Genomic DNA, 72,089 nt, shown 5'->3' with positions numbered 1-72,089 from the left:
AGGAGGTCTTGAGATGTGCTTTGAAGGAGGCAAGGGAGGGAGTGAGGCGAAGGGAATGTGGGATGGAGTTCCAGAGGGTGGGGGCAGAGAGGCTGAAGGCCTGACCATTGATGGTGGGGTGGGCTGTGTGGGTGTGTGGAGTAAGCCGGAGTCTGCTGAGCGGAGGGAGTGGACAGGTTGATAAGGGGTCAGCAGGTCTGAGAAGTAGGAGGGGGCAAGGCCATGGAGGGCCTTGAAGATGAGGATGAGGATTTTGAACTGGATCCTTTGAGGGATGGGAAGCCAGTGGAGCCGGGGGAGGGTGGGGGTGATGGGGTCACAGAGTCTGGTGTGGGAGAGGACAGGAGCTACAAGATTCTGGATGATCTGCAGCTTGTGGAAGGAAGAGTTGGGGAGGTCGACAAGGAGGGCATTGGCATAGTCGAGCCTGGATGCAATTAAGGCATATATGCAGGTTTTGGCGGCCTGAGGGCTGAGGCAACGGTGGAAGACGGGTAATGTTGCGGAGGTGGGGGAAGGCAGAGCGGATCATGGCACGGACGTGGGGGAGAAAGGACAGTTGAGGGTCAAACAAGACGCCCAGGTTCCTGACAGGCTCGGTGAGGTGGTGTGTGCATCCCTGGGTGCTGATGCTGCCAGTGCCTGAGGTGTGGAGGCCCTGGCGTGAGCCAATCAGGAGAGACTCAGTCTTGCTGACGTTCAACTGTAAAAGATTGGCTCCCATTCAGGACTTGATATCTGACAGGAGTCTGTCAGGACATCAGTCGAGGGTGGAGGCATAGAGATAGAGTTGGGATTGATATAGGACTTGAACCCACAACCTGGTGAATCAGAGATGAGGGTGCTACCAAGTGAGCTAGCCTGACCCAAATTGCTTTGAGCCTTGAATTTTGAAGGTTTGCAATAGTTATTGGAATACTGATAGGAATATAGTTGACTGAAATTCTTGCAATAGACTGCATTAAAAGTAGGAATGTCTCCAAAGAATCCTTTAACTTCTATTAAAATTCACATAACCTTTTTTCTTCTAGGTCTCGAGCATTTTATTATCAAACTGGATTTCAACAATCAATATGTGCACAGTTTATCCCAATAAACAATGTAAAGGAGCTATTCAGAAACGCCACAAGAGCCTGAAAGCTGATAAAAAGGGACACTCAGTACTTGTAATTTGTTAGAAGGCATTATTCACTAAAAACAGTCAATTTGCTGCTGTGTTTTACCCGACAGAATGCTGTTAGCGATGAACTCAATTATGCTTGAAATGAAACAATACATTCACTATGTTGCTTGTGCCAATATCTATGTGGAATATATGATTTTTGAAGTTCAAGAAAAAAAATCATCAGCTTGAGAAGACATCAGAAGATGGATTCATACATTAGAATCCATTAGAATATACAGCACAAAAACAGCCCATTCGGCCCAACTGGTTTTATAGAAGTTTACCATAACTTCGCTGCTTTTCATTTCTATCCTTCCAGAAATGAACCCCAATGCCTGGTTTGCTTTTTTTATGCCTTATTAACCTGTGTTGGTACTTTTAGTGAATTGTGTACGTGTACCCTAGATCCTCTACCCCATTTAGGTATTTATTTTCCAGGATGTATGTGACCTCCTTATTCCTTCTACCAGAATGTACCATCTCACACTTTTCTACATTGAAATGCATTTGGCATTTGAATGCCCACTCAGCAAGTTTATTAATGTTTTGCTGTAATTTGTTGCAGTCCTTCTCTATATTAACTACTCCCCCCAATTTGGTGTCTTCCGCAAATTTTGAAATTGTACAGCTGATTCCCAAATCCAAATCATTAATGTATATTGTGAACAAAGTGGTCCCAATACCAATCCTTGTGGAATATCACTGCCCACCCTTGCCAATCTGAGTAGCTATCCTTCACCCCTACTCTCTGTTTTCTGTTTTGTGCACAGCTTGCTATCCATTCTGTTACTTTTCTGACTCCACATGTTCTGACCTTATTCATTAGTCTATTATGTGGTACCTTATCGAACGCCTTTCGGAAATCTAAATATATTACATTTACTGCATTACCCTTGTCTACTCTTTCTGTTACCCAATGAGATATTAATAAACATTTGACAATAATAAACTTGCTGAAAGGGCATTTAAATGGCAAATGCATTTCAATGTAAAAAAATGTGAGGTGGTATATTTTGGTAGAAGGAATAAGGAAGTCACATACATCCTGGAAAATAAATACCTAAATGGGGTAGAGGAGCAAAGGGATCTAGGGGTACACATACACAATTCACTAAAAGTAGCAACACAGGTTAATATGGCCATAAAAAAGCAAACCAGGCATTGAGGTTCATTTCTAGAGGGATAAAAATGAGAATCCAATAAGGTTGGTCAAGCATGACCTTCCTTTTTGAAATCCATGCTGACTATTCTTTATTATGTTTTCCGTTTCTAGATGTTTTTCTATTAGTTCATGTACTCTCACGCATCAGGCTCCGTGACCCCATCACTCCCGCCCTCGCCCAACTCCACTGACTCCCCATCCCCCAGAGGATTGAGTTCAAGATCCTCATCCTCACCTTTAAGGCCATCCATGGCCTTGCCCCCTCCTACCTCTCTGACCTGCTGACTCCCAACCAACCTGTCCACTCCTTCCGCTCAGCGGGCTCCGGCCTGCTCCATGTCTCCCGCCCGACCCGCCCTACCATCAGTGGCCGGGCTTTCAGCCTCTCTGCCCCCGCACTCTGGAACTCCATCCCACGGTCCCTTTGCCTCGCTTCTTCCCTTGTCTCCTTCAAGGCCGGTCTCTTGACCCTTCTCTTCGACCGTGCATTTGGTCTCCCTCCCACCTCTTTGCCTTCGCTCACCCCTACACCACCCCTCCCCCATGCTCGGGCCCCGACACCTGACTGTTTAGTCCTCCTGATGTGAAAGGCGCTTTATAAATGTACTTTTGTTGTTGTTGTTGTATTACCTGGAGTCCTGTAGCTCAGTGGTTAGAGCACTCGCTTTGCAAGCGAGAGACCTGAGTTCAATTCCAGGCAGGGCGAAACCTTGGGCAAGTTTCCTTACTCCATACGCCTAATAATAATCCCTCCAAAACCCCCAAAACAATAATAAATTGGTCATTTTCAATCTACGACTGTTTGTGGGACATTGCTGTGCGCAATTGGCTGCCGCGTTCGCCCACAAATATACAGTCAATTCACTTTACAGTGTGTTCTGTGAAGCGCTTTGGGACGTCCTCCCGACGTGAAAAGCGCTATATCAAATGCAAGGATTATTATTATTATTATTATTATTATTATTATTATTATTACCTCCTTCAGTAAGGATTCCATTACCTTTCATATCACTGCTGTTAAGCTGACAGGTCTATAGTTCCCTGGGTTTGTTTTAACTCCCTTTTTAAATATAGATGCAACTATATATAATCATACCACTGTACATTGCACTGCATTTATTTCAGAGCACACATCTAAAAAAAATTTTGTACTGGAAGTACAATTTATACTGCAGTAAAATTTCCCATTGTTTAGAGGTTTTTGCGGTCGTTCAGCGTGGAAATGATGAAATGCTTGAAAGGAAAGTTTAGAGCATATAATAATAATATAATATAATAATCCTTACATTTGGCATAGCGCCATATATGTTGTTTGCTATCAAGTTTGTCTACAAATACACAGTCACTATACTTCACAGCAAGTCCTGTGAAGCGCTTTAAGACATCTCAATAAAGTGATAATGCGCTATATAGAAACATAGAACAGAAATAGGAGTAGGCCAATCATCCCCTTGAGCCTCTTCCGCTATTCTATAAGATCATGACTGATCTGTACCTCAAGTCCAATTACCTGCCCTTGCCTGTATCCCTTAATACCCTTACCTAACAAATATCTATCAAATGCATTATTATTGTTATCGTATACAATTAAATAGAAAAAAAGACCCTGAAGAAATTTAGTGTAGACATTTAGAACTATCATATGAGTGGGTCAATTGAAATATTTAAACAGTAAAATTGTAACACGATTGGAAAGTGATGATGGATTGAAGGGTGGGGTTAAGCACCAGATCAGAAACATGTTGTTAAGGGGGTATAAATATTGGTCACTAACTAGCTGAAAGTTGAAACAGCCTCTGGAGGATAGTATACAATAATTACACGGTTTCCTTGATCGGTAAATAAGCCTTTCTGTTCATGCACATCACTATATAAAGGTTTCTGAATAAAACATATTATTGAAGGGGCAGCTATCTCTGCGAGTTTAATCATCTTGGTGTCTGAAAAGCTAAAAGATTATATTTTAATAATTTTATTTAAATTAAATACATAGAATTGATCCATTGCAGTCAACACTATCCTATGAAGCGTTTTGTGATGCCTGAACGATGTGAAAAGGCACTATATCAAATGCAAGGATCATTATTATTCTAAATCCATGTCAGCTTGTTCTACTGAGGGTTTACTCAGGAATGAGGAAGCTGCAACCATCTCTTGAGGTCATTTCTTCTCTCTCGTGGCCTGGTTTACAATTACTGTCACGAATAGGAACATTTGAACAGCATTAGGCTATTTGGTCCATTGAAACACTCTTCAACTCTATTTCTTTGCCTTTTCTCCATATCCCTTAATATCGTTACTTACTATAAATCTCCAGCAATGGGTTTGAACAACAACGTCTGGTTGAATTCACTTATGAATGCACATTAACTGCACTTTACAGCAAATCTTAAGAAGGGCTTTGAGACATTTTGATGACATGATAAAGCACTGTATCAAATGCAAGGATTATTATTAGGTAATCCTTTATAATACAGTGACTGAAGCACAGTGGAACAGAAACAGTCAATCCTAGAATTGTTACGTACCTTACCTTTTTATTATGAAAGCTTATTTACTGAGATAAGGACGTTGAATAAATTAATGAATAAAATAGCCATTCTTTCTGGGACATTTTGCATCATTAAAGATGACAGCACTGTAGTATATTTCTTTAAATTATTTAAAAACTGCTTTATAAAACAGGGCAAGCAGAGTGCTGTGCATTAGCGGAATGAACCAGACTCCTCTGGTGATTTTCCTGGCATTGACTGGTAACATTGTAACAGTTTTGTAAGCATCAATACACGTTTGGAACAAAATGGGTATTTATTGGAGCAATTATCTTCTAAAACTTAAGTAGATCGAAACACTTAAATAAAACAAAAATCCCTTTGTGTAGTTTAATCCTACAGTTATTTCCATACTGTGTTGCAGTATTCATTCTTCTTATTTTATGGGGTCTGATCGCTCTGCAAACCAAACAAGGTGGTGTTTGAACATATGGTCACGAATTTGGACTCCAGATAACCCCTTCCAGCAGCTGTTCCCCAAGCCTCAGAATTTCCTCATCAGTTATCTTACAAACATCTGCCTACAGTGTGGTGGGAAGACCTTTACAGGCAGCTTGCGGTCTGCCAGCCATCTTAATGTTCTCAAGGTCTCAAGCACCAGCTGCTTATTCCAGATCCTTATGTGAGGGGCCTTGGCAAATAGACGTGCCCGCTGTTAAGCCAATTCTGCCTCCAAGGTGCTTAGCGATAGGTCAGTGTAGACTGAAGCTCTCCCCCCACTGCAGCTGCTTCCAACGTTTGCCACAAATCCACCTGACTGCTTGATCCTGGACTTTGCAAATTGGCCAGAGGAAGTCCCTCTGGTGCATCCCTGTTGCTTGGATCCATAAAGATCCCATGGCACTATTCAAAAAGACTCGGAGTTTCTACTGATGTCCTGGTTAATAATCATTCCCCTACCCCCCAAAAAAATTACAGTTTACAGCCTATCCTGTGAAGTGCTTTGAGACATTCTCCCAATGTGAAAGGCATGATATCAAATGTAAAGATTATTATTAATTAAAATTCTCTGTTCATGAAATAGGCCTTGAGGAATATTTGTATATCTTTCTGTATAACTGAGAACAGCAATAACTTGCATTTACATAGTGTCCTTTCACAGGATACCATCTCTGAGCGACAGTTCTTAAGGCTTTAACAATAACATTCAGATTTTTTTAATATACTGGGAATGAATGAATGAATGAGTGCATGAATTAATAGCTGGAAGGGCTGGTCACTATACACCCTATCAGAGAATTAAGGGTAGACAGATCAATAGAAGGGTAGACAGGATCAAGTCTTCTTCCCCAATTGATTGGTCTAGCCTTACTGTCTGGGATGTTTAATACAAATAATGTTTACTCCCTTTGGGTCTAGAAATGCTGTCAACCTTCTACATTCATATCTATTCTCATATCAAAAATCTATTAGGAAAATAAAAGGGAGACAGAGTTTAGCCCATTCTCACATCAAATACCATCCAATTTTTGAAACAATAGGTTTAGCTTTAATTTAATGGGAAAAAAATGCTTTAATAATAATACTTATCATTGCATTTGATATAGTGCCTCATCACTTCATTGAGACCTCTCAAAGTGCTTCACTGGACCTATTGTAACGTGTAAGTTTGAGGGAGAAATATGGCAGCCAGTTTGTGCACAGCAGTGTCCCACAAACAGCCATGGAGGGTGTGCTGATTTTTAAAAAATTTGGCTTTAGCTTCCTGATGACAAATATGTCTATCAAATCCTCTATGATTCTTGGTTCTATAAGAAATAGAATTTCAAAAGTAAAGCATGAATATGTGTTGTGCCCCTGACATTTGCAGGCATTCTTTTGGTTTAATTAGCCTCTGAAATGCTTTAAGGAATCCTGCAAATCTGTTACTCTTTCTTAATTAGTGCCATTCTTGTTGAATAAGAACTTACCTGCTCCCAGCTTCCGATTCCCCCACAGGGCTTCTCCCTGTCAGCTGGCTGCTCGCCAGTAAAATAAACCCAAGCTTCACGCATGTTTGTGGAACAGTGCTGTACGTTCCTCTCCAAGTACATACTCTTTACCGTCAAATCTGTTTCAATTAAATGATAAGATGCTATAACAATCGATCTTTCCATCCCTCTCCTTGCTGAAAAGGATGACAAGACCAAACTTCTCAATAATAATAAACCTTGCATTTGATATAGTGCCTGATGACGTCTTTGAGATGTCTCAATGTATTTCATAGAATATATTGCAAAGTAGGATGACTGTATTTTGTGGGCGAAACTCGGCAGCCAGTATTAATAATACAAGTATTGTGATTGTACTATGGAGTCTTATGTGTTTAAACTCTGTGTTTCCCTAGGTTATAGCACCTCATATGGATTTACATGAGGCGGCATCGCAGCCAAGCACAATCTTTCTTCACCCAGCATACACATACATGTTCCCTCTAGCAGGGCTGTCATAGTCAGGAACAGGAATCCTGGCTGATTTTCAGGACTGATACCAGTTTTCAGGTGGATGTGCTGGAGGGATGAGATTGGATGGGCTGAAGGGTCTTCTTCATCCAGACCAATTTTATGATCTTGTGGAATGGGTTAACAGGAAGGGGCGTTGAGGCCAGGATGCTGGACTTATTTAAGAAACAACTTGATGCTATGATAGGAGGGAAGGACAGGACAATGGGTGTTCCCGAAGGATGAGATCAAATGGGCCAATGGACCGTCTTCGTCTTAACCTCTCTTTGTGATCTCTCGTGAACTCAGATGTTACAGTGGTCTGTTTTACAGAAGCTGATGTGGATGTGGAAGAAAATGTTTTACAGGGAATAGTAAGCTAATGTCAGAGTTACAGAGATTTGGGGCATAGTAGCTGAAAGCACGGCCACCATTGATGGAGCAAAGGGGACTAGGGATGTAGAACACCTGAGCCAGCTGAGCGAAGGAGGTGGGTAGTGGACTTGGGTGTGAGCAGATCGGAGAGGTAGGGAGGTGCCAGTGTGTGAATTGATTTCAAAGTGAGTGAACATTTTGAAATCGATCCATTCTGTAAAAGAGAGCCAGTGGAGCCTGGCAAGAACTGGGTGAAGGGCATGTGGACCCTGGTATGGGTGAGGACATGGCAGCAGAGTTTTATATTATTTGAACTTGTTTGTAGTGCAGCTGGGGAGATCGGCGAAGAGTGCATTAGAAAAATCGTGGTGGAAAGCGACAAAATCATGAATGAGGGTTTCAGCAGTGTTTGGTCAGTGATTGGTTATGGGGTAGGAAGGATAACTGGGAAATTGAGTCAGTAACTAGAGCTGCATCCAGTAAAGATAGCTAGTAAACAAACAAATAGGGAGATTAAGAGAAATTGTTTTCATGTATCGAATAGTTAGGATATGGAATGCCCTGCTGGGAGCAGTGGTTGGAGCAGAATCCATATTATCCTTCAACAAACAAACAACAAACAAAATTACATTTGTATAGTGCCTTTCACATCCGGAGGACGTCGCAAGGCACAACAAGGGACTAGAAGGATATCTTAAAAAGAGTCAGCTTTGGGGTATGGGGAAAGGGCAGGTAAATGGGACTGAAAGGATTGCTTTTGAGAGAACTGGCACAGACATGATGGCTGAAAGGCCTTCTTCTGTGGCATAAAGGGCTAGAAGAGTTCAACGTCATTCCAGTCCAGTTCCAAAATGATCCTATTAGAATAATGTCTTTCAATTTATAGTCAAATGCCTCAAAATGTAATCTAGTAGGTCATTAGTTTTTATTGACAGCAGTTTAACATTGGCTGGAAACCTTTGGTGAATGATCAATAATCATGCACAATTCCTTTATTTCTCCACCTCTGCTAATGGACACCCATTCATTTGGCACATGTTATATGTATCTGCATTAAATTCCATCTGGCACCCCTTCATCCATCTCATTAATTGGTTCAGATCTTCTTAATCGCCTCTATATTATTTCTCTGGATCCTTTTGTCACTTTATAGATATTTATCTCTGATGTAACAGATTACTTGGTGTTCTGATCTAAGCAGAAGTTCACATAATAAGTGAGTGAAATGGGAAATCATTAATCAAATTCTTTCAAAAATAGAATTAATTTGCATTTCTCTGTGAAAGTTAAGTGGTGCTTTCATCTTAAATCTATGACGGTGGATTGGTCTCGAGTTGGAGAAGTTACAAATAATATAAATAAGGAACTATGACAGCATAAATTAAGAAGGGAAATACTGTTTTCCTTTCACTGCATTTTACCAAATTATTACTTCCTGTAAAATATATTTTCATTTTGATTTACAGAAACTTGAAAGTTGTATAAAACTCAGTACAGCAGCTCATCAGAGACCTGCAAGAGGCTGGAGACCTATAAATGTTTAACTCTTTACCCATTCATGTCAAAGTCAGGAATAGCATTGGCTATGTGTAAAGCCTTCCGTTCAGTCTCTCAGTGTAATTTGCATATTGTTTGTGATACTCCACCAGTTTTGTATCTAAGTTGGATATAATTTAATGGTAGTCTATATCTTTTCATATGTCGTGGATTTTCTGTAGGCCTTAAAAGAAACTTACACAAAGCAGCTTCAAGATTTGCCACCTCTCCCTTGCTCACCATCCCACTCCTTTGTACAGCGCTTCGAGATATTACCCTATGTGAAGGGTTTTAGCTGTTGTTGTTGAGTTTTCCAAATTCTAGATGCTCTGAAATGTTACATAAATCAAGTAAATCTAGACAGCTGTAATTTCTTCTGTTTGTCGTATAAATCTAGGTACATCAACACTGAAGAACAAGCAGCTGACTTATTGCAGCCGGGATGTTTTACAACCTGAGTCATGAGTTGATTTATTTCCTCAGTTACTGAGTCAGCACTGTTTGACAGTTGTTGTTCACTTTGTGTCATTTATGGTTCAATCGATCATTCCATTCCTTTCTTTGCTGAAAAGCAAGAAAAGTTCAAACTTCTCAATAGTCATAATAATCCTTGCATTTGATCCAGCTCCTTGGGACGCTGCTCCGTGTGAGGGCTGCTATGTAAATGCAAGTTGTTGTTGTTATCATGCCATTGAGACATCTCAAAGTGCTTCACAGAATATGCTGGAAAGTGAATTCATGGTATATTTTGTGGGCAAAATTAACCAACTCTGTTGTGTATGAAGAATTGCAGAGAGCTTGCTTCCAAATTAAGTCACAATGGTTTTAAGGCATCTTGATTCTTGGGACATCAATCCCTGGAGAAGACCCAGTCGATCAGTGCTGTGTGTGAACATTCAGCTTGACATTGCTCAAATGGTTGAACCAATGCAGTCGTGGAGCTGGCTACTGATGCTACAGTTATGTTGCTCCTGTTTCTCACAATCTTTAGGTACAGCAGATTGTAAAACGATGGGATGTGGTTAGTGGTGCCATCTTATCAGGCTGCCAGCTGTGCCCAACAATACAAATGTATTATTCTAATCTTTAAAGATGGCACTGCCTGATGCAGCACAAGGCCATACAGCCGAGAAGGTCACAGGTTCAAATCCAAGATAATCCAGAGCTGACATCAACTGACGGTGTAGTCGAGGTGCTGCAATTGCTCCTGGTGCAATTTACAATAGTAATATAATAATAATCCTTGCATTTGATATTGCGCTTTTCACGTCTTTGAGACATCTCAAAGCGCTTCACAGAATATACTGTAAAGTGAATTGACTGTATACTTGCGGACTAATCGCGGCAGTCAATTGTGCACAGCAGTGTCCCACAAACAGTCATGACTAAATTGAGCGACCAAATTATTATTATATCCATGAATCCCTGAAACGTTGCCCTCTGGTTCTGTGGCTGGTGTATCTGGTGTAAACCTTCACCTGTCCAGGGCCTTGGGTCGTCCTCCCGTTGTAAATTTGTATATCAAAGTGTTGTTCTGGCTTTACTTTCTCAATCCCATTTAAAATATTATATACCTCGTATAAAGTTCCCCTTTAAGATGTTTGCCAGTCATACTTCCATGATGTTTGACACTTGGACTATGTCACTGGGGCCATTGTGGCAGTGGGGAGGGCAAGGAAGGGAGGTGGGTCACAAGATTAATCTCATAATAAGTGCCCCACAGATGATGTCAACACAAGACAGCATTTATGCATTCCTCTAATATGAAGGAGACTGTTTGCAGATTCTTTGCATTACTCCAAGGCTTTCAGATGTACCGCAAGCTGAGTTGGAACAGAGCACAAACATCACATGCAAGAAATTTGTACAGAAAACATTGCATCTATAAGGATAACATTCCGCACAGAATCGGGGTCCCGAAAAACCTTGAGTCCTTAAGTTTAAGACTTCATTTAATGGTAACAGCGACAAATATAACAACCTGTATTTATATAGCGCCTTTCACACGGTAGTGTCTCGATTGGTTTCAAGGACACATCTTAACTTGCGACCAGCTGGGAACCTCTTAGGTTCCATGTGCAGGTTGTCCTCCAGTCCCCCACCCAAGTAGTCAATTTGTTCATTATAATAGTAATCCTTGCATTTGATATACCGTCTTATCACATCATTGAGATGTCTCAAAGCGCTTCACAGAATATATTGTAAAATGAGTTGATTATATATTTTTGGGCAAAATGCTGCAGCCAAATTGCGTACAGCAATTCATGTGTTAGTCTTGATGGTGAGCATTGACAGTTGGCTAAGATCAAGCGTAGGATATGTTCTTATCGGTTACTCCTTTGGTTGGTACCTGCCAAAAAAGTTCTCCTATTGAGATTCGGTTGTGATTTACCGGCTTGACCGAATCTCACCCATAAATGGGCCGTAATGCGAAAAATTGAGTTCCTGGCAACTGTTATGCTATCAGCCATCTGTTGGTTAGGATCAGTATTGCAGTACCTCTGATCTGAGGAGTTTGATCTGCCCTCATATGGAGAAAGCGGAAATACTGGAAAGCAGAGCTGACTTGAGCACCTGGTCAACTAGGCTCAGGCTGGGCTTACTCTGCCGGAGAGGTAATCCTGTTGCCTGACTTGCTTGGATGGTCACGTAGACAGGTACCAGGTCCGAATTGTTCTTTGACAATTTGGGGCCTAAAGATTTTTTTGGGTTGGGGGGAAGGGGGCAGAGGGGATGCCTGTGGGGACAACTCTCGTTTCTTGTGGAACACAATTCAGTTTAAGCAGGGCCTAACCTCACTCCAAATAAAAAAAATGCAGCCCCAGCTAAAACCAACAAAGTCAGCACAGAGCATCTGATCCACAAGCTGCGATTGTATCCATCAAACCATCAGAGGTGCCCTGCTGAGGATACCTAAGGAACACTTCATCTATTGATCAGAAAATGCAGTTGTGTTCTTGAAAGCAATCTTTAGTGAAGGATTGGGACCCGATACCCTTTCTTCCCGGACAATACTTGTCCCACCAGATTTTAACATTCCAAACTACGGCCGTGTTTCCGACAAGGTTCTTAAACCCTTACACCTAAAGACACAAGGCTTTTTGCCCCACCCCTCCCCAAAGAAATTGAATACACTGAATTTTATTGACAAAAATATTCATGGCAAGGATGAAAGATCTGGGATACCAGACCCATTCCTCCCAGTTGTTACTGCCAAAGGAAATCTTGATGCCCAATCACCACAACTACTTCAGAGAAGACTATTAAATGTCCTACTGGACATTGGACCAGCCAATGTGCATATTCCTGATACTTGATAATAATTCATATCAAATAATCATTCTCATTCACTGTCAATCAGCTTCTGTGTAGTGTAGCTTTGTAAGGCAAGGAATCTTGCTGCTATTTCCACACTGCTGCTTGCCTTTATCAGAGTTGTATCATGTTGCTTAACCAAATCAGAGGTGATTTCAAAGACAATGAGCCTGGAAACATCAGGAAATAAATTGTACTTTATTGATTGTGAAGTGAAAGTTCCGATTGCTGCACCAGCAAATGTCAATAAATCTGCACATCTACTAACCACCTATAATGACTGGTTTCACTTTAAGTCTATTTGCTTCAAAGAAACCTCACACAAAAGCAAGTGAAAAATTGATTCAGAGCAATTTTGGTAACCTGAGATATTCTATTTTTAACAGATCACATTGTCCTTTTAATATGCGTCTTTCACTATTACTAAAATAATAATAATCCTTGTAATTGATATAGCTTCTTATCATGTAGTTGAGATGTCTCAACACGATTCACAGGATTTTATTGTAAAGTGGAGTGACTGTGTATTTTGTGGGTGAAACGTGTCAATTTGTGCACAGCAATGTCCCATAAACAGCCATAATAATAATCCGTGCATTTGATATAGCACTTTTCACGTAAAGCGTTGTACTGTGAAGTGAATTGACAGTATATTTGTGGACCAATTGCGCACAGCAGTGTTCCACAAACAGTCGTGGATTGAGTGACCGAATTATTATTTTTTTTGAAGGATTATTATCCCAGGAAAAGCGATCCGCCACTCGACTAACAACCGGGTTCCTACTTACTACTAGGTAAACAGAGGCGTGTGGAGTAAGGAAACTCACTCGTTGGGAGTCCTGTGGGAACTAACAAAATCGGTGGCAAACCACAATTGGAGACTATGGAGAAAAAGCCTCCCCCATTTGAGGAGTCCTCTAGCTTAGTGGTTAGAGCGCTCGTCTCGCAAGCGAGAGACCTGGGTTCGATTCCCGGCAGGATGAAACCTTGGGCAAGTTTTCTTACTCCACACGCCCGATAATAATCCCTCAAGAAAAAACACAATAATAAATTGGTCACTTCAATCCACGACTGTTTGTGGGACACTGCTGTGCGCAATTGGCTGCCACGTTTCACCCACAAATAGTCAATTCACTTTACAGTATATTCTGTGAAGTGCTTTGAGACGTCTAGAAGACGAGAAAAGCACTATATCAAATGCAAGGATGATTATTATTATTAACTTGCTCAACATTTCTCCATGCCAGGAATAGAATCCAGGTCTCTCGCTTGCAAGATGAGCACTCTTACCACTGAGCTACAGAACTCCACAAGTGAATGAACAATTTTACCTGGGGGATTGTTGGCCAGGACACTTGGGAGGAACTCCAGAAGAAAATAGTGCTATGGGATACTTAATGTCCACTTGGACAGGCATAGGCACTTTGGTTTAAATTTTCATCCGAAGGATGGCATCTCCAACAACGCAGCACACTCCAACACTTCCCCCCACAAAATACACTGTACAGTATAATCTGTGAAGCATTTTGAGACATCTGATAAGGTGATAAGGTGCTATAACAGCATATGTACTCACCTTTGGGCATGCTTCCCTTCAGTTTATTTCTTTTAAGTGCTCTGAGGTGCTACCCTGCCTGAGGAATGCTGTATAAATGCAAGTTGTTGTTATGCACTGTGTTGGAGGTAAACAATGAAGTACTGATATTTTTATTACTTATTATGAATGAAATAATCTAAAGACATGTCATTCTAAATTTGTGCCCCATAAGGTATTTTCAAACATAATTGTCAAACATAATCGAGTTAAATTTTTGCCTGGTTTAACCAGAGGGTTTAACTCTGGGGTTAGATTAGACCACTCCCCCCAAGATCAGTGTTAAAAATCTGAGAATTTAATTCTGAGAGATATATCCTGGTCTGTGCTGAGTTGGCTGGTTTCAGTCAAAACTGCATTGGGAGGGTAATAGGCCAAGGGTCAGGAAAGGGAAAAAAACAGCGAGGGATCCTGTTTCTTCTTCAGCAGCTTACTGATAGTTTGTGATTGACACCCTCTGCATTTGAACAACCTATCAACACTTATTGTAGAGTCTTGCATGTGAACCATGGTCACTTGGACAAGAGTGAGTGGTCAATTTTACTTTATCCATAAAATGTTCGATCACTACACTTTACAGTATATTCTGTGAAGTGCTTTGAGACGTCTCAGCGACGTGATAAGGCGCTATAATAATAATCCTTGCATTTAATATAGCACCTTATCATGTCTTCGAGACGTCTCAAAGCGCTTCAGAAAATATACTGTTAAGTGAATTAACTGAATATTTTCTGGGCAAAACACAGCAGTCAATTGCACACAGCAGTGTCCCACAAACAGTCATGGAATGAAGTGACCAATTTTTTTTTGAAGGAATTATTACCCGCGGAAAAGCGATCCACCAATCAATTAATAACTGGGTTCCTACTTAATTACTAGGTAAACAGAGGCATATGGAGTAAGGAAACTTTCCCAACATTTCGTCCTGCTGGGAATCAAACCAGGTCTCTCGCTTGTGAGGCAAGTGCTCTAACTACTGAGCTACAGGACTCCACAGCAATATCAAATGCAAGGATTATTACTATTATTTCACAGATATTTCACAATGCCAAGAGTTACATTTTTAAAGCAAGTTTTTAGAGACGCTTAAAAAACATTTTTGTAGAAAATTAAAACAAAATGTTGTTTTGATTTCTTTGATATCTCTGCTGCAGATTTATTGCAAGATAAATTTCCTTTTTTTTGGAAATCATTGCATCGTTGGCACATTTCTTAGAAGGAAACAGATAAAGTTACAGGGGGAGAAATACCCCCTGGGTCTAGATTTCTACAGTCATTACACTTTTACAGTATATCTTGTGAGCGCTTTGAGGTATTCTTCCAATGTAAAAAGCACTGTATTTCATACATAAAGGTCAAACATAATTTGACATTTATGTATCTAGCTTACTGGATGCATCAAGCGGTCTGGGACACTATCCTGAGTGAGAGGGACTATATAAATGCAAGTTGTTGTAAGGATTATTATTTACTCTATTTTCTTGGCATTTGGGGTGTGTAGAATTTTGCAGATTCTTATATGCCATCTTCACTTTAAAACCTAAAATACACAATCACTACACTTTATAGCAGAATCCTGTGTAGTGCTTTGAGATATTTCAGGAATGTGACAGAAGGTGCTAAATCAAATGCAGGGATTAATTAAGAGTTTTGTGTAAATTTCTTTTTAACAACTGCAGAAAACAGGCTTCAAAGTTGTGATTGAATTCAACAAATTGTTAAAATTCTGCATGTTCCAAAAGCAAGTAAATCTTAGATCCAGGTGAAATTTCTCCCCTGTGGTTTGACACATCACTCAAAGAAAAATATAAACAGCTGTGCACGATTTCAGTTATACTGAAGTAAAAATTTTTTCAGAAATAGAAACTTTCAGCACAGGAGGAGGGCATTTGGGCCATCGTGTCCCGGCCATGATGGATGTGGACTTGTGAAAACTTCCATACAAGCAGTTCTACAAAACTTCTTTGATGAGCATCGCCAACCGTTGTAAACCCTGGAGAGAAAAAGAAAAACAGTTTAAATAAGAAATGTTAAATAAGCATTTAACTTTGGATGAACTTGTGCAACATACAGTAGATACAATACAGGTTTGCTTATATAATTAACCTCCGGGTATCTGGAATTTGACCGTAGCCAAACCAAAAAAGATTTTATTTAAATTTCCGTGGGCCACAATTTTCCACGTGCTGTGTGTATACTCCCTCTGGCCCAACTCTCCTAGTGTGCCCTAAATGCATTACCGGCATTTCCGATTCCACTTTTGCAATTTTTGTATTAGCGGCATTGTGATTACACTTCACCAGAAATTCAGACTAGCCAGAACAGATTTTCTCCCCATTAGTCCGGCTACCTGGAGTTATTTGTAGTGTGATTAGTGCGGATCCCAATATTTACTTTCCCCCTCAAAAATCCAAAGCGCACATTGGCTGCATCAAAACACCAGCTGGCAAGTAGGAAGGCAAAATAATCGAGTTCTCGGTCACCAGGTCACAGGAAGTGATGTTGGCAGAAACTTGATGACTGGCTGGCATTTTGAAGGTGAAGGAGCAGACATGATGGAGCTTGTTCAGTGAACGCGGAAGTGCTGACTGGTGATTGAACCTCATGATAGGGCTGGTTGGGAATTTTTGGACCCCAACTATCATCTTATAACAGGACTTTACTATACACAAACATAGGTGAAAAATGCAGTGATTCACAATGGATTCAATGGCATTCAACCACATTTTTTAGCCTATTCACTTGTTTTGGTTTGAACATGTCCAATTTAGCTTTTGGAACAATGGTGGTAAGGAAAACCTCCTTTAGTGCATCACCTCCATAGAACAGGGAACAATTTGTAGTCTCAGGAGATGCCGAATAGGTTCAGTTTTTGTCTATCTACAGGCTTTAGGATCTTGATCATGGTTGATCTTCTCCATTATGAACAATGGCAGCTTCTGCTTGTAGCTTCTCATTTCGTAGCTCAGCAGCTAGTTCCAACCTTAGATGAACGGGTTGAACAAGCTCCCTCCATAAGACCTGCAAATCTGTTACTTTTCTGTTAGATCATGCGTCAGATTGGAGAGGAATTTACCTCATCCATTTCCTCAGGAGTAGAAATGGAAAAGGAAGCTCGGATGTATGCGCTCGGTGCTGAACTGTCAACCATGAAGGCTCGTCCGGGAACAAACATCACCTGCATAGAAGGAAAAGATTCAGATGGCTTACTATACCTCTTGATATTCAATTACGGTCAAACCTCTTAAAACAACCACCTCTGTTCAGCAACCACCTACTGTCAACAACCACCCTCGGATGTAAGGATTATTATTAATTAATTAATTACTGAATTATATATCTTCTTCCCTCTACCTCCTGGGGCCCAGCCAGCTGTGTAAAGGGTTTTGAGACATCCTCCTGATGTGAAAGACAATAAATAAATTGTGTTGTATTGCATTCTCTAGATCAAAAACAACAACAAATTGCATTTATGTAGTGCATTTTACATCAGGAGAACATCCCAAGGGGTTGGACAGTCGAGGGTTTGCACTCCAGCTGGGGGATGGATTTGGGGGCGGGAAGAAGACTAAAGGCGCGGTGAAAGAGGAAGGATCAAACTGGGTGTTGTGAGAAAGAAGGAAGCAAAACAGTTTCCCCTTTGCTATTCACTAAACTGTTACCTCCTTTTCCATGGCTTTCTCCATAATTAGTTGGTACGTGTCCGGAACCCCCTTTAGCCTCAACCAGATGAACATGCCAGCAGAAGGAACATGCCATTCAGCTAGATCTAGATGAAAAATATGAATTGGTGGACGAAAGAGCAGAGATATTGAAAATCACTTTCAACATATTTACAGGTGTGTGATTTGAATAAACATTGCCTTTGCAGGAAAGGGGTGAAAATGATTGAAGTTAAAGAAGAAAATTAGTCTATTTTTACGCAGTTCCACTCTTCAGTCGATGAAATTGAAAGGAGCTGACAGCAAACAGTTCTCTGGGGTAACTGCAAAGAAAACTCCTGGCGTGCAACATTCAGCTTCAGCACTTTGTTTATTCTGGTGAAACTTCCCCCACATATGGACAGTTTCTGTTTGTCTGATGTGGAGAACACACTCCATACCAGATGACCAAAGTAACATCCCTATGTGGATGCTACCCCGTGTCAGGGTACTATATAACTACAAGTTGCGTTTGTGTGGATCTATGGCTGGTTTGGATATTCTGAAGGACGAAGGTGATAGGTTTGCACATTGGTCAAAAAATAGGCAAGGATGGGCATTTTTGCTGCTTACAGGACGAGACATTGTTATATGCATTTTGGACCATTAATTATCACGTTCAACACTGCAAAGGTCTGACTGGAATAAAAACTGCAGTCCAGTTGAGAGCAGTAAGATATATGCAGTATATTCAATCAAGCAGAGCATTTCCCCAAACATATGCAGATTGCACTCTCAGAGACAGAAACTATGCACTTCTGCACTTAAATTTAAATTTATTCATAGAACTCTACAAATACTGAGCTAAGCTGTGACAGTGTAGGTTTATGCAATTATATATCCAGAGATGAAAAGGTGCGAAAATATTGGCATAATTGTGCACAATATAGCAAACCAGTTTGAAAGCTGGAAAGGGAATGTGGCCCTTGAAGAATTACAACACCAACTTGCATTTGTATAGCGTCTTGGAGCGCTGCACAATTGTGGGGTTTGATACTGAGCAAGGGAGAAGGGGCAGAGAGGGCTGACCAAAGGCACGGTTGAAGAGGTAGGTGTTAAGGAGGAATTTAAAGATAGTGAGGGGGGGCGAGGTAGAGGGATTAAGGCATAGTTCCAGAGATTAGGGGTGTAGTAGCTGAAGCAGTCTATTTGGGCACAAACAGGAGTGAATAAGTTTTTAAAAGAATTTGGAATCTTCCTATGAGAAAGAAAACTCCTGTTTGGAATTATTTTTGTCATCTCCCTTGGGTACCAACTCGCTATCATGCTCGCATTTAACTCTGGGCTTTCCTGTTGTGCCAAATGCACTGCTGTACCTGCTTGGCTTTTGAATCTGACGGTGTGACTCACCTTTCAGCCATTTTTCAGCAGCGCTCAGCATGGCTTCCCTCTGCTTGCTGTAAAAGTCTATCACTCTGTGGTAAAAATAAAAACAAATGTAATTCAGCATTGCTGAAGTCCCGACATGTGGCTCGAACGTACAGCCATTGAAAGCAAGAGCCAAGCTGAAACTGCACATCTTTCCACTTGAGTCTAGACCAATGTTTCCCAAATGAAGCCTTGTGATTTTGTGAGGCCACTGGGGGAGGGTGTGTGTACGTGCTTTGTGTGGAGCACAGGGCATGCCGGCCCTTGGAGAGGGGGATGCGGCGGGTGAGTTTTGTTAGGTTTGAGTGGTGCCTTCAGTGATTCCCTCCCCCTCCGGCTGGATTTGGTTCACTTGTTGACAGGATTAGTGCACCAGCAGTTTTTTTTTAAATATAAAAATAAAAGAAAAACATATTGCTTTGTCAGGGTTAAATACCTGCACACAGTGCAGCCGCTTCCTACACTCACAGGGCAGGTTTCTTCGTATCCCGGTTTAGACACTGGAAATGTTGGGAGGTATGAAGAGGTAGAGCTGAATTTCCATACCTGTGACTTCTCCCAACATTTCCCCGTAAACCCATGAAATTCACTAAATTTACCATGACTGCTGCATGATTTTTGACAACAAACACCGAGCCAATGATAATAATCCTTGCATTTGATATAGCGCCTTATCACATTATCAAGATGTCTCAAAGCACTTCACAGGATATACTGTACAGTGAATTGTGTATTTTGTGGGCAAAACATGGCAGACAGTTTTGTACAGCAGTGTTGCACAAATCATAGAGTGAGTGAGCAATTTTATTTGAAGGATTTGTTGGCCAGGACACCAGGAGAAACTCCTTTATCATTTTTAATAGCACAATGGGATCTTTAACCTTGACCTGAAAAGGCAGACAGCACTTCAATTTCATGTCTCATCCGAAAGACAAGAGCACATTAGTATTGCAAGCTTAGTTACAGCACAGTGGTTTTACAGGATTAGACTAGGTGGGAATCTGGGCCTCTGAATGTCCAGTTAATTTAACTCTGAACACGTAATTACATAGACTCATCAATGCTATTCATCCAAAATGTCCAGATCTTTAGAACTTTGCTGCTCAGTTAAGTTTCTGCAAGGTTTGCAGAGCACAGTATTGCGAGGACACAGTATTGAACATGGGAGTCCTGCCAAATCGATGACAAGAAAAAAAATAAGGAAATAAAAGAATTGGGAATTTATTTATTGTTCTAATTCTTTTCTTCATTGAGATACTCCTCTATGTGATGCACTTGGCTGCAGAGGGTGCCACTGCCAAGCCTGTCCGCATGTAATAATAATAATAATATTATTATTATATATATATAATGCTATATCCTTGCATTTGATATAGCGCTTTTCACGTCGGGAGGACGTCCCAAAGCGCTTCACAGAATATACTGTAAAGTGAATTGACTGTATATTTGTGGGCGAACGCGGCAGCTAATTGCGCACAGCAATGTACACTACTGAAGAGGGATGACATTTATATACTAGCAATACCTGACTAACTAACCTAAGGAAACAAAAGTCACTAACTACTACGTACAGATATAAATTGTTGCTGACATTCCATAAAGTTAAATAGATAGAGCAGGAGACCGCTGAGAAGCGGTCTCTACAAAATTTTCTACAAAATAACTTTTATTAATAACTTTCTGGAAAAGTAACTTTCTAGAAAATCATAACAAGGCAAAAAACAATTCAGTATGCACAATTCTTGGCCTAATAATAACCAAACAAGTTAACAAAAATAAACACTATATGTTTTTAACACTAATGTTAGCTGAGTCTACATGAGCACGTGAGCCTGAATACGAACCAACGTGATCATGGTTAATTCATTGAGAAGGGTTAAAAAATGTATATTAAAGAAAATGGAAAGCAAAAATCTCCATCTGGGTCCCCCCATCCCACCAACATTTCAATATGTACACGGGGATATAGCCAGGCAACAACAACAAATTACACTTGTATAGCACCCTTCATGTCCGTGTCCAGAGACTCAGCTAGCATTAGTGTTAAATGTTTGGAAACTTTACCTGTCAACATGCTCCAGAAAGCCACTCTTGCCCCATTGTTGAAGTAGTTGCATTACCAAGAGCTGCAATGGAACACATGTTAACCATAAATGTGTTATCGTGCTTCTGTGGAAATAATAATAATCCTTGCGTTTGACGTAGCCCCTTATCACATCTTTGAGACATCTCAAAGCGCTGCATGGAATATACTGTAAAGTGAATTGACTCTATATTTTGTGGGCGAAATGTGGCAGCCAATTGTGCATAGCAGTGTCCCACAAACAGTCGTGGATTGAGTGACCAATTTTTTTTGAAGGAATTACTCCTGGAAAAGCAATCCGCCAATCAACTAACAACCAGGTTCCTACTTACAACAACAACAAAATTTCATTTGTAGAGTGGCTTTCACATTGGGAGGACATCCCAAGGCGCTGGACAGACAGAGTTACGGACCCGAGCTGAGGGTCGGTGTGAGGGGTGGGGCGAGACAGAGGGACTGCGGGATGGAGTTCCAGAGGGTGGGTGCAAAATGGCGGAAGGCCGCCCGCTGATAGTGGGGCGAGCAAGGCAGGGGACGTGAAGCAGGCTGGAGCCCGCTGAGCGGAGGGAGTGAACAGGGTGTTACGGGGTTAGGAGGTTGGTGAGGTGGGGGGGAGCAAGACCACGGAAGGCTTTGAAGGTGAAGACCAGGATCTTGAACTGTATCCTCTGTGTGATAGTGGGGCGAGCAAGCCAGTGGAGTAAGGCGAGGATGGGGGTGAAAGGGTCACGGAGTCTAGTGTGGGAGAGGACACGTGCTGCAGAGTTCTAGATGATCTGCTGTTTGTGGAAGGAGGAGTTGGGGAGGCCGACAAACAGTGAGTTTGCATAGTCGAGCCTCGATGTAATGAAGGCATGTACGAGGGTTTCAGTGGCCTGTGGTGTGAGACAGTGTTGGAGCCGGCCGACGTTGCGGAAGTGGGGGAAGGCAGAGGAGGTCATGGCGCAGATGTGGGGTAGAAAGGATAGTTGAGGGTCAAACAAGACCCCAAGGTTCCGGACTGGCTTAGTAAGGTGGAGTGTGCATCCATGGATGGTGATGATGTTATGTTTACCAGGTAAACAGAGGCGTGTGGATAAGGAAATTTGCCTAATATTTTGTCCTACCAGGAATCAAACCCAGGTCTCTTGCTTGTGAGGCGAATGCTCTAACCACTGAGCTACAGGACTGCACATAACAGTGGTAAATGCTGTAGCGTAACACAAGTGGTAACCAGTATACAAGTGTAAACCATTCACAAGATCGGTGCGGGTGAAGACGACTCTTTGGCCCAAAGGCGTGCTATATTAAATGCAAGGATTATTACCATATTCTCCAACGTGGATGGCACTATATAAAAGTAGACTGAGTAGTCAACAATAATAATTGTGGAGTTCTGTAGCTCAGTGGTTAGAGCACTCGCTTTGCAAGTGAGAGACCTGAGTTCAATTCCAGGCAGAGGGCGAAACCTTGGGCAAGTTTCCTTACTCCACACAGAGTCTAATAATAATCCCTCCAAAAAACAAAAACAATAATAAATTGGTCATTTTCAACCTACGACTGTTTGTGGGACATTGCTGTGCGCAATTGGCTGCCGTGTTTGCCCACAGATATACAGTCAATTCACTTTACAGTGTGTTCCGTGAAGCGCTTTGGGACGTCCTCCCGACGTGAAAAGCGCTATATCAAATGCAATTGATATAGTGCTTTTCATGTCTTCTAGATGCCTCAAAGCGCTTCACAGAATATTCTGTAAAGTGAATTACCGTATATTTGTGGGGGAAACGCGACAGCCAATTACAGTTAAAGGAATCCACATGACTGTATAGAAATCAAGAGATCATTTACAGTGGAATGTGACTGGACCTACTGATTTTGTTTTGCAGAAATAGAATATTTATGTTATTTGGCTGCTTAAATATTTAATTCTACCTTCTACTGACTTCATCCCAATGGGGATTAATATACTTACTCTTAATTAGCATTTATTTTCCCAGCTCTTAGGCACAAATCAATTTCATACATCAGAAAAAAAAATTAATCAGAGGAATAGGCAAGGATTATGCAAGTCGACATCAATTATTCATGGTTATCAATTATTGAATTATCTATTGTTAATTAAATTAATTGTTTAAAGTCATTTGATCATTTATTTGGCCAGATTACATGTTCCTGATGTTTGGCTTGCAATGTTCCCATTCCAGGGTTTGTCTATTCCAACCTGTCGGTGGTTATTAAGAACTGGCAACCTTGGGGCAGGAGAAACATTCATAGCAAAGAGCAAGACCAAACAAGAGCTAAGGTAAGGAACTAGGAATACAACAACAACTTGCACTTATACAACACGCTTCACACAGGTTAGGATCTCAGACAGATTTCATTTTCCCATCAAGCTATTTCTTAAATGAATTAATTGGCCTAGCCTCTACCACCATTTCTGGCAGCCTGTTCCTCCTGTGTGCAATGAAATATCTCCAGACGTCTAGCTTGAAACTGCCTTTCAAACCCTCTGCCTGACACTCTACTGAAGGATGGACAAATTGGCTGAGTCGCGGGCCAGCGAGCGGTAGGACCTCGAAAACCCAGGTAAACTGAGTGGGACTCGGGAAGGTAAGTCAGACAGTGGCAGGGAGTCACAGGGCTGGTCTCCCAGGGATCGGGACCAGCGTTAGCCAGAGCGGGGGCCGGGGTCCCAGGGATCGGGGCTGGCGTTAGGTAGAGGCAGGGGCTCTCACCTCAGCCAAATCAGCCTTCTATTCCAGGTTAATCCTGGAGGTGAAAGGCAATCCCAGTCTCCTGTTCTTCACCACTAACCGGATCCTCTGCCCTCCCCGACATGCCTCGCAGATACTTTCCTCTGACTCTCACTGCGAGAAAATGTTGGACATCCTCAAGGGAATCCGCTCAGCTGCCACTGCTCTTTCAACTTCCAAACCCTGCCTACCCCCACCCGATACAATTACCCATCCGTCCTTCCACAGCTTTGAACCTATCACCCCCTCCTCTGTCTTCAACACGGTAACCTCCATGAAATCCACGACCTGCTCCCTCGACCCCATCCCTACCCCTCTCTTTAAATCCCAGCTCCATCTCCTTGCCCCACTACTCGCCGACACCATGAACGCCTCCAATCGGGTTTCCGTGCTGCCCACAGCTCTGGTCAAGGTCACAAACGACATCCTGACCATGTGTGGCCAGGGCTCCCTCTGCCTCCTCCAACTCTCCGCTGCCTTTGACACTGTGGACCACTCAATCCTCCTCCACCGCCTCTTCTCCCACCTTAACCCTCAAGGTTCTGTCCTTGACTGGTTCAGGTCCTACCTTTCACACCGCCTCCACTTCTTCGCAGCAAACGGCTTCCCCTCCAGCCCCCACACTGTCTCGTGCGGTGTTCCTCAGGGCTCTGTCCTCGGTCCCCTCCTCTTCACCCTCTACATGCTCCCCCTTGGTGACATCATCTGCAGACATGGGGTAAATTTCCACATGTATGCGGATGACACCCAACTCTATCTCTCTGCTTCCACCCTGAACTGCAGGACTACTGGCGTCCTGACCGACTGCCTGTCCGACATCAAGTCCTGGACAAGGGCCAACTTTCTCCAATTCAACATCAGCGAGACCGAGGCCCTCCTGATTGTCTTGCGCCAGTGCCTCCGCACCTCAGGCGCTGGCACCATCAGCCTTCACAGCTGTACACTCAACCTCACTAACCCAGTCAGGAACCTGGGTATCTTGTTTGACCCTGAACTGTCCTTTCTCCCCCACATCCGCGCCATGACCAGCACTGCCTACCACCACCTTCACAATATTGCCAGACTCCGCCACTGCCTCACCCCTCAGGCTCCGAAACCCTAACCCACGCACCACATCAAGGCTCGATTACGGGAACTCCCTCCTCATCGGCCTTCCCAACTCTTCCCTTCACAAGCTGCAGATCATCCAAAACTCTGCAGCTCATGTACTTTCACGCATCAGGCTCTGTGACCCCATCACTTTCACCCTCGTCCGAATCCACTGGCTCCCCATCCCCCAGAGGATCAAGTTCAAGATCTCGTCTTCATCTTTAAGGCCATCCATGGTGGCCAGGTTTATAGCCTCTCTGCCCCCACACTCTGGAACTCCATCCCACGGTCCTTTCACCTCGCTTCTTCCCTTGTCTCCTTCAAGGCCGGTCTCAAGACCCTTCTCTTCGACCGTGCCTTTGGTCTCCTTCCCACCTCCCTGCCTTCCCTCACCCCTACACCACCCCTCCCCCATGCTCGGGCCCCAACACCTGACTGTTTAGCGCTTTGGGACGTCCTCCGACGTGAAAGGCGCTCTATAAATGTAATTTTGTTGTTGTTGTTGCTGCATTCGCCCATAAAATACAGTCACTACTCTTTACAATGTATATAGCAATTCTTGTATTAATATATCAAGTGGAAGGACCTCTTCCTCTTCACATCGTTGAGATGTCTCAAAGCACATGCAAGTGTATGCATTTTGTGGGCAAAATACCTGGGAAAAGCTTTTAAATGTTCTCATGTGAAAGTACTATATCAAACTTGAGGATTATTATTATTATAATGCAAATTACAATACTTTGACTGTGGTTGAATATCGATGTATATTATGGTGTGAATCAGAGTAAATTCACTCACTCACCTGTGTGAAGGTACTGGTGTGCAGTGTTGAGGATTGAATATGTAGAATGATTCTGTCAATAAGTGGTTTGGGACCCGTCAGGAAACCTAGCCTCAACCTGTTGGAGAAACAAGTACAGAACAAGATACAACATTGGTTTGGATGAAGAAGGCCCTTCGGCCCATCGGACTTCATCTTTCCGGAACCCCCAATCCCCGGATCAAATGATTTTTTTNAATGAAAGCTGTTATAGATTATTATTTAAATTCCACATTCTACCTAAAAGCTAAGATCCATCACTGCACAATCTGCTTTTTGAATGAATCTGGTGTCCTGGCCTCTACCACCTTTCCTAGCAACACATTCCAGTCATCACTGTCTGGAACATAGGAAAAGGAAAAGGCCATTCAGGACCTCAAGCCTGTTCCACCATTCTATAAGAACATGGCTGATCTGTACCCCAACTACAATTACCCACTTTTGCTCCATATCCCTTGATACCGTTACTTAAAAATGTTTCCTGCTGCTTGTCATACTAGGACTATCCTACCCATTTGGCTTTGGCTTGCAGGGTTAAGATTAACAGGCGCTGAGTGGACCTCTCGCCATGTTCGACACAGTCGATCACGCCATCCTCCTCCACCGTATGTCCTCCATCATCCAACTCAGTGGGACCGCACTCGCTTGGTTTGAGTCCTACCTTACAAACCGCCAACACTACATTTCTGCAAATGGCTTTTCTTCGCGCTTCCACTCGGTCACTTGCGGTGTACCCCAAAGATCCATACTTGGCCCTTCCTCTTCCTCATCTATATGCTCCCTCTCGGTGATGTCATCCATAGACATGGGGTTCACTTCCACATGTATGCAGATGACACTCAACTCTACTTCTCCACCTCCAGTTGCAACCCCCAGTCCCCTGATGTTCTGTCAGCTTGTCTGTCAGACATCAAGAGCTGGATGTGCAAATTTCCTGCAATTAAACATCAACAAGATGGAAGCCATACTCTTTAGTTCTCGCTGACGTCTTCTGTCCCACGGTTCTGACCTCCTCAACCTACCTGACCTGTTCTACAACTCATCGAACCCGTGTGCAACTTAGATGTCAGGGTCGATCTTCAGTTATCCTTCCTCCCCCACATCCAGTCCCTGACCAGCACCGCTTTCCTCCACCTCTGCCACATTGGCCGTATCCGACAATACCCCACCCCAAAAGCTGCTGAAACCCTTGTCACCTCTCGGCTGGATTACTCTAATGCCCTCCTCGCTGGTCTCTCCTCCTCCACTATTCACAAAATTCAGCTCATTCAAAGCTCTGCCGCCCGATTTCTCACCCGCACCAGACTTCATACCCTGATTGCTCCAGTCCTTGCCAACTCCATTGGTTCCGTCACGGAGCGGATTGACTTCAAGATCCTCACTCTAGTGTTTAAATCCCTCCATTCCTTGGCACTCCCCTATCTGTCTAACCTCCTCTCTCCCAACAGCAGTACCCGCTGCCTCCGCTCTACTGGATCCTGCCTCTTCCGCATCCCCTGAATCCTCCGCTACACCATCGGCGGCCTACCCGCCAAAACATTGGAACCCCCTCACTCAATCCCTTCACCTCGCCCCCTCCTTCCCCATCTTCAGATCATGCCTGAAGACTTTCCTCTTCAACCGCATCTATGGTCACCTCCCTTCTCCCTCTGGCTCGACCTTGGGCTCCGTTAAGTGCTGTTAAATGTTCTGAGATGCCATCCGGCATGGAGGGCACTATATAAATGCAAGTTGTTGTTCTTGTGGAGTGGGATGATTCCCTGCCCCCAGTGACTTATCTGTCCTTCCAAGTCCTGCCGATGTCATCAGCAGTGGCCTCGATTACTCTCTGGGCAAAGAAAAACTTCCTGGTATCTATCCTTTCTGAAACTTCCTTAAATTGCCCTTGTTCTACTGCCCTAAAGCACTGATCTGACTTTACTTTTTTAATCCCATTTAAAATTTTATACTCCTGCATGGTGTCCCCTCTGAATCGTCGGCTCTCAAGACTAAAGAGCCCTAGCTTGTCTTAATGTTGCTCATAGGCTAGCTCGAACATCCTTGTTGCTCACCTCTTCACTGCCTCTAGGTCCTGGGCATCTCCCTTATATCAGGGTAACCAGAACTGAATACAGTTTTCAAGGTGTGGTTTGACCAGAGCACTGTGCAGCCTGACTGATTTATGAGGATCTAACCTCAATTGATTTAGCAATATAGCCCAACATCCTGTTTGGCTTGTTTATTGCTGCATCACATTGTTTTGATACAGTGAGCCTCGAGTCAAGTAACATCCCTGGATCTCTTTCAGCTTCCCCGTTGGCACCTTCAATCCCGTCCAGGAAGCACTTGTGTTTCATATTCTTGGATCCTATATGTAGTACCTTGCAATATCAGTAATAAACTTAACTTTCTAGTTATCAGTCCATGTGTATACCTTATCAAGTTCTCTTTGTAGGACCTTTGCTGCCTCTTCTGATTTCACAGTCCCCATCCCCCCAACTTGGTGTCAGCTGCTAATTTACCTATGTTTCACTGGGTCTGCAAATCTAGGTTATTAATATATAACAGGAAGGGAACCAGTACAGACCCTTGAGACATCCTACTTAAATACCACTCCCTATTTTGACCTAGCAAAGCTCTCTGCTTCCTTCCATTCAGTCAATTCTGAATCCATCCCAATGTCTTGTCCTTGATAACATAAGTTGTCTCAGTTTGTGAAGGAGTCTTTTGTGAGATACTTTATCAAATGACTTTTGGTGTTAAATGCAACACTGCAGCACATTTTGCTTTAACTGAGGCTGGCTCTTGATCACTGTTCATTCAGTGCTCCTGGGAAGTGTGTATGTTTGTGTGTCAGATAATGTCAGAGATTCAGCTGAGCTGCACATCTCCAAGTGGTTATGCTGCTGCCCTCTCAGTTACACATGAAAAACTGACCACTCATACGAAGTACTGGAAAACAGCTGCAGCCTGCGTACTGACCTTGTTCCCTTTGGGAATAATACTAATAATAATTCTCACATTCGATGTAGTGCCCTTCACGTCAAGTCATCTCAAAGAACTTCACAGGATATACTGTAAAGTATAGTGAGTGTATATTTTGTGCATGAAAAACAGCAGCCAATTGCACACAGCAGTGTCCCACAAACAGTTGTGGATTGAAGTGACCAAATTATTATTATTTTTTTTTTAAATGATCATTACCCCCGGAAAAGCGATCCGTCAATTGACTAACTGGGTTCCTACTTACTGCTAGGTAAACAGACGAGTAAGAAAACAAAAATTTCAGCCTGCCAGGAATCAAACCCAGATCCGCACATTTGCAAGGCAAGTGATCTAACCAATACGTAACAGGACTCCACAGGAATGAGGCAGTTATTCATATTAACTTTCATAAAGGAACTAGATAAATACCTAAAAAGGAGTCAACTAATGGGGTTTGGGGAAAGAGCAGGTAAATGGGATTGAAAGGATTGTTTTTTAAAAGAGCCAGCACACCCACAATGTGCTTCTGTGGTGTAAATTTATATTGTTCTCCGTCATATAGCAAGCCAGTTTTGAGGGCCTGAATAGCCTTTTTGCAACCAGAACTTTCCGTTCTCCTGAACTTTGTTACTACTCTTCCCATTGATCTGGTTTAATATTGATTTGAACCTGCTGAATTTTTTTTGTGATAATTAAGTAACATTGGATTGAGATTTCTTTTCAGATTTTAAACATGATGCCCTTGCCCACTCTTACAGACAAGAGTCTATTCCTACAAACTGCAGAAAGGAAAGTAACTCACATAATAGCTACGTTCTCTTACCCTGAAGACAAGATCTTTGAGAAGGAGTCTGACCTCATGACTCTGCCATCAACATCCATAGATAGGAATGATGGAGCCCAAGGCTGTAGATGAAAACACACGAATGGCCATTAATCACAGAAAAATCATTCTGTGCATATTTTAATAATGTCACCAATTAAGGTCTAAACCCAAGTTCCACCATTAATATTGCTTTTTCCTTTTAAAAAAAAAGTTTACAACAGGTTAGGATTAAATGTGTGTTTTCATTTTATTCTTTGCGCTTTATTCTAAAGCAAAATTGGATTTTCTGTTTAAAAAATAATGGAAGCACTTTGCTCTGACCCGAACCTCCCTCCCTCAGAGCTGAGGTCTCTGGAGTTTCCATCAGAAAACTCAGTTTGCCTTCGTGGGATGTTTTGTCCTGCGACAAGGTCCAGATGATGCCAGCGCTTTCCAGGTCAGTGTTTTTTCCCACCCCCATCGTTATCAACCAGCAGTTGAAGTGACACAAAGTAAATAGCTTTTGGATATTGATTCAGTTCCTTCACAGTGAAGGGTTAGAAAAAAAACCTCAAATCTAATTCTTCTAATGCCTCCTATGCAGCCAATGTTTCAAACGTACAGTACGAACATACAGATCTACTCACCTTTAAAGCCCTCCACGGTCTTGCTCCACCCCACCTCTGTAACCTCCTAAAACCCTACCAACCTGTCCTCTCCCTCCGCTCAGTAAGTACTGGCCTGCTCCACGTCCCCCTGTACTGCCCCTCTACCATCGGCGGTCGGACCTTTAGCCTTTCTGTCCCCACCCTCTGCACCACCATCCCGGAACCCCTCCACCTTGCCCCCTTCCTTACCTCCTTCAAGACCTGCCTCTTCAACCCCATTTTTGCGCATCCTCCTGGCCATGCCCCTACCCCCAACCCCACCAACATTCTTGACTCCAGCCCACAGCACGAATCAAACCCTTAACTATCCAGAGCTTTGGAACGTCGTCCCAATTTGAAAGGAACTATATAAATACATGTTGCTGTTGACGTAGATGATATGTGGTGGGAGTCTACTATTTCCAACAGAAACACAAACATAGAAAAACTACTAGGACCATTAAGTTGAAAATGTGAGCTCTTTGTTCCTGCGACCAAGCTGGTTTGAGTGCTTACCTGTTCAAACTGAAGAAAGTAGTAGGGATCGTCTTCTATTATCAATAAATCATACTTTCTGGCAATCTGCAAAAAAATAAAGTATGCTCTGAAATAAAGTCCTGGCCAATAATTCCACCAAATAAAACTATGTCACTCACTTCATGACTGTTTGTGTGACATTCATGACATTGCTGTGTGCAAATTGACTGCCGCATTGGCCTACAAATCACAGTTCATTACACTTTACAGTGAATCCTGCAAAGCATTTTGAGATGTCCTTGCAAGCTAAAAGGCGCTATGTAAAAAACAAGGATTATTATTGTTATACTGTAATCTGAAACCAATATGACCAGCGACAATGAATAAATCACCGGCTGCAATTTTCACCTCATTCATCAGGAAATGTTGGTTCTACCGTACCTGATAGATCTCCCTTTTCCTTCTCTCAGTCATGGAGGCTCCGGTCGGATTGCAACCATTTGGGATGGTGTACAACACTCTTGGAATATCGCAACGTGGATCCTTAGCATCTTCTGGCTTCCATTTCGAAAGAACATCCAAGAGGCTTTGTGGGATCATTCCATGCTGATCATTCGAGATGCTGAGGATTTTACAGCCCAGAGGTATGAGCTGCGCAAGACAGGGTAAAAGCAATGGTTACTAATCATTCATTCTTTGTCATAAGCATGGTAAATTCTGTGTAGTGAGACTCACACTCATCTCTGGCTTCATGCAATCATTGCCAATCAGATATTTGGCATTGGTTTGTTGAACTTGGAATTCAGAATAGACATCATTACTTTGAACATTCCCGAATCACTTGATTCATGAGCAATGGATGTGCATGTACTTATGGACCACTTCCTCATCTCCTTCTCCTCTCGCATCCCTCTCCCCCCCATCAAGACCTTAACCATACTTTTCTGCCCATGGAAAAGGCTTCCCACCGAGATCCTCACAAAGGCCTTCTCATCCTCAGATCTCCTACACCTCTGGCCTTCCACTCGCAGCGACCTTGAAGCAGCCATCAAGCTGCCCCATAATCACCTCTCCTCCACTTTCAACTCCCTCGTCCCACTGAAATCCAGGACCATCTCCAAACCCATCTGATCCCCCTGGTACAACAGCCATCTCCGCTCCCTAAAATCCCAAACCCGGTTGCTCAAGCTCATGTGGCAAAAACCCAGCCTCATGGTTCACCACCAACTGTGACTTGAAGACCTTCACAACTACCGCCACTCCCTGTCGAAAGCAAAAACTGCGCCCTACTCAAACATCATACTGGAGGACAACAATAATTCCAAAATCCTATTCTCCGCCACCCACCACCTCCTCCGTGCGGCCCCTCAAGCTCCCTCAATCATCACATCTAACGCCAAGTGCCAAAAGGTCATGGACTTCCTTACCTCTAAAATTGACAACATCCGCCTGGCAGCTTCATCCTTCTGCTCCCACTTGGTGACATCATCCGCAGACGGGATAAATTTCCACATGTATGCGGACGACACCCAACTCTATCTCTCTGCCTCCACCCTGAACTCCAGGACAACTGGCATCCAGACCGACTGCCTGTCCGACATCAAGTCCTGGATGAGAGCCAACTTTCTCCAATTCAACATCAGCGAGACCGAGGCCCTCCTGATTGTCTTGCGCCAGCGCTTTCGCACCTCAGGCGCTGACAGCATCCTCCACGGCTGCACACTCAACCTCACTAACCCAGTCAGGAACCTGAGTATCTTGTTTGACCCTGAACTGTCCTTTCTCCCCACATCCGCGCCATGACTGACACTGTCTACCACCACCTCCGCAACATTGCCAGACTCCGCCACTGCCTCACCCCTCAGGCTCCGAAACCCTCACCCACACATTCGTCACATCAAGGCTCGATTACAAGAACTCCCTCCTCATCGGCCTTCCCAACTCTTCCCTTCACAAGCTGCAGATCATCCAAAACTCTGCAGCTCATGTACTCTCACGCACCAGGCTCCGTGACCTCATCACTCCCACCCTCGCCCGACTCCACTGACTCCCCATCCCCCAGAGGATCGAGTTCAAGATCTCGTCCTCACCTTCAAGGCCATCCATGGCCTTGCCCCCTCCTACCTCTCTGACCTGCTGATCCCTTCCAACCTGCCCACTCCCTCCGTTCTTCGGGCTCCGGCCTACTCCATGTCTCCCGCCCAACCTGCCCTACTATCGGTGGCCGGGCTTTCAGCCTCTCTGCCCCCACACTCTGGAACTCCATCCCACGGTCCCTTCACCTCGCTTCCTCCCTTGCCTCCTTCAAGGCCGGTCTCAAGACCCTTCTCTTCGACCGTGCCTTTGGTCTCCCTCCCACCTCTCTGCCTTCCCTCACCCCTACACTACCCCTCCCCCATGCTCGGGCCCCAACACCTGACTGTTCAGCGCTTTGGGATGTCCTCCCGACGTGAAAGGCGCAAACAACAACAACAACAAAATGTAATTTTGTTGTTGTTGTTCTGTCCCTTGCCACCTACCACCACTCCTTTTCGGTCTCCCTAACCCACCCCGCCCTCAGCTCTTACCATGGCCCCATCCTACATTCATTTGTCCCCATCTCTCCTTCCTCCCTATATCCACTATCACCACAATGAAACCTACCACCTGCTGCCTCGACCCCCTCCCCACCCAACTGCTGATCACTCAGCTCCCCCTCCTCTGCCCACTGCTGGCAGACACTATTAACCAGTCGCTCACCTCAGGATCAGTCCCACTCACCCTCAAGACCACGTCATCACCCACCTCCTTAAAAAACCTACCCTCGATCACTCTAACCTCGGCCACTAGTGCCCTATCTCAAACCTGCCCTTCCTTGCCAAAGCTCTGGAATGCGTTGTTGCTGACCAGCTTTGCGCACACCTCTCCCTCCACACCTTACTCGAACTACTCCAGTCCAGTTTCCATCCTGGCCACAGTACAGAGAGAGTGCTCGTGAAAGTCACAAACGATATCCTCTCTATCTGTGACCAGGGCTCCCTCTGCCTCCTTGTCCTCCTGGACCGCTCCGCCGCATTCGACACAGTCGATTGTGCCATCCTCCTCCACCGCCTTTCCTCCATCATCCACCTCAGTGGGACCGCACTCACCTGGTTCAAGTCCTACAAACCGCCAGCGCTACATTTCTGCAAATGGCTTTTCTTCGGGCTTCCATCCGGTCACTTGCAGTGTACCCCAAGGATACATCTTTGGCCCCCTTCTCTTCCTCATCTATATGCTCCCTCTCGGTGATGTCATCCATAGACATGGGGTTCACTTCCACATGTATGTGGATGACTACTTTTCCACCTCCAGTTGCAACCCCCAGTTCCCTGATGTTCTGTCAGCTTGTCTGTCAGACATCAAGAACTGGATGAGCGCAAATTTCCTGCAGTTAAACATCAACAAGACGGAAGCCATACTCTTTGGCTCCTGTTGACATCTTCTGTCTCATGGTTCCGACCTCCTCAACCTACCCGACCTGTCCTTAAAAATCTCTGAACCCGTGCGTAACTTAAGCATCAGGTTTGATCCCCAGTTATCCTTCCTCCCCCACATCCAGTCCCTGACCATCACCGGTTTCTTCCACCTCCGCCACATTGCCCGAATCCGACAATACCTCACCCCAAAACCTGCCGAAACCCTTTTCCATACCTTTGTCACCTCTCGGCTGGATTACTCTAATGCCCTCCTCACTGGTCTCCCCTCCTCCACTATTCACAAAATTCAGCTCATTCAAAACTCCGCCGCTCGCATTTTCACCTGCACCAAACTTCTTATCCCGATTACCCCAGTCTTTGCCAAACTCCACTGACTCCGTGTCACAGAGCGAATCAACTTCAAGATCCTCACTCTAGTGTTTAAATTCCTTCATTCCTTGGCAGCGCCTTATCTCTCTAACCTCCTCTCTCCCCACAGCAGTACCCGCCAGCTCCACTCTACTGGGTCCGGCCTCCTCTGCATCCCCCGAATCCTTGGCTCCATCATCAGCATCCGTGCCTTCAGCCACTAACCCCCGAAACTTTGGAACTCCCTCCCTCAATCCCTTTGCCTCGTTCCTCCTTCCCCATCTTCAGGTCGCGCCTGAAGACCTTCCTTTTCGACCGTGTCTATGGTCACCTCCCCCCCTCCCCCTCCCCCTGGCTCGGTCTTGGACTCCACCATTGTTAAGCACTCCGAGATGCCGCCCAGCTTGGAGGGCACTATATTAATGCAAATTGTTTTTGTTGTTGTTGCTTGAGCTATACTGTAACCTCAGTGTTCAAGCAAATGGTCTCCACAACAGAGTCCAAATGGTGGTCAAAAATGGTATTGAAATATCGAAAACAGCTGATAATAGGGCCGATGGGGTCCTGACTTCACAACACACAGACCATACACAGTATGCAAATTGGCTGCCACATTTGTCTATAAATACACAGTCATTACACTTCACAAGAATGTCCTAATTTGAAAATTGCTACATCAAATGTATGGATTACTATTATTATTACTATAGACAATTGCAAACAATTACTTTATTCCTCTTGCCATGAGAAACAAACAATAGGACTTCAAGACTAGTCATTGCATTAGTAGGAAATAGCAACTTTGGTACGATGGAGCACGGAAAGAAACAATTTAAATTTTCCAATTTAAATTTTAATAGATTTCTTAACTAGGAAATTGGCTGGGAAGGGAGGGAGTTAGATATTTGTTTCTGCAGGTCACATCACGGATTTCCAGATTTGTTAATTATGAAATCTGTGAGGAAATATTGCAAAATTAACCCAAGATTTAAATGATATCGTTGAACGGTGTGGAACAAATCTTATATTTTTTNAAAAAGAGTGTTTTGTGTTCCAGTATGGCATATATTACAGGTGATTTCAGCCTACACAAAGTAGGTTCAGATACATTCTGGTTCGGATTCATTAGTATATAGCAGCAACTGAAATTCCAGAAGAATTGAGGGTTAAAAAGTAACCAATATAGTTAAAAATATGTGTAAAATAAGCAGAAATGGTATGTAATCACAGTAACAGAAATACCCAAGAGATGAGTGAAGATCATCCTGGAGCTGGGAAAACCAGGAACTTTGATTTAAAGATTAGCTTAGCAGGGGTTAAAAGTAGCTTTGCTGGACGGGCTGAGGTTAGCTTCTGATTACGTTTCATATTTTCCTGGGAAGATGTTCTCTCCTCTGAGATAATGAGCGGTTGGGTAATTGAGCATAGATGTAAGAACAATGGATCACAGAAAGAGCATAAGAAGTAGGAGGAGTAGGCCATTCAACTGCAGCTGTACAAGGCCTTGGTGAGACCGCACCTAGAATATGGTGTGCAGTTTTGGTCTCCTTATTTAAAAAAGGACATACTCTTGTACTCTAACCCTTTTGTGATGAATGCCAACATGACATTAGCCTTCCTAGTTGCTTGCTGTATCTGCATACTACCTTTTCGTGACTGGTGCACAAGGACACCCAAATCCCTCTGAACACTAACACTATCTAGTCTCTCCCCTCTCTAGAAAATAATCCGCTTTTCTATTTTTACTACATAGGTGAATAACTTCACACTTCCCCACCTTACACTCCATCTGTCACCTTCTTGCCCACTCACCTACCCTGTCTATTTCCCTTTGCATTCTTCTTGTGTCATTCTCACAGCTTACTCTCCCACCTATCTTCGTATCGTCCACAAAGTTAGATATATTAAGTTCTATTTCCTTATCTAAATTGATGTAGACTGTAAATAATTGAGATCCAAGCACTGATCCTTGTGGCACTCCACTAGTCACATCCTGCCAATCTGAGAAGGACCCTACTCTCTGTTTTCTTCCTGTTAGCCACTCTCCAATCCACGCTAATATATAATAATAATAATCCTTGCATTTGATATATCGGTTTTCACGTCTTCTAGACATCTCAAAGCACTTCACAGAATATACTGTAAAGTGAATTGACTGTAATAGTAATAATAATAATAATCCTTGCATTTGATATAGCGCTTTTCACGTCGGGAGGACGTCCCAAAGCGCTTCACAGAACACACTGTAAAGTGAATTGACTGTATATTTGTGGGCGAACGCGGCAGCCAATTGCGCACAGCAATGTCCCACAAACAGTCGTAGATTGAAAATGACCAATTTATTATTGGTTTTGGTTTTGAAGGGATTATTATTAGGCGTGTGGAGTAAGGAAACTTGCCCAAGGTTTCGCCCTGCCTGGAATATTTGTGGCTGTATATTTGTGGGCAAAATGCGGCAGACAATTACGCACAGCAGTGTCCCACAAACAGTCATGGATTGAAGTGACCAACTTATTATTGTTTTTTTTCCTCGAGGGATTATTATTGCCTTTAATTCCATGCGCTCCAATCTTATGCAACAGCCTTTTAGGTAGCACCTTGTCGAATGCCTTCTGGAAATCCAAATACACCACATCTACTAGGTTCCCCCTATCTAACCTGCTAGTTACATCCTCAAAAAACTCTATAAGATTTGTTAAACATGATTTCCCTTTCGTAAAGCCATGTTGACATGTTATGATTTTCTAAGTACCCCACGACGATGTCCCTAATTAAGGACTCTAGAATTTTCCCTACCACTGATGTCAGACTAACTGGTCTATAGTTCCCCATTTTTTGTCTCCCACCCTTCTTGAAAATCAGCGTTACGTTTGCGACCTTCCAATCACTGGGAACCGTTCCAGAATCCATGGAATTTTGGAAGATCAAAAACAAAGCATCCACTATCTCTGCAGCCACCTCTTTTAAAACCCTAGGATGTAGGCCATTAGGTCCAGGGGATTTATCGGTTTTTAATCCTATCAATTTCTCTAGTATTATTGCTTAAAGAAAAGGCTGCAGCCTCGGACACCTGCCTATCTATCTCAAGGCTGGGAAACAAGCAGGCTGGGGAAGGCTACCCAGAGGTTGTCCATATTTCTCTCTGTGCAAAGCAGCCTGTGCAGGGTGGGGACTACCACTGTGACAAGCGGAGGTGGAGTTAGAAACACATAAAAGATGTAACTTTGAAATAGTTGGCAGTTGTGTAGAGGGTCAGCACACTTCCCATTGGAATCAATATCGATTCTACTGTATTATGTATATGTACAGTGGTGAGTGAATTTACCTCCAGTAAGAAAGTGACCATTAAAAGTGAAAGAGGAGGAGTAGTGAGGTCCGTAAGGAAGGAGGGCTTTCTCCAGTGGGAGTGGTGGTGGATTGTGGGAGTTCCAGGAGCTGTTGCCGCTGCCCAGAGTTGAATCGGGTAATATGATTTTGACTCTGTCTGTTGCCTAATATATCTGTATAAGGGATACAGTGTAACTGATTTGTCTGTTCAAACTTTAATAAAACCTGTAACCTGTTACCTGAAAGTAACGTGGTGTCAAGTAAATTTGTCTACAAAAGCTTTCTGTGTTCAGCACATAACAAGAAAAGCAACATTGAAAATGAAATAACTTACTGCCGCAAGTGTTCCAGAATATGTTGGAGCATCTAAAATGATGCTATCTCCAGCTCCAAGGAGCATCTCAAACATCTGGGAAAGTAAATAATTTAATGAGGATTATTATTATTATTATAGACCTAGTCTTAACCTTGAAGATCAGTTTGTCTTAAAATTTAGAACTACGCAGAATTAAATGCAGTCTTAATTTGAAAGCCGTTTTTNCTTCAGGACAATGGAGAAAAAACGACTTCCCAATCAAGACTGAATTATCGAATACTCTACAGTTTGTGCAATTCTGTGCAAAACTGGAAGGAATTTTGTACCTTTAGTCTGCGAACAGCCAAGATTGACAATCTGTGTAAAGATTAGATGCTACTGAGATACTTGCGATCATATTTTGTCTTAAAATTTAGCACTGCGCAGAATTAAATTCAGTCTTAATTTGGAAGCCGGTTCTTCCTCAGGACAGTGGAGAAAAAATGTTTTCCAAATCATACTGATCAACTCGGATCAGCAATTATGTTCCTCTTTTCGCATACAGACTGATCAGTTATAATATTCATGAACATTTTTGTCACCTGGCAACAATTTTTTTTTAATATACCTCTCGTGCTTTTTTTTGACATGTATAAGTTGCACAACCACCACAATTCTTGCAGCGCAAAGCACTGGGCTCAGAGCATGCTCCACCCTGTCTTACCTTACTGTTTGCCTCCTGACTGCCAGTGGTAACACAAATCGCCATTTGCCCGTGTTCAGGGCTGTAATCAATGGTGGGAGGTTTATGAAGTGATTTTTGCAGTTCATTCATCCAAGAAACCAATTCTGGAACCCTTACAAATACATAAACAACAAAAGCAAAAATGAAAATATGCCATATTCTTTTAAAAGCTGTCTGCCAACTAACACTTTGCGTCAGAGTGTTCAGTGTTCTTGTGTTAATATTCTTAAAATGATATAGTAATGCACCATTATTATTACAAGCACTTTATCACGTTGAGACATCTCAAAGCTTTTCACGGGATGTACTGTAAAGTGGTCGACTGTGTGTATTATGTGCAAACGTGACAGGCAATCTGTGCACAGCAATGTAGTGAGCTACCAATTTTTTCTATTTGAGGAATTGTTAATCAGACACCAGGAGAAACTCCCTTCTCTTTTCAAATCGTGTCATGAGATCTTTAATGTTCGCCTGAAGAAGTAGGTGAGATCTCCAACAATGCAGAACACTCTCAGCACTGCATTGAATTGAAATTGTCAGCCCAGACTGTGAGCTCAAATTCCTGACCTCATCATCATAATAATAATCCTTGGATTTGATATAGTGCCTTATCACATCTTCGAGAGGTCTCAAAGCTGTTCACAGGATATACTATGAAGAAAATCGATTGTGTATTTTATGGGCGAAACTAGGCACCCAATCCAACAGCCGTGGAGAGAATGACCAATTTTATTTGGGGATTTGTTGCCCAGGACACCAGGAGAAACTCCCTTGTCTTTTCGAATAGTGCATGGAATCTTTAACATCCACCTGAACAGACCTCGATTTTAACATCTCATCCAAGGGATGGCACCTCCAACCATGCAACAAATTCTTAGCACTGCAGTGGAGTGGCAGCTTAGACTATGAGACATGGGGCATGAACCTACAACCTTCTGACTGAGAGACAAGATGCAACCATTGAACCAGGGTGACACACACTCAAGTGAATGACCACTTTTCTTTGGGGCAGCTACCAAATTGAACACTTGGCACAAACTAAACCACAACCCTCTCCACGAGTGCAATGGACAATTATGCTGCAACCTCCTATGTAATTAAATTGATGTCCGTTGAGCTATACATACCCTTGTGAAGCCGAATACTGCAATGCCCTTTTCATGAGATCCTGATTGAATGTGATGTTTATTCCATTTGTTACTGAGAAATTAGCAGTTTGAAAAGGGAATGTGTTAGGATTTGGCATTCCACCAGCAAAGGAGATCATAGTGGGCGGAGCCAGTAGCTGCAACTCGGCTAAAAGTTAAACAAAATCAATATTAGAAATACAAGGTTAAATTACACAATGTCTTACATGAATAATAACACATCAAGTACTGCGGGCAATGACCGCCTCCATCAGTTAGAGCAATAATAATGATTGATTTGGTGCCTTTCATGTCTGGACGACATCTCAAACAGCTTCACAGGATTTATATAATATATTCATTGCATTTGATATAGCGCCTTATTACGTCTTCTAGACGTCTCAAAGCGCTTCAAAGTGAATTGACTGTATATTTTGTGGGTGAAATACGGCAGCCAATTGCGCACAGCAGTGTCCAGCAAACAATCGTGGATTGAGTGACCAATTTATTATGATTAATTTTTTTAAAAAGTCCTATTACAGTGAAGTGTAGTCACTCTAGGTGAAACCTAGCAGCCAATTTGCGCACAGCAATGTCCCAGACCCACAATTGTTTTTAGTCAGCTGAGTGTCTGATACTTTCAGAAACCCATCACTAGGCTTCAGCATATCCAAACCAGACTGAGAATTCCATACATACCACCTGCACGTGGACATTCCCATGTACTATCGATGTTCCGCAAACAGACATGAATGACCAATTTATTATTTTTATTTGGGGGTCTTGTTAACCAAGATCTCTTTTTGAATGGTGCCATGGCAACACATCACACTTTAACATCCACCTGAACAGGCAGACAGTGTCTCCGTTTAATGTCTGATCTGAAGGATAGCATTTCCGATAATGCAGCGCACCCATAGCGCTGTATTGGAATTTCAGTCTAGGTTTAACAGTCTGTGAGCTCAGAATCCTGATGTGGCGCTTGAATCCACAACCTTCTGACTCAGAGGTGAGAATGCCACCAACTGAGCCAGGACAAAGATATATACAACAGAATCTCACTGATCCAGTCACTCAAGTGACTGGGCAAAAATGATTTACTTAGTGAGGTGACCTGATTACTGAAACAGGTTGGGTTATTCAGGTCACTGATGTAATGTTAAGGGTGGGCATTGGTAATGGGGAGGGTGATGAACATTCAACAACCATACTTTGCAATCTCATTAAAATAAAGGCATTGTCACATTTAAAACAAAAGCTGTCATGTACCCAGCCTACCTTTTAAGAATGCGTCCAACTTGTGCTCTGCCAATGCCATAGATCACAGCTAACTGTCTATGACTTTTGCCCTCACTATTTTTGATTAAGTCCACACTCTCACGTAAGGACAACTCCTTCCGTGGTGCTTCCTGGATAGCTACATCCTGGAGCCAGTCACTCCCCTGAGGGAATATACAGTCAACATTGGTTATGGTCAGGATAGGTGAATGGACAGTCAGGAGGTCAGGGGGACAACGGAAAGAGTGGTAGTAAATCCAGCATTAACCTTGAGCAACAGGTATGAGATCCTTGGAACTTGTATTGACAAGGAAGCCGGTGAGGTGGAAGGAAAAACTACCTCGAATACTGGGGCAAACGAGCGGATGGTTGTCGTCATTGGGGATGAGACTGTTAGACAGACAGACACAATCATCTGCAACTCCAACCAGAAGACCTGAAGGCTTTGTTGCCTCCCTGGGGCCGGGGTGAAGGATGTCTCAGCAGGGCTAGAGGATAATTTAAAATACGAAGGCAAGGATCCGTTGGTGGTACTTCACATAGGTACCAATGACATCGGTAGAGTTGGCCAAGATGACTTGAGAAGGGAATTCGAAGAGCTGGGGTCCAAATTGAAGTCAAGATTATCGAATAATAATAATAATAATCCTTGCAATTGATATAGTGCTTTTCACGTCAGGAGGACGTCCCAAAGCGCTTCACAGAACACACTGTAAAGTGAATTGACTGTATATTTGTGGGCGAACGCGGCAGCCAATTGCGCACAGCAATGTCCCACAAACAGTCGTAGATTGAAAATGACCAATTTATTATTGTTTTTGGTTTTGGAGGGACTATTATTAGGCTCTGTGTGGAGTAAGGAAACTTGCCCAAGGTTTCGCCCTCTGCCTGGAATTGAACTCAGGTCTCTCACTTGCAAAGCGAGTGCTCTAACCACTGAGCTACAGGACTCGAAGGTGGTAATATCAGGACGACTGCCTGTACCATACGACAATTGGTACAGGAACAAACAAATTAAGGACTTGAACGCATGGCTAAAAGAGTGGTGCGGAACTCAGGGGTTTCTTTTTATGGGCCATTGGCACAAGTATTGGAGGAAAAGAGCTCTTTCAGAGAAATGAGCTGCATTTAAATTGTGCTGGGACAAATGTCCTAGCTAAACGAATTAACAGCAAGATAAACAGGAATTTAAACTAGTAAAGGGGGGGATATATAGGTAAAATAAACCAAAGTTTATTTAATACCAAAAGTGCAGGTATTAAGACTCCTCCAGGTCAGAGTGATCACAATATGATTGAATTCTGCATTAAGTTAGAGAGGGATATAGTTAAATCCGAGGCAAGTATTCTGAATTTAAATTGGGCTAATTTTGTAGGTATGAGGAAAGATTTAGGTAAAATAGACTGGAGAAATGTAAAAATGTAGACCAATAGTGGCAAATATTTAAGGATGTAGTGCAAATTTCTTAGCGGTCGCATATTCCCTTGCGGAATAAGAGTACCACAGGGAAAGCAATTCATCTGTGGCTAACTAGAGCAGTTAGGAAAAGCATCAAATTAAAAGAAAAAGTTTATAAAACTGCCAAGAAAAGCAGCAAATCTGAAGTTTGGGAGAGTTTTAGAAACCAGCAAAAAACTAAAAAAATCATTAAGAGCGAGAAAAAGGAGTATGAGGGTAAGCTAGCTAGCAACATTAAGTCTGATTGTAAAAGTTTTTACAAATACATTAAGAGGAATAGGCCAGTGAGGGTAAATGTAGGTCCACTTCGGTCAGAGATAGAAGAAGTTATAATCGGGGATAAGGACATGACAGAGTCAGTAAATGGGTACTTTGCATCTGTCTTCACCCTAGAAATCTGCCAACAATAGAGATGCACCAAGGGGATAAGGACAGGGAGCAACTTAGGGAAATTTTCATTAGTAGAGAATTGATGCGAGGGAAACTGTTAGCACTAAAAAGTGACAAATCCCCTGGTCCAGATGGCTTGCATCTCAGGGTTTTAAAAGAGGTAGCTTTTGAGATAGTGGAGACCTTGTGTCTGATCTTCCAAAATTCCTTGGATTCTGGAACAGTCCCCATGGATTGGAAGATTGGAAATGTCACACCACTATTTAAAAAAGGTGGAAAGGAAAAGATGGGGAACGATAGGCCAGTTAATCTCACATCAGTGATAGGAAAAACTTTAGAATCGTTGATTAAGGATGTGGTAGTGCGGTATTTAGGGGAGCACAATATAATTAGGTCAACATGGCTTTACATGGAAGTCATGTTTGACAAATCTCAGAGTTTTTTGAGAATATTTCGAGTAAATTAGATAAGGTTGAATCAGTGGATGTGGTCTATTTGGACTTCCAGAAGGCATTCGATAAGGTGCCGCATAAAAGGTTAATCCAAAAGATAAGGGCCTATGGAATTGGGGGGAGCATATTAACGTGGATTGGGGAATGGTTAACGGGTAGGAAACAAAGAGTAGGGATAAACGGGTCCTTTTCGGATTGGCGGGATGTGACTAGTGGAGTGCCACAAGGATCAGTCCTTGGGCCTCAGCTATTTACCATCTACATCAACGATCTAGATGAGGACATCAAAGTTAATATATCTAAATTCGCGGATGACACAAAACTAGGAGGAAGTGCCAACACAGAGGACGACATTAAAAAAATGCAGCGAGACATAGATAGGTTAGGTGATTGGGCAGGTAGGTGGCAGATGAAGTATAATGTAGGGAAGTGTGAAGTCATCCACCTGGGTAGCAAAAACAGTAGAGCGGGTTATTTTTTAGAAGGGGAGAGATTGGAATGTGTTAGCGTCCAGAGGGACTTGGGTGTCCTTGTACACCAATCACAGAAAGTTAGTCTGCAGGTGCAGCAGCAATTAGGAAGGCGAACGGTATGTTAGCATTCATTATGAAAGGATTAGAGTATAAGAGTAGGGAAGTCTTGCTGCAACTGTATAGGGCCCTGGTGAGACCACACCTGGAATACTGTGTCCAGTTTTGGTCTCCTCATTTAAGGAAGGATGTACTTGCCTTGGAGGGGGTGCAGCGTAGATTTACTCGGTTAGTGCCAGGGATGAAGGGGATGAGTTACGAGGATAGGCTGAGCAATTTGGGCCTATATTCTCTAGAATATAGAAGAATTAGAGGGGATCTTATAGAAACCTATAAGATCATCAAAGGGCATGATAGAGTAGATAGTGGGAGATTGTTTCCCCTGGTTGGAGGAACTAAAACCAGGAGTCACAACCTTAAAATCAGAGGTCAGCCCTTTCGCACTGAGTTGAGGAAGAACTTCTTCGCTCAAAGGGTGGTGAATGTATGGAACTCACTATCCCAAAGGGCTGTTGATGCTCAGTCCTTGAACATATTCAAGACTGAGATAGATAGATTTCTTATTGCAAAAGGGATTAAGGGATATGGGGATAAGGCAGGGTCAGGTTATTAGCTGGAGTTAGATTAGAAGGTCAGCCATGATTGATGGTGGGTCAGGCTCGAAGGGCCGAATGGCCTACTCCTGCTCCTACATGTTATGTTATTTTCTGCTCGTGCTGCTTCTGCGATCCCAACACTCCCCGCGCCGTGAATGCCGACCAGAGCCCACTCCGCCCACAATAGCAGTGTCCAGGAAATAGCGCGAGAAGCCTGAGGCCTAGCGCACTTGTCCTGTACAGGTTAGTAGCGGAGGTGGATGTTTGTACCCCGTTTGATGCGAAGGAGGGCACTGTACTGGCCACAATCAATGACCGTTGTCCTGTTCACTGAAGCAGACAGGCAGAGTATCTTATAACACTGACAATGAAAGAGACTGTGAAAATGTACCCACAATTGTGAGATTACTGAGGTGACCGCAAACCAGGTTTCTACTGGATATGTATACAGTAAGCACGGCCTATTTCAGATGTCTGGAATATACATGGAATGCCCTACTAAAATAACTTTAAAAATTAGACAAAAGAAAAAAAATATAAAAGGGACGTCCTCCCGACGTGAAAGGCGCTATACAAATGTAATTTTGTTGTTGTATTTTTATATGTGAGAAAAGTATAAATATTCCGACTTCGAGAGCTTAATGAATGTTGCCATCTAGTGGAATCCTAGTGCCTTGACAAGTCTTCTGCTGTGGCAGAGACGAGAACTGCAGATTCAACTCTGAGGTCTGATCAGAGCACTTTTCAGCTGGAGTGTGATTTCTGGGGATTTGAACTCAACTAATTTGGCAATACAACATAGCATTCTGTTTGCCTAATTCACTGCTGCCTTACACTATATGACACATTGAGCGATGAGTCAACTAACACCCCAGGTTCCTTTCAGCATCTCCCTTGATAAGTTGTACCTTATCCATGGAGTATGTATGTGTGCCTCCTATCTTTACTACCAACATGAAGTAACTTGTATTTACTGACAATTTAATAAGACAATTTAATTTATTTACATAGAAAGTGTTGAACAGGTGGAATGGGTTTGCCATAGAAGTGGTGGAAACAAACTGTGCCAGGAAATTCAAGGAGAATTCAATAGCTATTTATTTGGCAAACAACAACAAATTCTCCCACCATGACCTCGCTGTACAAATTGAGTATTTTTTGTTGGACAGGTATCTGACATACATGGAAGGCAATCAGCATACATAAGAGTATCCAAATCAGACTGATATTTCCATATATGTATGCCACCTACACATAGAAATTTTCTCTGTGTATTAGATGGAATGCAAAGACTCCCTGGAGGGAAACACACATTCAAATTGCCTCTTTGTTAGAATGTATATATGTCTTTACAAGTAACACAAACTGCAGTGGTCGGCAGAAGGTTACCAGAGGTTAACTCCAAGGGCGCCAAATGCCAGACAAACTGGTTTAAACCAAGAGGAGTTGTATGCCCTGATTAGCCTTCTCTTTCTGTACTTTTAGATAAGAAAGTGTTCTGATTAAGCACTGGAATAGTGAGAAACAAGCCCAAATAAGGCAGACAAAGAAAAGAAAAAGATATATAAGCTTGGGCAAAGGGGTGGTCTGTAGAGACCTCTTCAGGGCAGACTGCAGAAGGACAGGTAGTATTGCTCTGTTATTTTATATTGCATTAATTCTGTATAACCAACATTATTCGTATGCTTAATAAACTGTTAAAATCTGCCATTTTGGTTTGTCAAGATCGAACTTATTTTCTGGGTGGAGGCTTGGTTGCAAACAAGTCCAATACCCTAACAAATTGAACCATTCTCCGATGTGCGCAACATAAACAAGACACAACAGTCGAGAGAAGACCTGGGAGCTATTTCACTGCTGCTGCTGTTGCTCAGAACATGAACTCCTGGAACAGATGCTAATATTAGTTGAAGGGATTGATGTGGGGCTGAGGTAAAAGTGAATCGTGAAGATTCTGATGGTGGTAGTGGGCTGTGTTGTCAGCTTGACCCACTCGAGGTGGGGACTGGACATTTTGCAAACCCAGAATTCCGGTTTCTCTTAAGTTGACCAAAAATAATATCACAAAGGCTCATGACTTGTTTGGTTGAAATAGAACTGATTCTATGGACTCTCAAGCGCATTGCTAACATCAGTACATGAAGGTTGCCAAGAACAAAAGGAGCATACCGACCTTGGAGGATATGTTTTTAACCCTACAATGAATGGTAAAAACAAGTTGTTGAAGGTCTCACTGCTGACTTGGCAGACATGGCTAAAAAGATCTAAGTTTGGGAACGAAGAAGACAAGTCTAACCGATCTTAAGAAGAGATATTCTATAATCAACATTGATCGAACCACGTTAACAAGTTGATTCCTAATCACAGCCTGATTAATTATTAATTATCAATCTGATTAATTAATTGCATTGAACTTTATTACTCATATCGTATCCTTTTGTGATTGCCGAAGCCATAATTTTATTTACATGATTGTGTCTTTATGTTTTTTATTTGCTTTATTGGTCTTGGTGTATTTGTGAGACCTCATTATTAGCATTTGCTTTGTTTCGACCACTGCTTGCATGGCAAGAGCCAAAGCTTGGGGATCACAGAGTGTGCATCAGAGTGCTTATGAAGTTTAATTAGCTAAAACCACATAGCAGCGGAGTCCTGTAGCTCAGTAGTTAGAGCACTCGCCTCGCAAGCGAGAGACCTGGGTTCGATTCCCGGCAGGGCGAAATCTTGGGCAAATTTCCCTACTCCTCATGCTTGATAATAATCCCTCAAGAAAAAAAAGTAAGAAATTGTCACTTCTCTCCACGACACTGCTGTGCCCAATTGGCTGCCACTTTTCGCCCACAAAATACGCAGTCAATTCACTGTACAACATATTCTGTGAAGCGCTTGAGACGTCCAGAAGACGTGAAAAGCGCTATATCAAATGCAAGGATTATTATTATTTTAGCATGCATTGAGAGCACTGTCTGGCAAGCTTCTCACTGCTGACCCATTTAAGACCAGTCTACCTGTTAGGGCTTTGGCTTACAGGGTCAACAGGAGTCAAGTGGGAAGAATCCCTGGCGCCATCTGCCAATCTGCTCCTCCAAGACGTACTGACAAACCTAGTCGGTCTACATTATCCCCCGATTACTTCCACTCTTCTTCACTGTTAACTACATGAATCGGGAGCAGAGGTAGGAGAGCGCGAGGCGGAGCTGAGGCATGGCTGTGTATAAAAGCACAGCCAGGTGAGGAGCCACTCAATCGGGAGTGGAGGTAGGAGAGCGCGGGGGGAGGTAAGTGATGTGGTGGCGCGATTCACAAAGTGACGGCGGCGTGACGTCATAGTTAAAAAAAAAATTAAACACTGCCATCCCGGCCATGACCTGGGAGGCTGAGCCTGAGGGCTGATGCCGTTCCGCTGATCACTCGCTCCCAGTCTCTGCGTATGCGTTTTGGCTGCCGCCCCGACCCCAGCCTCCCCCTCCACTATAAATGTCTCTCCTCCCACTCCCCTCTATGTCTCTCCTCCCACCCCCCTCAATCCGCTACTGCCCCTCTGTCCTTGTCTCCCACCGCCCTCCCCGCCTTCTCTCTCTCCTCGACTCCATCACCACTTCCCTCTACTCCAGCCTGGGCATCCTCTGCCGGGCCCATCATGGCTCCCGGCACTGGTTGTCCCAGAGCAGCAACCCCACGTGTCCAATCATTCACTCCCTCCGCTCAAACCGTCTCCTTAAGGCAAACCCAACTTCCCCCTCCCTCATACATACCCTCCCCAACTCTCCACTCACACCACTCTCCACAACCATCTCTCCTGTACAACCCAAAATCCTCTCCGCACCACTGTCTCCTCCCTCCACCCCCTCCAGCAAACCCACCTCATTTCCCTTCAAAATGTCCGTTCCTCTCAAATAAATAAACAAACGGCTTCTCCTCCCGCTCTCACCCGGTTACCTGCGGGGTACCCCAAGGATCCATCCTTGGGCCCCTCCTCTTTCTGATCTATATGCTCCCTCTTGGGGACGTCATCCGCAGACATGGGGTACATTTCCACATGTATGCAGATGACACTCAACTCTACTTTTCCACCTCTCTTTGCGACCCCCAGTCCCCTGATGTTCTGTCAGCCTGCCTGTCAGATCTCAGGGGCTGGATGAGCGCAAACTTCCTCAGCTGAATGTTGACAAGACGGAAGCCATACTCTTTGGCTCCCGTCAACATCTAAAATCTCACGGATCTCACCTCCTCCACCTACCCGACCTCCCTCTAAAACTCTATGATCCCATACGCAACCTTGGCATCAGGTTCAACCCCCAATTATCCTTCCTCCCCCACATCCGGTCCCTCACCAGCACTGCTTTCTTCCACCTCCGACGCATCAACCCATCTCCACCAATACCTCTCCCCAAAAGACGCTGAAACCCTGGTCCATGCCTTTGTCATCTCTTGGCTGGACTACTCTAACGCCCTCCTCGTCGGTCTCCCATCCACTACTATCCATAAAATCAAAACCATTCAAAACTCTGCCGCCCACATTCTCACCCGCACAAAACTCTGCTCCCCGATCACCCCAGTCCGTGCCAGACTGCACTGGCTGCCTATCCCAGAGAGGATCGACTTCAAGATCCTCACCCTCGTATTCAAGTCCCTGCACCCCTCTGCACCCCCTACCTCTCTGACCTCCTCTCTCCTCAAAACAGTACTCGTTGCCTTTGTTCCTCTGGGTCTGGCCTCCTCCTTGTCCCCTGAATCCTCCGCTCCACCATCGGCGGCCGTGCCTTCAGCCACTATGCCCCGAGGCTCTGGAATTCCCTTCCTCACTCCCCTTGCTTGGAACTGCCTTCCTCACTGCCTTCGTCTCACTCCCTCCCTATTTTCAGGTCTCTGCTGAAGACCTTTCTTTTCGACCGCACTTTTGGTCACCTTCCTCCCCCTCCCCCTGGCTCGGCCCCGGGATCCGTTTCTGTAAAGCGCTCTGAGACGCCGTCCGGCGTGGAGGGCGCTAGATAAATTCACGTTGTTGTTGTTACATGCCCTATTTTCATATTATTAGCAAACGCAGACATTGTGGCTCTTATACCTGTAAGGAAAAACAGTGGCTGTTTACAGTTCAGTTCAAGCTGTATTAAAGGGTTAACTTTGGTTAAGCCAAAAAGGGCTTATGTAGTTGAACCAAAGAGCTTTTGCTGTACCACACCTAAAGTAAAAATACCAAACTAAAACATGAAACACTCATCCGACGGCAAAAAGATAGCAACAACATAGCAGGTGGGATTAACAGCTACATGTTCCCACTTGGTAGTATTATCTCCAGGCGTGAGGTTCATTTTCATATACTAGCGGACGACACCCAACTCTCTCTGCCACCCTCAACCCTAACCCTCATAAACATCAGTGACAGGCGGGAACCTCCGAGACATAAAGGAGACACTCTGAGGTACATCACCAATCAAGGTTAGAGATGGCGCAAATAAACATGTCAGTCAAGACCCCAAGAAAGTAAACCGAACAATGACAAAAAGTTGTCTTGCTTCCAAACCTTTTAATCCTGATGTAAACAATTTAACACACTAACTGAAACTTTTACTTCATTGAAGTCCTGTAGCTCAGCGTTAGAGCACTCACCTGGCAAGTGAGAGACCTGGGTTTGATTCCCGGCAGGGCAAAAGTTTTCTGATTTTACTGTGAGGTGTAGTGACTGTCTATTAGTAGGCGAATGCGGCAGCCAATTTGCACACGGTAATGTCCGAGAAACAGCCATGAAATGGATTACCATTTTTTAAAAACTTGGTCCATGACATTGTGAAAGATGCCCTTCTCATTTCAAACAGTGACATGGGATCTTTAACGTCCACCTGAACAGGCTGACAGGACCTCGGTTTAACATCTTATGTGAAGGACAACATATCAAACAATAATAATCCTTACATTTGATATAGCGCCTTATCACGTCATTGAGACGTCTCAAAGTGCTTCACAGAATACATTGTAAAGAGAACTGACTGTGTATTTTGGGGGCGATATGCAATGCAGCATGCCCAAAGCAGTGCACCAGAGTGTCAGCCTACACAATGGGATTTCAAAGTCTGGTGTACAGTATCAACCCAGAGCCTTCAGAACCAACTGAATCAGGTTGGCACTGTTGTACACTTATAAAACAAAAACAATAATAAATTGGTCATTTTCAATCCACGACTGTTTGTGGGACATTGCTGTGCGCAATTTGCTGCCGCGTTCGCCCACAAATATACAGTCAATTCACTTTACAGTGTATTCTGTGAAGCGCTTTGGGACGTCCTCCCGACGTGAAAAGCGCTATATCAAATGCAAGGATTATTAAAAGACAGATGGGGATTACAGGTACTTCCGTATCTTAATTCATAAACAGCATTATTTTAATCAGGTTTTATTCACATTGAAGATTTGTGCTGTTACTTACACAGTTCTCTTATTGGAGATGGTAACCTTGCTGCACTTATTACGTTGATGAATCTGGAATAATTCATGATGCCTGCAATAAAGAATAACATATGATAATTGATATCGAAATGCATCACCTCCTTTAATGAATGTAAAGATAATCTGACCAGGACCACTTTCTTCCACCTCTGCCACATTGCCCGCCTGACTGTACCTTACCCCAAATGCAGCCAAAACTCTCTTGCATGCGTTTATCACCTCCCGCCTGGATTATTCAAACACACTCCTCGCTAATCTTCCCAGCTCCACTATTCACAAGATCCAGCTCATTAAAAACTCTGCTGCCCGCATACTGACCCGGACCAAACTCTGTACCCACATCTCATCAGTTCTGGCTCCCCATCACCGAATGCCGGTGCCGTTTCTGTTGCAGCTGTGTAGGAAGGTGAGGTGTAACTAGATGGTCTTTTTTTGCAGATGTAAATCAAGGAAACACTTAGTATGATAACTCGATGACCTTGTGGTTATGGAGGGTTACGAATGTAGTATTGTAAAAGTGACAAATGACATTTTGTCCATCTGCAACCGGGGCTCCCTCTGCCTCCTCGTCCCCCATGACCTCTCTGCTGCCTTCGATACCATTGACCACTCTATCCTCTTCCACCGCCTCCTCTCACCTCAATCTTCACGGTTCAGTCCATGACTGGTTCAGATCATCTCTCTCATACCATCTCCACCAAACGGCTTCTCCTCCAGCCCTCGCTCTATCTCGTGTGGCGTTCCTCAGGGCTCTGTCCTTGGTCCCTTCCTTTTTGATATCTATAGCCCCCTCGTGCATCCAAGGCTGCACTCTCAACCTCTCAAACCCAGTCAGGAACCTCGGGGTTCTGTTCGACCCTGAGCTCTCTTTTCTCCCTCATATCAGCGCCACAACTGGCACTGCCTTCCATCACCTCCGGAACATCGCCAGACTACGGCACTACCTCACCCCTCACGCTGCTGAAACTCTGGTCCATGCCTTTGTCACCTCAAGGCTGGACTATGGGAACTCTCTCCTCGCCGGCCTTCCCGGCACCTCCCTCCACAAGCTGCAGGTCATTCAGAACGCTGCAGCTCGTGTACTGTCCCGCACCAGGCTTCGGGACCACATCACTCCCACCCTCGCTCGCCTCCACTGGCTCCCCATCCCCCAGAGGATCGAATTCAAGATCCTCATCCTCACCTACAAGGCCATTCATGGCCTCGCTCCCTCCTACCTCTCCGACCTACTATCCCCCTATCTACCTGCCCGTACCCTCCGTTCCTCTGGCTCTGGTCTGCTCCACATCCCCCGCCCCAACCCCCCTACCATCGGTGGCCGGGCCTTCAGCCTCTCAGCCCCGAGGCTCTGGAACTCTATCCCCCAGTGCCTTCGCCGCCTCCTCCCTTTCCTCCTTCAAGGCCGGTCTCAAGACCTTTCTCTTTGACCGAGCCTTCAGCTCCCCTCTCGACTCTCTACCCCCTCCTCGCTCCCTCCCTTCCCTCCCCTCACCCTGACCATTTCCCCCCAATGCTCGGGTCCTGACCCAACTGTACAGCGCCTTGGGACGTCCTCCTGACGTGAAAGGCGCTCAATAAATGGAATCTTGTTGTTGCTGTTGTTGTTGTGGTGACATCATCCGCAGACATGGGGTCAACTTCCACATGTGTGCGGATGACACCCAACTCTACCTCTCTGCCTCCCCCCTGGACTCCAGGACCACCGCCGTCCTGACAGTGTGTCTGTCAGACATCAAGTTGGTAACTGTGGCAGGTTTTGGGGATGGTCTGGTTGCCGGGGGTCTCAGCACCAGCTCTCTGCTGGTCCAGCCCTGGGCCCCTCCCTGTGCACAAACCGCAGCCCAGGAGCGGCTGCACCCCGCAGGCGGCCCTCCCCTCCCCTCCCCTCCGCCCTCTCACCGGCCACAGCTTTCCTCTCTGCTCCACCAGACGTCCGTCAGCGAACAGCGGCTCCCAGCGCAGCGGCTGCGGGGTGTGCAGTCACAGTAACCCGCTGCTGGTCAGAGACTTGGCCACCGGCCACCAGTCACCAGTCACCAGCCGCCACTGGTCGTCACAGGTCACCAGCAGTCACCAGCAGCCAATGTTCACAGCTCAGTGAGTACTCGCTATCCCCGGCGCTGAGTGAGCACTGGGATCTGCTGCTATATATACACATGAGCTCTGATCTCCTGACACGTCACCGCTCCTCACACACACACACACACACTGGGGACCTGGGGAAGGACAGCCCCGCCCCCCACAGCCCCGCCCACACACAGCCCCGCCCCCACAGAGCCCCGCCCCGCCCCCACACAGCCCCGCCCACACACAGCCCCGCCCCCACCCCGCCCCACACAGCCCCGCCCCACACCCGCCCCCCCCCCCGCCCCCACACAGCCCCGCCCCACACAGCCCCGCCCCCGCCCCGCCCCCACACAGCCCCACCCCCACACAGCCCCCCCACACAGCCCGCCCCCCCACAGCCCCGCCCCCCACAGCCCCGCCCCCACCAGCCCCGCCCCCACACAGCCCCGCCCCCACACAGCCCCGCCCCACACAGCCCCGCCCCACACAGCCCCGACCCCCCACAGCCCCGCCCCCCCACAGCCCCCCCCACACCCCGCCCCCCCACCCCGCCCACACACAGCCCGCCCCACAGAGCCCCGCCCCGCCCCCCACAGCCCCGCCACACACAGCCCCGCCCCCACCCCGGCCCCCACAGCCCCGACCCCCACAGCCCCGCCCCCCACAGCCCCGCCCCCCCACAGCCCCGCCCACACACAGCCCCGCCCCGCCCCGCCCCACACAGCCCCACCCCACACAGCCCCCCCCCCACAGCCCGCCCCCCACAGCCCCGCCCCCACAGCCCCGCCCCCCCACAGCCCCGCCCCCACACAGCCCCGCCCCCCACACAGCCCCGCCCCCACACACAGCCCCCGCCCCCACACAGCCCCGCCCCCACACAGCCCCGCCCCCCCCACAGCCCCGCCCCCCACAGCCCCGCCCCCACACAGCCCCGCCCCCCCCACAGCCCCGCCCACACACAGCCCCGCCCCCACAAGCCCCGCCCCGCCCCCACACAGCCCCGCCCCCCACACAGCCCGCCCCCACCCCGGCCCCATCACAGCCCCCGCCCCCCCACAGCCCCGCCCACACACAGCCCCCGCCCCACACAGCCCCGCCCCCACACAGCCCCGCCCCCACACCCGCCCCCACAGCCCCGCCCCCCAACAGCCCCCACCCCACACAGCCCCCGCCCCACACAGCCCCCCCCACACAGCCCCGCCCCCACACAGCCCCGCCCCCACACCCGCCCCCCACAGCCCCCCCCCCCCACAGCCCCGCCCCCACACAGCCCCGCCCCCACACAGCCCCGCCCCCACACAGCCCCGCCCCACCCCCCCCCCACACAGCCCCGCCCCCACACACCCCGCCCCCACACAGCCCCGCCCCACACAGCCCCGCCCCACACAGCCCCCGCCCCCACACAGCCCCGCCCCCACACAGCCCCGCCCCCCACACACCCCGCCCCCACACAGCCCCGCCCCCACACAGCCCCGCCCCCACACAGCCCCGCCCCCACACAGCCCGCCCCCACACAGCCCCGCCCCCACACAGCCCCGCCCCCACACAGCCCCGCCCCCACACAGCCCCGCCCCCACACAGCCCCGCCCCCACACAGCCCCGCCCCCACACAGCCCCGCCCCCACACAGCCCCGCCCCCACACAGCCCCGCCCCCACACAGCCCCGCCCCACACAGCCCCCCCACACCAGCCCGCCCCCACACAGCCCCGCCCCCCCACAGCCCCGCCCCCCCCCCCGCCCCCCACAGCCCCGCCCCCACACAGCCCCGCCCACACACAGCCCCGCCCACACACAGCCCCGCCCCCACACAGCCCCGCCCCCACACAGCCCCGCCCACACACAGCCCCGCCCACACACAGCCCGCCCACACACAGGCCCGCCCCCACACAGGCCCGCCCCCACACAGCCCCGCCCCAGCATATGGAAACCATATACCAATGAAAGTGAAATGATTTTGCATACATACACACACCAATAAATCCATACATACACACACCAATAAATACATACATACACACATACACACATAGACACGCAAATAAATACACACACACATACATACACACATACACACATACATAAATGCATACATACACACATATATATACATACACATACACACATACATACATATACAGACTTCTTGAAGAAATGTTTTAAAAGTAATACAATAGAAACAAATTACACACGTATAGCGCCCTTCAAGTCGGAAAGACGTTCCAAGGTGCTGAACAGTCAGGGTTTTTTGGACCTGAGCTGGGAGTTGGGTCAGGAAAGATGGAGGCCAAGGGGGATGGGGGTGGGAGGGTGGCTGAAGGCACAGGTCAAAGAGCAAGGTCTTTAGACAGGAATTGAAGGAGGCAAGAGAGAGGGTGAGGATTGCAGGATAGAGTTCCAGCGTGTAGGGGCAGAGATGCTGAATGCCCGACCACCCATGGTAGGGCAGGAAGTGTGACCTGAAGTGGGCTGGTGTCCACCGAGCGGAAGGAGTGGACAGGCTGAACTGGGGTTAGGACATTGGGGGCGGTGGAACGGGTCACAACACGAATGTAGGGTTTGAAGGATAGCTGGGGGTCGAAATGGACACCGAGGTTTTGTATTGGCTCTGTGAGGTGACGACTGCAGCCATGAGTGGTGATAGTGTCAGCAGCTGAGGTGAGGAGGCGCTGCCAGGAGCCAAGCAGGAGGGCCTCGGTCTTGCCAACATTGAGCTGGAGGAAGTTGGCTCTCGGCCAGACAATTAGCCAGGACATCAACGGTCCTGGAGTCGAGGGTGGAGGCAGCGAGATAGAGTTGGGTGTCATCATTAATTCAGCACCCTACCACGTCATTGAGATGTCTCAAGGCGCTTCACAGAGTATATTATGAAATAGATTGACTGTGTATTTTGTGGGTGAAAATACAACAACAAGATTACATTTGTATAGCGCCTTTCATGTTGGGAGGACGTCCCACGGCACTGAACAGTGTACAGCATTTCAGACCTGAGCTGGGGTTGGGAGGTGGGGGGGGGATGGAGGGGAGGGGAAGGGGGGTGGCAGATAGCATGGTCGAAGAGGAGGGTTTTGAGGAGGGACTTGAAGGAGGCTAAGGAGGGGGCGAGGTGGAGTGACTGGGGGATGGAATTCCAGAGGTTGGGGGCAGAGTGGCTGAAGGCTCTCCCACCAATGGTGGGGCGGGTGGGTCGGGGGACATGGAGCAGGTCAGAGCCGGCTGAGCGGAGGGAATGGCTGGTTGGTAGGGCGTTAGAAGGTCACTGAGGTAGGGTGGGGCGAGGCAATGGAGGGCTTTGTATGTGAGGACCAGGATCTTGAACTGGATTCTCTGAAGGATAGGGAGCCAATGGAGTCAGGTGAGAATGGGGGAGATGGGGTCATGGAGTTTGGTGCAGGAGAGGACACGGGCTGCAGAGTTCTGGATTATCTGCAGTCTGTGGAGGGAGGAGTTGGGAAGGCCAACAAGCAGGGCATTTGCATAGTCGCTATATCCCGGGATGCGTTACTGTGAAGTGCTCTGAGACGTCGTCCGGCGTGGAGGGCGTATATAAATCCAAGTTATTGTTGTTGAGCCTGGAGATGATGAAGGCATGAACAAGAGTTTCAGCGGCCTGAGGGATGAGATAGTGGCGGAGTTGGACGATGCTACAGAGGTGAGGGAAGGCAGAGCGGATCATGGCTTGGATGTGGGGAAGAAAAGACAGGTGAGGGTCGAACAAGACACCTGGGTTCCTGACTGGCGGTGAGTTGTACTGTGCAACCATGGAGGTTGATGCTGCCAGAGCCTGAGGTGCTGAGGTGCTGGCGCGCGCCGATCAGGAGAGCCTCAGTCTTGTTCACATTCAACTGTAGGAAATTTGCCCTCATCCAGGACTTGATGTCCGACAGACAGTCTGTCAGGACAGCAGTGGTCCTGGAGTTGATGGTGGAGGCAGAAAGACAGAGTTGGGTGTCATCCGCATACATATGGAAGTTGACCTCATGTCTGCGGATGATGTCACCAAGGGGGAGCATGTAGGTATTAAAGAGGAGAGGGCCAAGGACAGAGCCTTGGGGGATGCCAGGCGTGACAGTGCGGGGCCTGGAGGAGAAACCGTTAGAGGCAACGAAGTGGAGACTGTGAGAGAGATAGGAATCGAACCAGGCAAAGGCAAGTCCATGAAGATTGAGCAAAGCGGAGAGGCGGTGTATGAGGATGGATTCTGAACATCTGTGATCAGGGCTCCCTTTGCCTCCTTGTCCTCCTCGACCTCTCTGCCGCCTCTCTGCCGCCTGTATCGAAGGCGGCAGAGAGGTCGAGGAGGACAAGGAGGCAGAGGGAGCCCTGATCACAGATGTTCAGAATGTCATTAGTGACTTTGACCAGGGCTGTTTCCTGGGGTTCAAAGAGGTTCAAAATAAAGAACACAGACGAAGCTAAGCCGCGGCAACAACAACAAAATTACATCATTAAAGTGCCTTTCCCGTCAGTAGGATGTCCCAGTGATTATAAATTATACATTTATATTTATTATAAAGATGCCTAAATGAAAATCAAACCTTTCAAGGATAAGTAAAAATGCTAGACATAAGAGAGAATGCCCATTAAATGAAACTGAGGAACAAAGTCTTCCACAAAAGTCCTCCCAGCTGAGTACAGATAAAGATAAAATGTCTCTCTGTGTGTCATTGTACATTCCATATTGAATCCCTTGGTTGCAAGCATAGACAGGTGCAGCTAGTACATATTAAACGTACATTTGATTAGAAAAGACAGGTCTACAACATCATTATTATCTTAAGAGCTGGGCATTTATATGATCTTAAACTGTATCCTCTGTGTGATGGGAAGCCAGTGGAGTCGGGCGAGGATGGGGGTGATAGGGTCTTGGAGCCTAGTGCAGGAGAGGACACGGGCTGCAGAGTTCTGGATAATCTGCAGCCTATGAAGGTAGGAGTTGGGGAGGCTGACAAAGGAGTTTGCATAGTCAAGCCTTGATGTAATGAAGGCATGTATGAGGGTCTTGGTGGCCTGCGGTATGAGACAGTGGCAGAACTGAGTGATGTTGCAGAGGTGGGGGAAGGCAGAGCGGATCATGGCACAGATGTGGAATACAAAGGATAGTTGAGGGTCAAACAAGATCCCAAGGTTCTGGACTGGCTCAGTGAGGTGGAATGTGCAACCATGGATGGTGATGCTGTCAGCGCCTGAGGTGTGAAGGCGCTGACGGGACCCAATCAGAAGAGCCTCGGTCTTGTTGATGTTCAACTGTAGAAAGTTAGCTGTCATCCAGGACTTGATGTTTGACAGATATTCTGTCAGGAGAGCAGTGGTCCTGGAGTCAAGGGTGGAGGCAGTGAGATTCAACCTTATCAGTTTTGCCCACAAAATATACAGTCAATTCACTTTACAGTATATTCTGTGAAGCGCTTTGAGACGTCTCGAAGATGTATACCAAATGCAAAGAGTATTGTTATTATTGTTAGTGTTCCAAACAAGAGAAATAAGGGAAACAGGAGAAGTTCATTTACTATTGTCAGAACAGTGACTTGCTATATGTGAACACAATACTACAATATTGTCTATTGTAACCATGTTTATTGAATCAATGTGAAATTATGCCTTTCTGCCTTTAAAAATAAATGATCTATGAAGCATAAAGTACTGTAAAAGTGTCATGGGTCACTGACTTTATATTTAATTGTAACAGGATAAACTGGTCTTTTCTGGCCACACCTTATGCCACAGGCTTCAACCGAGTGATTAATTCCACTGCTGGCTACCCGTTTTAACCCAAAAGACCTAATAACTACTTTAACTCCAATCTTGCTCTTTTCCCCCTTTATAAACGCACATCTTTCAATCTGTGTCAGCTTTTTCAGATGGTAATACTCAGTCAGCCTCTCAGTCAGAAGTTTGCGATTTAATACCCCACATCAGACCTTGAACTCTGTCTATATTGCAGTGTCAGACATTCCTATGTAATGTTGGACATGCTGTCCTTCGGAGCAGATGTTAAACCTATGCCCAGTTTGTATGTTCAGGTGGCCGTTAAAGATCCCATGGCACTGTCCCAACTATCCACAAGATAAAGTTGGTCATTCACTTCATGACTGTTTGAAGTGCATTGATTGTTATGCACAAATTAGCAGCTGTATTGGCTTACAAATACAAAATCTATGTGAAAGGTACTTTGAGCTCTCTCGACAATAAGCTGCTGTATAAAATGCAAGGATTGTTATAACTTGGTCTTACATTTACATGTTTTTTATTCTTATATAATGTATTTTTGTTTCGTCCACATTTTCTTTGCTACACCACTTTTATAAACCTTTATGTTCTCATACATTTATGTAACTCATTTTGTTGAGCTGGAAGGGTAAGGGTATGAAATGTGGCCACCTTATGGAAATGTGCAGATTTACATACCACATGCAGAATGTTTTGAGATGCCTCAACGACGTAATAAGGTGTTATATCAAATGCAAGGATTATTATTAATATTAATTCATTTTCTTTATGAGATAATAATAATCCTCATATTTGACATAGAGCCTCATCATGTCATTGAAACGTCTCAAAGCACTTTAAAGAATATATTGTAAAGTAATAATAATAATAATCCTTGCATTTGATATAGCACCTTATTACATCGTTGAGGCGTTTCAAAGCGCTTCATAGAATATAGTGTAAAGTGGATTGACTGTATTTTGTGGGCAAATTGTTGCAGCCAATCGCACACAGTAGTGTCCCACAAACAGTCATGGATTGAGTGACCAAATTGTTTTTTTGGAGGGACTATTACCCAAGTAAAGTGATCTGCCAATTGACTAACAACTGGATTCCTACTTACTGCTAGGTAAACAGGCATCTGAAATAAGAAAACTTGCCTTGGGTTTCATCCAGCCTGGGAGTTGATCCCTGGTACTCTCGCTTGCGAGGCAAGAAAGATTGCATTATCAATGTTATACTTACCTTCGCCCCCCACTCCTGGGAGACACTGGCATCTAAAGATGTGGGGTGAACAAGCGTTTGTAATGTGACTATCTGTAAAAGCAACCTTATAGAGTCACCCCCTCTCTCCTAAATCTAGCAGCAGGCTCCCCAGAGACCTGGTGTGAGTGGGTCACTCAATGGGTGGTTGGGAGGGGAGGAATTCCACAGGTCACCCTGGCTTCACAGGGCCTTCTAGTTGATGGGGGTCTTCGTCACCTTCTCCAGCAACTCATTGGTTTGGGAGAAATGTCTGCAGCTGAGGAAGCCTCTGTGCACGGAGAGGGGGAAAGGGTGGGCTGTCTGGAGCACATGGTGTCGTTTCCGGTCGATGGAGCCCCCCCACTTCCTTTAGGCTAATGCCCCCCACAGCATGAAGACCTTGAAGAAGCTTGTGCAGATTGCAGTTCAGACAAGCCACCACCGCACTCCTTGTGCAAGTTCGCCTGATGTGCTCACACCGTCAGCGATGATCACAACAGCAACAACTTGGAGTTATATAGCGCCCTCCACTCCGGACGGCATCTCAGAGCGCTTTGTAAGCGCTCTTTGTAAGCACAAAATAAGTTCAGATGAAAAAGGCTCTTTGCCCCTTTTGATCTCATACTTCCAGAACCTCATTGTTCTCCTACCACACTGTCAAGATGTTTTTTTAAAATGAATCCAGTGTCTTAGCCTCATCAACACTTCCTGGCGACCTAATCCAGTCATTAACCACCCTCTGGGTAAACAAAAACTGCTGTTTGTCCTGAAGTTCTCCTTACAACTCTAAAACATTTGTCCTCTCGTATTGTCTTGCTGTATCCAACAGTATAATTCAGTTGATACTTAAACTAATAGTTAAATATGTATCCTCTCCGTCATCAGTTCAAATGCAAATAAAAGTCCAAGACAACTAGCATTGGATAGGTTACTGCACTGAATATTTCAAGCCAAAAAGTTAGTTTTTGAACAAGTTGCTTTATTGTACTTAAAAACAATTTACATTTATATAGAATGTATCATATTGAGAGGACGTCTCAAAGCACATCACACAACTGACTAGTAGGAAAAACACAACATCAAAGCTTGTTTCATTTATCATTTAATTAATCATTTAATAAACTTTCACATAACAAGGCAGGTAACTGAAATGCGGGTGTGATTTAAGTGTTTTCTGTATTAATAACAATACTCCTTACATTTGATTTAGGATCTTTCACAGCAGGAAAATGTCTCAACTGACTTCACAGGATTCACTGTAAAGGATTTATTTTTAGACAAAATGCTGCAGCAATTTGTGAACAGCAATGTCCCAGAAACAATCATGGAGTCAGTGACCTTATTTATCAGGGGACTGTTGAACAGGAAAGTTAAGCCAGCCTGACACTGGTTTGATCAAATAGTACAGATATATACAAAATTATATTTGTATAGGGCCTTCCATGTTGGGATGATGTCCCAAGGAGCTGGACAATCAGGGATTTGGGCCCGAACAGGGAGATTGGGATCAGGGAGGGTGGAGGGAGGGAAGGTAGGATGGTAGCCTAGGACGCGGTCGAAGAGGACGATCTTGAGATATGCCTTGAATGGCAAGGGAGAGAGCGAGGCAAAGGGAATATGAGATAGAGTTCCAAAGGGTGGGGGCAGAGAGACTGTCGATGGATGGTTGGGAGGGCCGGGCAGGTGATTTGGAGCAGGTTGGAGCCTGCTGAGCGGAGGGAGCAGACAGGTTGATATGGGGTCAGCAGGCCACAGAGGTAGGAAGGGGCAAGGCTGTGGAGGACCTTGAAGGTGAGGACGAGGATTTTGAACTCTATCCTCTGGGGCATGGGGAGCCAGTGGTTGGGGATGATAGGGTCCCAGAGCCTGGAACTTGAAAAAAGCCATGTGTGTACTCAACACTCAACTACAAGCATTTTGCCATGATTTTGTAATTCTGTAGATGCATTCAATAGGAACCTGGACCTTCACATGAGGGAAAGGGGAAACAAAGGGTATGGAAATGAGCAGAGTATAAGCACTGACACAGACTAGTTGGGCTGAGTGGTCTGTTTTGCCTGTCTCAATGTCCTACAATCAGCCATGAAATAAATGATCAATTTTATTTAGGGGATTGTTGGTTAGGACACGAGGAGAACATCAAATAGTCCCCAAATAGATGGACAGGACAGAAATTTGGTTTAACATCTCATTTAAAGGATGAAATAATTCCTTTGCATTTCAGAACTTCCAAGAACTTGGCAAATTCTTAAATTCAGTCTTAATTTTGAAGTGTTTGCAGGATTTTTTAGAAAATTTGTAAAGTTTTTGAGACATTTTATATCAAATACAAGAATTATTTTTATATTATTATTGCACTGGTTGATATTAAATTGTAAGGAAATTGATGTTGATTTTTCAGTGAGGTATAATTGCAGTTTTGGATTTCAGTGGCATTTAAATTTTTTTTCTGTTACTTTACACAGAAATTATCAGTGCAACACTTCATGTCTATACAATTGACACTTTTGTTTTTATTAAATCAGTCTTTTTAGTAATTCCACTTTCCAGCTCTTTCCCCATATCCCTTTTGAGATTTTTTTAAAAAAAGCAATAGACTTTTAAGAATGGAAAGAACATAAGCAAGTTCTCCTTGGTGCTAAATTAACTCCAAGAGGATGTGCTTGGCAATAGATATTTGGAATTGAATTAGTTCTATGCGGCAGTCTCAATAGTCGGTAGATAAATATTTGTTAGTTCAGGGTATTAAGGGATATGGGGCAAGACTGGTAATTGGACTGAGGTATAGATCAGCTATGATCCTATAAAGTGGCGGAATAGGCTCGAGGGGCTGAATAGCTTACTCCTGTTTCTATGTCTATGTATCCTGAGCCAGTCCGCAGGAGTCCAGGGCATTGCTGATAACAGACCAGCCAGACTAGCTATTGGCAAGACTTGGAGGAACAGACCAGTTACTGTCCCACTTGGCTCCCCTTAACCCTCCAAGCAGCTAAATGGGACATTTCCCGAGACCTTCCATGATTGGCTCCAGAGCATCTCCGTGTTTGGCTCCCGAGGGCTCCCCATGAATCATTATTTTACATCACAAGCCTGATGCTTTTCAGGAAACCAGTCTGCTGCTATCCGCAAGAGAAAGCTCTAATGGGTCAGGTGGTCCTAGCTGGTCAAGCAGCGGCAAGTTATGTGGCTTTAGCAGGTAAAACTCCAACAATACCCTAACACACACTGGGGGCCACAAGCCTTATCTCTTCCATTGCAAACCCATCGGAAAGTAAAACAGCAGCAACTTTACGGTAAAATAACGTGCTGTAAAGCTGTAAAGTGCTCTGGGATGCTACCCCACGTGAAGGGCGCTATATAAATGCAAGTCGTTGTTTTTGTTGTAAAGTGCCACAAAGTCCCTATGATGTCCCTAATTCACAAAAAATCCCTATGATTTTTCTGCTAGGTTGCTTGCAGCAGCACCTGGGAGATTAATGTTTAATTCCTGGAAATTCCAGGACAATCAGCTGGATATAGTTGGCAACCCTACATCCAGCTGAGCAAACATTTCGCTTGAGAAGCACATTTGTTTTGAATTGCTTAATCCCTCCTACTGACCTAACCTCATATCCCTCACTATTTTTTCTCTTAAAATCGGTGGTAAACCGCAATTGGAGACTATGGAGAAAAAGCCTCCCCCATTTGAGGAGTCCTGTAGCTTAGTGGTTAGAGCACTTGCCTTGCAAGTGAGAGATCTGGGTTCTATTCCTGGCAGGGTGAAACCATTGGCAATTTTCCTTACTCCACATGCCCGATAATAATCCCTCAAGAAAAAAAAACAATAATAAAAAGTGGTCACTTCAATCCATGATGTTTGTGGGACACTGATGTGTGCAATTGACTGTGCGTTTCGTCCACAAATATACAGTCAATTCACTTTACAGTATATTCTGTGAAGCGCTTTGAGACATCTAGAAGACGTGAAAAGCCCTATATCAAATGCAAGGATTACTATTATTATTATTAGATTTCTAATTCACTATAGTGTGAAGTCCCAACTCCTTCCAACTTGATAGCCAAAAGAATTGGACGTCCAGTTGTGTGTAGTAGCTAGGCGTGTGGGTGTGAACAAGTTGAGCAACATGCTCAATTATGATTACATTGTGCTCTTAGAAATCCTGCATGATTGCACACAACTTTGTATGTGAGCAAAACCTTTTTGTTATTGGCAGGCACCGGGCCAACAATATTACTATTGCATTGTTTTTTGGTCAGCCGGGTGTCTGACACATGCAGAAACCCATCATGATGCTTAAGAATATGCAAACCAAGATGAGAGTTCCATCCCTCCCACCTAGTCATGGAAATCTCAGAGACAGATTGTGGAATGGAATGCACACTCTCTCCCTGGAGGGATGCATCCTAATTACTTAATTCTGGAAAGTATTAGGTGCAGATTGGCAAGAGCGAAGGCTTGGGGACCTCAGAGTGTGCGATGCTGCTAGAGTCTAACCAGCTAAACTGCATAGCTTACCATTGATATTGCTGTCCGGTAAGCTTTCCCGCTGCTTATCCAACCAGGACCAACCTACCCATTAGGGCTTTGACTTGCAGGGTTAACAGGAGCTAGGTTAATCAAAGAAAGAGATTGAATGGATGGAGAGAGAAAAAATCTTAGAGAAAAAGAGTTTGTAGAGAGACTCCGAGACGGAGAGAGACAGAGAGGAATACAACAGTAGAGACCAGCCTCAGAGCATGAAACAGAATTGTTTTTAGCCTCTTCCCTTATTCAAGCCAGGAGCTGTTCCTGCTGTAGAAACTCACCTATTTGATACTTTATTTCATTTAGACTATCTGCTTCAATGGAATTTTTGGCAGATTATTCAACAGGTATTTATCATTTGTGCAGAAAAGCTCTGCCTGACTTCCTCATTGCCTAAAGTCAGGGACCATGTGTCCCTCAGCCAAATTGTGAGTTCTTGAAATAACATTGCAGTGATAAAAGTTAGACAATGTGCTTATGACTGAGAAGTCAAAAGCTTAAAAATGGTTATGGCTCAGGAGAAATGCACTAAAAGCTCAACGACTTGAAACAGTCTTGATTTAAAGAAAGTTTACATCTTAATTATTGTTCGACTCAAGAATATTTACAAAGATTTACAAACAAGGTACAGCAGAGAAGTAGGCCTAATCAGTCCATACTGGTGTTTCTACTACATCTATATTACCTGATTCAACCACCGCTTCAGGCAGTGAGTTCCACAATCTCACTAACGTGAAGAAGTTCTTCCTATATTCTCTTTTATATTCCCTGGTCACCATCTCATACTATTTAGAATGTGGGAATTGCTGAAATAGACAAAACGTTTTACAGAGCACGTGTGAAAGCTGGTTTCATTAGATGGCAGTATTGCTGCATTAATATTGATATATCAAATCCCTTCCTCCCCAGTTTGTTATATGGAGTCAACATTGTTGCAAACATCAAACTTGAATTATTCTGAAGTGCAAAGATTCAAACACCGTTTATCCGCTACAGTAGCTATTTTGCTTTCAGTTTTGGCTATAAATATCAATTACAGCCACCTTGCCACCATTCCGTGCCAAATGTTTGCTTCTGACCTTTGCGTTCTTGTTACAGCAATGCTGTTGGAACATTTTATCCCAAATGAGTACATTAATCAGGACCTTGCATTAGTATTCATTTTAGGGTTTACCCATCAACTTTTACAACTCAAATTACTGTAGTCATTGAGGTCTGCTTATTGAGATGCAAACTGCAAATGTGATTTAAAGCAGAGAAATGATAAGCTTTGAGCAAATACATTGCTTCCGAAGGGCTGTACAAAGCTGCAGGCAAAGCCAAAGATGACAGCTTAAGAGGGAAATGCATTTTGCAGCAGTTTATCAACCCGTTAGTTTCTAGAGCCTTGCGAGTGAGCAAGATGAACCATAGATATATGAATGTCCTCGCTTTTCATATAGTGCATATGTCTCACAGTCAATCAAGTAGTAAATGATCAATGTGAGTAGTTATATATTTTTATCCATGGAGGCAAGCTATATGGTTTTAGCTGGTTAGACTCCTCAGTACCCCAATCCTCGGGTCCCCAAGCCTTGGGCCTTGCCAACCTGTGCCTAATACTTTCCGGAATTATGTAAGCAGGATGTGTCCCTCCAGGGAGAGTGCACATTCCATTCCGACAATCTATCACTGGCATTTCCACATGTAGGTGGGATGCAGGGAAATCACTACCATCCATAAAATCCAGATCATTCAAAACTCTGCTGCCCGCATTCTCACCCGCACCAAACTCCGCTCCCCGATCACTCCAGTCCTTGCCAGACTGCACTGGCTGCCTATCCCAGAGAGGATCGACTTCAAGATCCTCACCCTCGTATTCAAGTCCCTGCACTCCTCTGCACCCCCTTACCTCTCTGACCTCCTCTCTCCTCAAAACAGTACCCGTTGCCTTCGTTCCTCCGGGTCTGGCCTCCTCCTTGTCCCCTAAATCCTACGCTCCACCATCGGCGGCCGTGCCTTCAGCCACTATGCCCCGAGGCTCTGGAATTCCCTTCCTCACTCCCCTTGCTTCGCTCCCTCTCTTCTTATTTTCAGGTCTCTGCTGAAGACCTTTCTTTTCGACCTTGCCTTTGGTCACCTTACTCCCCTCCCCTTGGCTCGGCTCCGGGATCCGTTACTGTAAAGTGCTCTGAGATGCCGCCCGGTGTGGAGGGCGCTGTATAAATCCAAGTTGTTGTTGTTGTTGTAGATAAAGGACAGGATAGTTTATCTTACCGACTGGGACTAGCTAAAATGACTCATTGGTCTTTTTTTAGACCCATAGGTTTCTCTAAGAGGAAGAGAGACCTTTGTGGTTTGTTTGTTGCTTGCTTGAAGGGAAATATAAGCTACAGGAGTTAATAGTTTACCCTTTTTGACCTCCCTACCCTACACCCGGAGGCGGCAAATGGCTTATGTCCTGAAAGGCTTGTGCTGTTGAAAATGTATTTGATACTGTTCAGAATGGGTTACATCAGCCATGTGGTTACATTACATTCTCACATTACCTCAAGCCCACTGGCTAGATATTAAGAGTGTTTTAGCCCCCTTGTCAGTTTACTGACTATTCTGGTCTGCCACCTGTCAGTGCAATTCACACTGTTCGGGGATGCTGCCAGCCAGATCTCTGAAGGTTAACTTGTCACGATTTCTGAGACAGCTCTGCGTGCCATACTGAGGGGGATGTGTCACTCTACTCAATGGCTCCTCCTGTGGAGGATTATTGCATCGAGGTCTGTTCTCAGAATTCTCCTTCAGATGCATTGGAGTAGGTTATTTCAGCCCCTCAAACCTGTTCCACCATTTTATAAGATCATGGCTGTTCTGTACCTCAAGTCCAGTTACCCACTCTTGCCTTATATCTCTTTGTACAATATCAGCAAGGATTGACTCCTAATAAACCAAGAAAACACAACAAATTACAATTGTATAGTGCCTTACACATTGGGAGGATGTCCCATACTGCTGGGCAGTCAAGGATGTGCACCGGGGATCGGGGTTGGGAACAGGGGGAGGTGGAGGGCAGGGAGGGTAGAGGTAGGAGAGTGACCGAAGGTATAGTCAAAGAGGAAGGTCTTGAGATGGGCCTTGAAGGAGGCAAGGGAGGGTGCAAGGCAAAGTGACTGTGGGATGGAGTTCCAAAGGAGAGTGCAGAGGCTGGTTTGGGGTTAGCAGGTGACAGAGGTAGGGAGGAACAAGGCCATGAAATACAACAACTTGCAGTTATATAGCAGGCTTCACGCGGGGTAGAGTCCCAGAGTGTTTGACAGCGGTGAAGTCCAACGCTGAGCCAGGGGTAGAGGCAGGGAGGAGGTGATCGTAAGCATGATCAAAAAGGAAGGTCTTTATGTGGGATTTGAAGATGGCGAGGTAAGGGGCAAGGCAGAGAGATTGAGGGAGACAGTTCAGGGTTTTGGGGAATGGAGGCACGGTGGAGCAGAGGAGACAAGGGACAAATAGGAGGCTAGAGCCAGCCGAGCAGAGGCAGTGGGTGGTGGAATGGTGGGGGCTAAACAGATTGGATAGGAAGGGAGGTGCCAGGGCGTGAAGATATTTGAAAACGAGTGAGAGGATCTTGAAACTGAACTGTTCGGTAATTGGGAGCCAGCGGAGCCTGGCAAGGACTGGTGTGATGGGGGTACGGAATTTTGTGCGGGTGAATATCTGGGCGGCGATTTTTGGATTAATTGAATTTTGTGTATGATGGAGCTGGGCAACCAGTGAGGTGGGCTTTGGAATAGTCCACCTGGGGAGTGCAGAAGGTGTGGATGAGGATTTTTGCTGAGTTAATTTTGATGTACAGACGGAGGCGGGAAATGTGACGAAGGTGAAAAAAGCAATGGACATCTGATAGAAAGTAAAGATGGTGATTGAACCTGATGCTTAAGTTGCGCACAGGTTTGGTGAGTCTGAGGCAGAGTCCAGGGAGATTGAGGAGTTCAGACCTGCAGGAGAGAAAACGTTGACAGGAGCCAAAGTGTATGGCTTCCACCTTGCTGACATTCAGCTGCAGGAAGTTTGTGCTCATCAAGGCCTTGATGTCCATCAAACAAGTTGTCAGGACTTCAGTGGACTGGAAGTCACAGCTGGAAGAGGAGTAGATTTGGGTGTTATCCGCATGCATGTAAAAGTTGACCCCATGTCTGTGTATGACGTTGCCGAGAGAGAGTATGTAGGTAAGGAAAAGAAGGGGGCCAAGGATGGATCCTTGGGGTGCCCCAAAGGTGACCGGCGCAGGCGGGAGGAAAAAAACACTTGCCCAGATGTATTTTTGGCGTTTTGTTAAGTATGGCTCGAACCAGGCTAGTGCGGTCCCACTAAAGTGGATGGGAGAGGTGGTGGAAGACAATGGCATGATCTGTGTCGAACACGGTGGAGAGGTTCAGGAGAATGAGGAAGCAGAGGGAGCCCTGGTCACAGCGAGTGAGAGGACATAGTTTGTTACTTTGACGAGCGATGTCTCTGTCCTGTGGGCGGAGCAAAAACCGGACTGAAGGGGTTTGAGTAGGGAATAGAGGGAGACGTGTGAGCAAAGTTGATTTGCAACAATGTTCTCCAAAATCTTGGCCAAGAAGGGTAGGTTGGAGATGGGTCTGAAGTTTTTGAGATTGGAGGGATTGAGGGTAGGTTTTCTAAGAAGCGGAGTGATGGCAGCAGTATTGGCATTGAAAGCAAGGACAAGGATTTTGAACTCAATCCTCTGAAGAATGAGGAGCCACTGGAGCCGGGAGAGAGTGGGGGCGCTAGGGTCATGGAGCCTCATACAGGAGAGGACACGAGCTGCAGAATTCTGGATGATCTGCAGCTTATGGAGGGCAGCATATTGGTTAGAGCACTGCCCTTGCAAACAAGAGGACCTGGGTCCGATTCTCTGGCAGGGTGAAATTTTAGGTAAGTTTCCTTACTCCATACACCTCTGTTTACCTGGCAGAAAGTAGGAACCCAGTAATCCGGTTGTTAGTTGATTAGTAGGTCACAATTCTGGTAGGTAATAATCCCTTAAAAATAGTTTTAAAAATAATTATTTGGCCACTGAATCCATGACTGCGTGTGGGATACTGCTGTGTGCAATTGGCTGCCGCATTTCACCCACAAAATATACAGTCAATTCACCGTACAGTATAGTCTGTGAAGCGCTTTGAGACGTCTCGAAGATGTGCTAGCGCGCTATTTCAAATGCAAGGATTATTATTATTTTAAATAATTACCTGGTTATAACAATAATAATCCTTGCATTTGATATAGCACTTTTCACGTCTTCCAGAAATCTCAAAGCGCTTCACAGTATATACTGTAAAGTGAACTGACCGTATATTTGTGGGCGAAACGCGGCAGCCAATTGCGCACAGTCAGTGTCCCACAAACAGTCGTGGATGAAAATGACTAATTTATTATTGTTTTGTTTTGGAGGGATTATTATTAGGCGTGTGGAGTAAGAAAACTTGCGCAAGTTTTCGCCCTGCCTGGAATTGAACCCAGATGTCTTGCTTGCAAGGCATTTGATGCAACCAAATCCTTGCATTTGATGCATTTGGTTGCATCAAATGCAAGGATTATTATTATTTTTAAATAATACCTGGTTATAGGGTTGCTGTAACGACACTTTCTGGAGTATTTTGCCTCTTTATCCCCTTAGTCTCAGCACGCTTGTTCTCAGCGAGCAGCCCGTGGCATGCTCTGGGCCAATTAATTCATGAACATAATTGTTCAAAGGTACAGATTCAACTTTTATTGTTCATGATATCCCCCTTTTAACCTAAGCGAGGCCTGAAATACCACACAATCTTAGCCATTGGCTTTAATAGGGTGGACCAACCTTTTGGCTGCTGAGGGCTGGATGCCCTATTTGAGAAACATCTATGGGCCGGAAAACTAATATTTTTGTGTTTCCTTTCCAGAAATATAACATAACATTTATGGTTTATGGAGGGAGAGGGTGGGCCAGATGAAATGGAGGGAGGTGGAGGGGTTGGATGAAATGTAAGATAGTGACCGAATTTTTAAAAATAATTAAAAATTCTTAATTAGAAAGTCGATTGCCCACAAATATCTCCTCTCTCTCACTCTTTCTCTGCCTCTCTTAGAAGTTGAACTTATGATAATAATAATCCTTACATTTGGTGTAACATGTTTTATGACAGGAGGATGACTCAAAGAGCTTCACAGGACACAGTGAAATTTGTGGGTGAACCCAGCAACCAATCTGCACACAACGTCTCACCAACAGCTGCGATATGAGTGAACAATTTTATTTGGGGGATGCTGGCCAGGACACTAGAAGAAACTCTTCTCTTTTTGAATAGTGCCACGGAATCTTTAACGTCCACTCAAACGCTTTTTTTCAAATTCATTTCTGAAAACATGTTACTTGTACTGGCTTCAGCTTTCCAATAGCAGATTGTCTGGGGAGTTAGCCTATCAGGCCGAGTGATCCATGCATTTGGTACCAATTTTTCAGTATCAACTTTTAGATTATATTTAGTGTATCACTTTATTCTCTGTCCCAAACTCATCAAACACTTTTTGTAGAGAGCTCATACCTTGTGACATTATGAACTGGGAAAAGATTGAGGAAATCAAATAATAAATCCTCCAAACATTTCACAAAATAGAATAGAATAGGTCTATGGATTTTGTAACCAAGGACAGTGCATGCTCCTAGCCATTTTATAAATAAATGGTAAAGCAAATAAAATGCAAAATAAAATAAAACACCTCGTCCCCTCCTTAGCCTCTTTCAAGTCCTGCCTCAAAACCCTCCTCTTCGACCATGCCATTGGTCACCCCCTTCCCCTCCCCTCTCCCCCTTGACCCCAGCTCGGGTCTGAAATGCTGTACACTGTCCAGCGCCTTGGGTCATATAAATGTAATCTTGTTGTTGTTGTTGCTCTTACAAAGGAAATATAACAATAATATTTGGAACCACTACAATGCAGACTTTTGTAATAGACAGGTCGAAAAGAGAATGCTTGTTATTTAGTAATAAAATATAAATACCCCTTGGCTAGTTTACCAAGAGATTATAACAACAGTGTTGAACAAATAATATAGACCAGGGTAGTCCAATCTTTTGGCTGCTGAGGGCTGGATGCCGGTTTTGAGAACAGTCTAGGGCCACATTAGCAATATTTTAGGGGCACCCAGTTCTGACGAAGGGTCGTGGACCCGAAACGTTGACTCACTTTCCTTTCTCCACAGATGCTGCCTGACCTGCTGAGTGTTCCCAGTGACCTCTGTTTTTGCTTTGGATTTCCAGCATCTGCAGTATTTTG

The 72,089-nt window shown here is 44.9% G+C and overlaps 1 protein-coding gene across 2 annotated transcripts; it reads right to left on the bottom strand.

Annotated features, from left to right (window-relative positions):
* Window positions 1-15,099: 15,099 nt before the first annotated feature.
* Window positions 15,100-66,714, bottom strand: aadat (aminoadipate aminotransferase). 2 transcript variants are annotated; one of them, XM_042342753.1, is made up of 14 exons: window positions 66,689-66,714; window positions 51,234-51,305; window positions 40,106-40,274; window positions 38,958-39,090; window positions 38,273-38,347; window positions 31,247-31,456; window positions 30,845-30,910; window positions 29,700-29,782; window positions 25,895-25,991; window positions 21,253-21,314; window positions 19,171-19,235; window positions 17,782-17,888; window positions 17,196-17,297; window positions 15,100-16,112 (listed from the first exon to the last, which is right to left on the bottom strand). In XM_042342753.1, the coding sequence occupies exons 2-14, from the start codon at window positions 51,298-51,300 to the stop codon at window positions 16,071-16,073; spliced, it is 1,278 nt and encodes a 425-aa protein (XP_042198687.1). In that variant the 5' UTR covers window positions 51,301-51,305; window positions 66,689-66,714; the 3' UTR covers window positions 15,100-16,070. The 2 variants fall into 2 exon arrangements, with proteins under 2 accessions (XP_042198687.1, XP_042198685.1); XM_042342751.1 differs by lacking the exon at window positions 66,689-66,714 and adding an exon at window positions 53,153-53,299.
* Window positions 66,715-72,089: the final 5,375 nt, after the last annotated feature.

This window comes from Callorhinchus milii, unplaced genomic scaffold (assembly GCF_018977255.1).
Source record: "Callorhinchus milii isolate IMCB2004 unplaced genomic scaffold, IMCB_Cmil_1.0 Scaffold1, whole genome shotgun sequence".
Lineage (NCBI taxonomy): Eukaryota > Metazoa > Chordata > Chondrichthyes > Chimaeriformes > Callorhinchidae > Callorhinchus > Callorhinchus milii.
This window is presented reverse-complemented; position numbering and strand designations above follow the sequence as displayed.

Bases quoted from the DNA above. Each gene is read 5' to 3' on its own strand.
- aadat (XM_042342753.1), bottom strand. From the start codon at position 51,300: ATGAATTATTCCAGATTCATCAACGTAATAAGTGCAGCAAGGTTACCA. The intron at 38,348-38,957 runs GTAAGACAGGGT...TTACTTTCCCAG, and splicing joins GTCAGGAGGCAAACAGTAAG to ATGTTTGAGATGCTCCTTGG. The intron at 17,298-17,781 runs GTAACAGTTTAG...CCTTCTATGCAG, and splicing joins AGAAAGCCATGGAAAAGGAG to GTGATGTTTGTTCCCGGACG.